General features: G+C 41.2%; 1 long non-coding RNA gene across 3 annotated transcripts; it reads right to left on the minus strand.

Moving 5' to 3' along the window:
* Window positions 1-21,123: 21,123 nt before the first annotated feature.
* LOC139041627 (uncharacterized) lies at window positions 21,124-45,402 on the minus strand. Of its 3 annotated transcripts, none has more exons than XR_011497115.1 (9): window positions 45,117-45,402; window positions 43,068-44,282; window positions 41,677-41,906; window positions 41,303-41,510; window positions 39,461-39,543; window positions 39,258-39,347; window positions 22,777-22,825; window positions 22,048-22,293; window positions 21,124-21,214 (listed from the first exon to the last, which is right to left on the minus strand). It is a non-coding gene; the product is annotated as an uncharacterized lncRNA (long non-coding RNA). The 3 variants fall into 3 exon arrangements; XR_011497116.1 differs by lacking the exon at window positions 45,117-45,402 and adding an exon at window positions 44,685-45,019; XR_011497117.1 differs by lacking the exon at window positions 22,777-22,825.
* Window positions 45,403-72,089: the final 26,687 nt, after the last annotated feature.

Below are 72,089 nucleotides of genomic sequence, written 5' to 3' on the forward strand. Positions count from 1 at the left end.
TGTAAATTAGGCGATGTAATGAAAAATCGTTGGAAATATAAAAGACAATCTCTCATTTTCTTTGCTTAAAAATCAAAATTACAGTAATCAAATTAAATAAGCAACCATTTTAACAAATAATATGTTTCTTATAGTTGAAGTATATATCATAATTTCTTTCAGTCAGTCACAAATAAAAATTACTGAAAGTTAAATGCAAAGTATAAAGAAAAATCTATGATAAAGACTCAACTATCAGTTACATAAAGCTCATCAATCAATAACTAAGATGCATTGATTGTGCATTGTACCAGGCGCATTTAGATGACAGCCCCCAACATTAACACATGCATCATTCTGCCCACCAACTCTGGGTGGTTATTTGAGTTTATTTTATTTCTTTTCAATTTATGATAAAAAAAACTTGCCTCGATCCCCTAGAAATCCAGACTCATGTTCTCTTTAAATGCTTCACCAATACTTTTGGAAGTTAAATCTTTAAGGGCAAATCTTTAATGTCAGTCTCCTCATAGAGATTGCTGCTTAGAATGATTTCAAAATCGATAGGCAATTTCTAGCTTATATATAAATAATGATGACCATGATTTACATAATGCAAACAGTATTCATATTTGTAAAGTTGACATACAAAAAACATAGCTTCCTATATGAAAATAAAGTTTATTTATCTATAATTTGGTAAACTATGTCTTTATTTCTTGCGTTTCAATCTAATGATTTGTTTATTTAACTAATGCTGCTTTACTCAGCAGAGACTCTAAAAATGTCAAAAGGATATTTATTCTTGACTAATTGTTAGTCACAGAAAAATAAATAAGAAACACAAGCAGTTCTTTTCAATTTATAATGAGGATGGCATTCTTCAATCAAATAAATACACCCCTCTGTTAGGAATGAGTGTTAATCCAGGCATTCAATGAGCACTCTAAACCCTGATGAACTTTAAAGTATGATCCCAGAATACTTTTTATGTTATATTTTTTTATATTCCGTCTTAGTTCCATTTCAAATGTTACAAGCTCACAAAAAGAGAGCTAATAACATATCATAAATATGTCAAATCAAGACATTTTCCCTAATGAACCTAACAGAGAATGAGGAGAGATTGTAGAAAGAATATGGTTCTCAACAATAATTCTTCAATGTTGATTTGGCATAAAACAAACATGGGGAAGTCAGCATTACCACTTATTAGGTGCCTCTATGTATTGGATTGTTTTATGCCTTTTCACATATTATCTCATTTATTCCTCACAACAACCCTATGGGTACTAAGATTTTTGCCATTTTACATATAAGGAAGCTGGAGCACAAAGAGTTTAAGAAATTTGCCCAAGATCATATACCTGACAAAGAATGGAGCAGAACAAGACCCCAGGCACTCTGGCATGAATCCGTGCTCTTCACCACTCTATATATTGCATACTTCATATGTTTCTGTAGTATAAAATTTAAAAAAATATATAAAACAATTAGCACAATTTCTGCCTTTATGTAAGTACCTGGTTGCAGGTAACTATGGTGGTCACTGTAATGGTTATTGGGTTGATAATCATGATCGTGAATCACTATGCTTGCTACTAGATTTAAAACAATTTTTATATTCTAAGTTTTTTTATGTCTACGATCTAATTTTCTTCTGCTGAAAAAAAACTGGCCCTCTAAATTCTTCATGAGTTTTTTCCTGAGGAAGATTGGCCCTGAGCCAACATCTGTACCAATCTTCCTCTATTTTGTATGTGGGTTGCTGTCACAACATGACCATTGACGAGTGGTGTAGGTCCGCACCTGGGAACTGAATCCAGGCCACTGAAGCAGAGTACGCCAAACTTAACCACTAAACTATGGGGCCATCCCCATTATTTTTTTTTAATGTTGTAAGCATGCATTTCTGGCATTCTGTTACAAGCATTCTACAAAACATAGTATTACTCAGTGATCAGAACATGTGATGTGATTTTCAGAGAAAAACAAAAAAATTGGAGTTTTTAACAAGTAACAAGATCACAAGGATTCGCTGCTGATCTAAAATTATGTTCTCATGAAAGAACTAGCCCTATATCTTTAGAATTTTTACAATATAAAGATAAACTGAGATTGCTTTTATTATAATCACAAACTTCAGCAGGCTGCATTAAAAGGAAGGAGTGAAGAATGGAGGAAGATAGGGAAAGAGAAAGAGAGAGAGACAGAGAGAGAGTTAATTCATATTTTTCAAAAGAGTGGAGAGATGTTTGGTGATCTTGAAATCACAGCTCTTAACTGAAGATAGAGAATTCCACATGGTGACTGTTGAATGGAAAAGCCTGAGACCTGGAATTCTCTACCAAGAAGCCACTACGACAATGACTGAATTGCCTGTCAACCAGAAATGCCTATATTCTGAGAGTATCTCTTTCAATATATGATGCTAGGCATTTATTAGAAAGTAGATGCCTAACTTTGCTTAGTTTCAACTGAGAGAGGGAAGGATTTCTCTCCCATTGACTGAAACTCACATGATCAATGAAAAATTGCCAATCACCAGTACCCATTTAACACTAAGCAAAATGAACCAAGGACAGCAGTAGCTAGAACTGCTACCAAACACCACCCATAAATTAAAGAAATTTTGTCTCCTTAGCATGTGATTTATTTGAAAGAAGCTTTTAGTGCTAATTTCTGAATGAAGCCAAGAAGCATTTTATTGAAATGAACCATTTTAGCATTGAGTTCAGTTCAAGTACTAACACAGTTTCCAATAATCTTTTGAAGGAACACATTAATGTAATTCTTGTATTACTGCATATTCTGGGGACTTGATTAGAAGATATATATATATAAAATATATATACTAATAATACATATATAATGCATTCTCTGCATTTCACTATAAAGGAATTCGAGAGTCCAGCTTGGATAAATGAACCAATCCAAAGCACAAGATTGGCAGGACTCTTTACAACAAAATCCTCTTCCCTAATGACAATCCCCAAAGGAAATGAGCTCATAATTTAGAAAATTAGTAATGCCAGTCTAATAAAGTTTCTTTTATAAATTTCCCAATGGCTCCCATCATTTCTCTTTCTTCTGTGATAAAATGAGGTTATCTGGGCACGTTCCCAGCTGAATATTTACTTCTTTACTTAAGGACATTTGCCTGGGCATCAGTTTCATGACCTACCTCTCCAATGCCTTAACATGTACTAAGAACATCTCTAGCTCAGGGTACTCAGTGTTAACAAAAATCTATGGATAGTTCATTGTATTTTAAAAATAAAAGATATTTTGTAAACAATATAAAATCTTTTATGCAATTGGAAAAGACTGGAAAAGGTCATAGAGGTATCTGAATTATTAAATTCAAATAATACAATATGTAGGGAGGGAGGTTTTTAAAATAATAAATTATTTTGAAGCCACCAGGTTACACTGAAATCCAAAGAATGACAAGCTCCTTGGAGAAGCAATGGGACACACAAACTGTTCTACCTTTGGCCTAGTATAGGAGGAAGAGATCATAAGTATAGGAGGAAGAGGTGGTGACCATAAAAGTAGGTAAGAAAAGAATAAGTGAAATTTTGACAAATTTTTAAATGGGGAGTATGGACCAGCATGCCAGTTTAGATCTCTGGGAGACCCAGACTTAAAGAGAGTCCGTGCTCATTCGACAGCTTTTCCCCAGGAGCCTCCACTGGGTTTTCACAAGATGGGACAGAGATGGCACCTGTCATAACCCCCCTCAGTGGAACATATCTCATATAAAGCAAAATCTGGAAGACACTGGGGTTGGGACAGGAAACCTTCCTGCCCCCACTCCCAGGTGAAGGTAGACTGCAGGAGATGAAGGCCAGCAGCAACAGCCATCTGCAGCTAAGCAAGAGGAAGGACAGCTGCTTGCAGCCAGGCTCCTAAGCTAACACAAAGCCGAGGCCTACTATCACTGAGAGAGGGCAGGACATGTGCCCCCACTTAAGAGTTCCCTTCAAGAACCCCTCACGGGGTTCAAAATTAACAAAACAACAAATCACGGATCCAAGAAGTTCAGAGAGCTCAAGCGTATAAACACCAAGAAAAATCCACTGAGGCATATCATAGGCAAACTCCTGGAACCCAAAGATAAAGGGAAAATCTTGATGGTAGCCAGAGAAAAAGAAACATTTTCTCTCAGAGGCACAAAGATAGGAAATCAAACAGACTTCTTGTCAGAAATTAGGCAAGCAGAGTCCCATATTTAAAGAACTGAAAGAAAAAGTTGGTTAGGTCAAAAGTCTATAGCGGGTGAAAATAACTTTCAAAAATGAGGGCAAAGTGTAGATCTTTCCAGACAAACAAAGGCTGAGAGAATTAATCTCCAGCAGACATGCACAACAAGAAATGTTAAAGGAAGTTCTTCAGGCAGAAACAATATGATACAGGATAGAAATTTATATCTACACAAAGAAATAAAGAGCATGGGAAAAGGGAAAATATGGGTAAATATGAAAGCTTTCTTAAAATTTTACTCTCTTAAAAGATAATTGTCTGAAGTATAAGTCCTTAAAAGGCACTGCACATTTCATAAAATATCTTGAAGTAAAATGTATGAGAACAGTAACACGAAGGACAAGAGGGAGGAAATGCAAGTATACTACGGTAAGGCTCTTACACAATACACAATCACATAATATTACTTGAAAGTGAACCACCGTGAGTTAGAGATACATACTGAAACCCCTAGAACAACCAAAATAATTAGAAAGATGTATAATTAATAAGCTAATAGAAGAGATAAAATGGAATCATAAAAATTACTCACTCCAAAAGAAGAGGATAAAAGAGAAACAAAGGGACCAAGAACAAATGGGACTGGTAGAAAAGAACTAGAACTGGATAGAAAAGACGGGAGACCTAAATACAAACACATCAATAATTCTAGTAATGGTATAAACACTTCAACTGAAGGCAAAGATTGTCCGACTGGATGAAGAAAAGCAAGACCCAACTATGCACTTTTTTTTTTTTAAAGATTTTATTTTTTTCCTTTTTCTCCCCAAAGCCCCCCAGTGCATATATTCTTCGTTGTGGGTCCATCTAGTTGTGGCATGTGGGACGCTGCCTCAGCGTGGTTTGATGAGTAGTGCCATGTCCACGCCCAGGATTCGAACCAACGAAACACTGGGCCGCCTGCAGCGGAGCGCGCGAACTTAACCACTCGGCCACGGGGCCAGCCCCTCAACTATGCACTTTTTAAAGGAAACTGACTGTAACTACAAAGACGCAGTGAGATTAAAAGAATGGGGGAAACAGACCACACAAACACGAAGCCAAAGAAAGCTGATGTGAACCTTAATATCAGACTAATTGGACTTCCTAACAAGGAATATTACTATTTATAAAACGAGGCATTCATAATGATAAAGGGATTAATTCAGCAACAAGATGTAGCCCACCTAAACATGTATGTGCTTAACTGCAGAGTTCGAATATACAAATAATAAACGATACTACAATAGTTTTGTTAGTTGGTTTGGTTTATACCAGTCATAAATGCTGCAGCAAAGTTACTGCTCCTCTCGTGCCCGCCACTCCTTAGTACCCCCCACCACCACCTTCCTGCTTTGCCAAGTTCCGTGATAATGGCCTTGAAGTGGCCAACATAAGGTCTACAGCTAAAGACTGGAATATTTCTATCTTCCAAAGAAACAAAAATTTTCATAGCAAACTATGTCCTAAGTCATCTTTAAACAAAGAAATGTTCTATGAAAATGAACAGAAGGGAGTGAGAAGAAACTGGTAGTGACTGGGAGGGAAAAAAGACTTTTCAAAAAACCTAAAATTAGATCCCCTTTCACGGCATTACTTGTTCTCTGAATTAAGAACATTTATTTACTAATCAGGTTTAAAATTTAATCAAGAGACTTTAAAATGAAGAGATGATTAAGCAAACTAGATTTCACCAACATCACTTTAAGTGTGTGTATATTCTGTGTAGACTCGTTATTTAACTTCACACCTTGTTCACTCCATTATTTTATTTTTGACAGGGAGCAGCTAAACAAAGTGAAGAGCTACTCATCTGAGTTCAGTCAACAAGGAAGAGTGATTAAAACGGGGGAAGGAGGAAGAACAGGGAGCAACAACTTCCTTCCGAAGAAAATGGCATTATTTATTAACGATATAGGACTTACTTACAGGTTTCTTTTTTCTATCACTTACAAATCTCACTGTCTTAGCTCACCATGCTTCTCTCAAACCAGTATGATGCTGTTACTAATAATCTGAAACACATTTAACCTCTCACAGCATCATGTGTATGGAATAAAACCTTAACCGTCCACCTCAGAAAATTAAACAATAGGATAATTTATACAGTGTTTTCTACTTCTTGGAAAAAGCACCAAACACGAGGTCTATAAAAATAAAATATTAAAATGACACTCAACAGTTTGGTTGCTACAATGGGATGAACGTTTGTGTCCCCCCAAAAATTCATATGTTGAAGCCAAAATCCCCCATGTGACGGTATTAGGAGGTGGGGCCTTTGGGAGGTGATTATGTCATGAAGGTGGAGCCCTCATGAATGGGATTCATGCTCTTCTAAGGAGCTGAAGAAACAAGAGTTTCCCGCTTCCACCATGTGAGGACACAGGGAGAAGATGGCCATCTCTGAACCAGGAAGGGGGCCAGCACCAGACATCAAATCTGCCTACACCTTGATCTTGGACTTCCAGCCTCCAGAACCATGAGAAATAAATTTCTGTTGTTTATAAGCCATTCAGTCTATGGTATTTTGTTACAGCAGCCTGGATAGACCAAGACAGTTACTCATTTCAACAGTACCAGTTAAAATATTTATATGCTCCTTATATCCCTTAATTTTACACACAGGAAACTAAATCCAATCCTATCTCAATAACTTGATTTACATGCTTTTGTGCAAGGTAATTAAAATAAAGAGTTTTAAGATTCACTGAATAGAAATCTAACCACAGGCTGGCCCCGTGGCCAAGTGGTTAAGTTCTTGCGCTCCACTTCAGTGGCCCAAGGTTTTGCCGGTTCAGATCCTGGGCACAGACCTAGCACTTCTCGTGAGGCCGTGCTAAGGTGGTGTCCCACATAGCACAGCCAGAAGGACCTACAACTAGAATATACAACTATGTACTGGGGGGCTTCGGAGAGAAGAAGAAGGGAAAAAAAAAAAAGAAGATTGGCAACAAATGTTAGCTCAGGTGCCAATCTTTAAAAGAAAAAAAAAGAACAGAACTCTAACCAATGTTTCATCTACAAAAGGTAGAAAATGAGGCCGTTTTAAGCAAAACATCATGGTCATCAACCAGCTAAATTCCACGAGGGCAGGATTTTGTTTCATTTCGCTGAAACACCTGGAATAATGCTTGACAAGTAACAGACACTCGACAGAAATTGTTAAATTAATGAGGGACTATGAGAGACCGTGCAGCACAGCCTACTGCAGACAAGAAAATAAATATTCATGAATTCACTGAGCCAAGAATTGTCTCAATGCATCGTGTGACCATCATCAAAATGTGAGCTATACACTCACACATGTGTTCGAAATAAGGAAAATAAAGATACGGTTTCATATGCAAATCTCTGAGCTTTCTAACGTTAAAGGAAAAAGTTGTGTGTGTTAATTTGCCATGGTAGTGGGGTGAAGAAAGAATATTTAAATACGAAGCATTTCTCATTTCACAAGTAGCAAGTCAGGAAAAAGATAATAGTAAATGGACTTCTTCTGATCCAGAGTTGTCTATACCCACAGTCCAGGATTTCCAATACAATAAATTCTACTTTTAAGACAATCACTACAAAAAAATAAAATTAGGCAACTAAATAAATGAAATGAGAAGGAAAGGATTTTCCCCATGCTTGGTGACATCTGTAACCCATATTTTATTTACCAGATAAAGTACTTAGCCAGATTTGTGTCAGCCTCAGAGTAATGAGCTCAATTTAATTTTGCCCTAGGCTTTTGCTCAGAAACAGCTCTCACAAATGAACTAACAACAACAGCAACAACAAAAAACCTCACACAACTTCATTACTTCATTCCCAAACTGTGTATCTCAGAATCTCAGATCCTCCATTTCTCAGAACGCATTCACGCTTTGCTATAGACTGAATTGTGTCACCCCAAAATTCATACATTGAAGCCCTACCTCCTAATATGATGGTTTTTGGTGATGGGACATTTGGGAGGTAATCAGATTTAGATGAGGTCATGAGCACCGGGCTCTCATGATGGGATCAGTTCCCTAAAAGGAGAGACGCCGGAAAGCTTGCCTTCCCTCTCTCTCTGCCATGTGAGGACTCAGTGAGAAGGCAGCTGTTTGCAAGCCAGGACCACAGCCCTCACCACAGGACTCAGGCAGCCAGCACCTTGATCTTGGACTTCCCAGCCTCCAGAATTGTGGGAAATAAATTCCTGTTGTTTAAGTCCCTCAGCCTATGGTATTCTGTTACAGCAGCCCAAGGGGACTAAGACGTGCTTACAGGAAAACAAAAGGAATGATTATACAACAAAGTTATCGCTGTATTAGGACCTAGATATGTGCTGGCACATTTAGTCCTCACAATCTCTGGTGAGGAAGATATTATTGCCATCGTCATTTACGCATGAAGAAACTAAGGCTCAGCCAGATTAAACAAACAGCCTAAAAAGCACTGGATTCATGATTTAAACCAAGGCCCTCTGCCTGCAGGGTCAGAGCTCCTAAGTTCTAGACGTATCTCCCCTTTAGACTTTTTACTGAGCTCCATTAATCTACCTCCTGATACAAAAGAACAAATTCCAAAAATTACATTAATACGTGGACAATATACACAAAACCATGACAGCTTTTACAAAAGAAGGAAGTTGCCCTCCCTGCTTACAAACATGACTACCTGTAAACCCCTGTCCAAATTTCAACAGTGCCGTTTACTGCAGTCCAATGATCCCACTCTCTAAATTGCTGAAGTTTGAGGTGAAACATGAAATAACCTCAGAAGCCCACCACCTGACTCCTCACCGGTGCTAATGCTTTGCCAGGACTCCAAACTCCAACCCGCCTACAAGCATCGCCTAATGGTCAAAGTACAGGCTCTGGAAGCAAACCCATGCTACCACTCACTCATTTTGGCACCTCAGTTAGTGATTTCACCTCTCAAACCCTCAGTCATCTCATGTGTAAATTGAGAATTATAATATCTATCCCAAACGGCTATTGTGATGGTCACATGGGGAATTAACAGAAGAGCCTAGGACACATCCTGGCACTGAGGAGACTGTACCACATGCTTGTTCTCCTCCTCCATGCCCTGCTCATCCTCCCCACCCCCTCCTCTAGGACCTCCTTCTATCAGTCACCCTCCTGGTCCAGCATTTTCATCTGTCCTCCCCAGGGGCTTTTTCTCTCTGTGACTGCAACCGTCCTCAGGAACCCCTTGTCCATTACATTAAAAATCAGTATAGAACCTCCCGCTGCCCCAGCTCTATCCTCTTTCTCCCCACGTCTTCATGGCCAAACTTTCTGAAAGTGTTCTACACTCAGTTCCAACGCTGTCTTACCTCCTGCTCATTCATTTATTCGTTTCACAAATATTTGAGCACCTACCATTTGCCAGGCTCTGTTCCAGGCACTGGGGATACAGTGTGAGCACACACTGACGTGGTCCCTGCTCTCAGTGCTCACCATCCCCTTGACCTCTGACTTCACTGCCACCATTCTGCTGAAATCACCACACTGACCGTCATCAGAGCTCTCCTAATGCCTCATTTATCTCCTCCATCGCCCTTCTAAATGAATGAATTCCTTTTCTCTCTTCCTCAGGGTTCCCCTGCCTTCCTGTGACTAAATCCTTCCCTAAACCCCAGCCCTCAACAAACCTCTCCTCTGGTCTTTCTGTCTCAGTAAAGAGCTTCCCCATCCACCCAGCTCTTCCAGCCAGAAACTCAGGAATCCTTGACTCTCCCCCACTCCCTCATCCCATCCATTAGCAGGCCCTGTTGACTCTATATCCAAAATACACCCTAACTGTCCATAACCCTTCATTGTCATCATTGCCACCTCAGCTCTAGATCCTTTCATCTCTCACTCAACAGTGTAACAGCCTCCGACCTGGGCTCCCTGCTTCATTCCACCCCTCAAAGCCGATTTGTCACATGGCAATCAGAGTGATATTTAAAGCAAATTCGCTAATGTCACCCCCATACTATTAAAAGCTTCTAAAATACAAACTCCAAAGTCTTCCCATTCCACTCGAAATAAAACCCAAACTTGCTTCCACAGCTAAAACGGCCCCACATTATCAGGGCCCTGCCCACCCCCTGAACTCACCCCTTCCTCTGTCCACTCGCTCATTCCCCTCAAGCCTGGGACCCTCTGACAGGTCCTTACAGGGCTGGTCCTCCCCTCATCCAGGTCTCAGCTCAGACCTCACCTGCTCAGGGAGGCCGACCAGTCACTCTCCATCACATCGTGTTTCACTCTCTTCACAGCACTGACATTGCTCCCTCACTGTTCGTTAGTTCGTGTCTGTCTTCCTCCACTGCAAGGGAAGCTACACAGCAGCAAAGGCCTTGTCTTCCTTATTCACCAGGACATTCCCAGGGCCTGGAACATGCCAGGCACATGGTTGATGCTCAATAAATACTTGTTGAATGAATGGCTGATGAGACGAAAGAATGAATGGATAGAAGCAGGCAAAGAAGGAAATAACCAGGAACAGAGACCCTGAAAAGAAGGAGTCTATGGCTCTTCACAGAAGATATAATTTGAAGTGGTAAAGTACTAACGCTATAAATAGAACTTTCATATTTATTAAAATTCTTACTTGTCCATTAGAAGCAGCCTAATTTAGTGAGCACCCATGCTGATAAATCTATGTCAATCTTCATAGCTGGGTCAAAGAAGACAACAAAACTACAAAAGCTTTGGAAAATTCTGTGCTCTAGATGCTTTTTTCTGCCTCTTCACAGGCATATCTTAGAGGCAGAGTCTCCTGGGCTGCCTCCCATCCTTGTGCTGCAATAAATTCCTTTCTAACACAAAGAGCAGGGAGAGACAGAGGGTGAAGGTAGTCGGCTCCTCTCCCCTAGAAAACCCAAGGCCCCTGTTCTCTGATGCCCGGGGCTCTTCCACCAGGGAAGCAATGAAGTGTTTGTTCTTCTTAACTGAGGCTTCACAGACCCCCAGCACACCTCCCCCTATTCCTAAATGATGGCAGACAGCTGGGCTTCTCTGCTTGCTTCTCTTTCTCTAACCTAATATAGGAAAAGAAGGAAGGAAGGGAGGGAGAGTAGGAGGGAAGTCACAAAGAACTGACTCAGCACCTCACTTCTCCGGCCATCATAGGCTGCACTAGGTGACGCTGAACATTAAAATTCGCACAGATGAGGAGCCCAGCCCAGTGCCTCAGGGTGGACCACACATGGGTAGTCCACTGCTCTTGGATTCTGATGGCTATGGGGAGCGGCAGCCATCTTAAGTTCCTCTGTGAAGGAATTGATGCTGCTTCCGGTTTTCTGTAGAGGGTGCACTGGCTGTGAGGAGGGGGGACTGACCCCTCTTCCCTCCCCCCTCAACCCCGTGCTGCTGTGGACCTTGCTGGTGGATGACCCCAGTGCCCCCCTGTTACTCATGGAATTGAGAGGAAACAAAGTCACACAGAATGACAAGGCTTGCAATGAGAAAGAGCAGTCCTCTGGCCCACCCATCCCTGTCTCAAATCCTGCTCCCTAGAAGCAAACATTTTGACGTGTTTTTGTTCCTTTATTTTTTTTTCCTAGTATATACCTCCACATTTTAAAGTAACACAAATATACGACTAGTACCTGATTTTTCACTTTCAGCATTATCACACTGACCTCTTTCTATGCAAACCAGAATTTGGCCACCTTACATCATTATCACCATCACCCTCCCCCACACGTGTGCACACGTCTACACACATACAAACGCACACTTCCCTTCCCCTGCATCCTCCAAAGCCTACTCTCTCACAATACTTAGTTCAATCAGTTTTCATATTTCATTATTATGGCCATGTACATATTGTTCATCGCTGATCCACAGTTTACTATGAATTTACTTGAATCACACTGGGATATAATCTCATGCTTATCATATTCTCAAAAATTAAAAATCTGAGTATTGGTGAGAATGTAGCACAAAGGGAATTCTCACACAATGTTGCTGTGAGCATGAATGGCTACATTCAGACTGTGTGACTCTTGGGAGGTTACTTCCTGTGCCTCAGTTTCCCCCTCTTTAAAATGAGGATAACAGGCTGATGGTGAGCCTCCAACGACTTCATACCTGTAGTGGCATGGCACTGCGCCTGGTACATGGCCAGGACTTGAGAAATACTGACTGTTGTTGGCCAGGTCTCCCTGTTACGTGCTCTCATTCTGCACACTTCCTTTACGGCAATTATCACAATTGTAATCAAGTGTTCATGCTATTACTTGTGTGTTGTCTGTCTCTCCTCCAGATTATAAACTTCTTCAAGGACAAGCACCATACCTGCTTTGTTCTCAGATATGTCCTTAATGCTGGTAGAGTGCCATGCACAAAATAAATATATGTTGAATGAATGGATGAAGGAAGAATAAATGAATGAGTGTCCCACGAATGCAGAGATGCTGAGTATGAGGGCTAAAGTTTCTTTTAAAGTGAAGAATGAGAATCTCTGAGCTACGAGGCTCCTAAGCTACATATCAGCAGTATAATTCCTTCCACAGACTTGGTAGTTTGTTATGATGAAGGTCAAGGATGGTTTGCAGAACACAAGGAAGAATTATCTCCTTTGAAAAAAAGAAGCCTGGCTCTATAGAGATGGGATGAAAAAGAGTAAGAAGTGTAGGTGACAGTTGGCTGGAGAGTCGCAAGACCACAGGGGACACTAATTCACAGATAAAATTCAAACAGCGCTGGACTGGACCACATGAAAGAGTGTTTGCAGCTTGTTGTCACATCCACTTGCTGTCTGAAGCGAAGCGGAAGGGAAGTTACGAAGCTGCTTCGGAGTGCATTTGGGAAGAAAGGAAAGCAAGGGAGATCAGAGGCTTGGTCTCTGGTAAGTAAGCCTGGCCTGCCAATTTCTACATGACACTACTTTACAATTGTTCCATCGGTTAGGGGCAAAGAAAAGAAAGAAAATCTAATATGAGCCCAAGGGAGGTCCTAAGACTCATGGCATTTGGGTACTGGGGCATTTGGCATAAAATCCACGCTCAAGATGCTCTTGGGTGAGAGCGCTCACTGGGCTCCTTGCCTTTGACAAACGGCTGGCAGTTACAGAGAGCCAGCAGAGCAGCAGGCTCTATTAAACGATCGCCAATTATCAACTTCACAGGTAGGAAGGTGATTAAAATTTAACGACATATCCCAGCTTGTTGCCATTCAATAGAGCTGCTGTCATCTTCCTGTCAAGGAGAATAAAGAAGTGGGAATGCTGAAAAGGAAAAAAAGAGGAACATTTTTAAGGTAAAATTCTTCATTTGACAAGGTAGGAGAATAAATGAGCCACGTAAAGAAAAAGATCAAAAGTGATTTTGCCTTATAATTACTGACTTAGAGTCTGCATGTCAAATGGGCGCTATTTATGGATTTAATAAGGAAAGAAATTCTCAGTATGTGCTTCAACTTTGAATACGCTTAGTCAGAACATTCTTATCAATAGTCCACACATTAAAATGCCTATGCTTTACAGTTTTTTCCTTTAGTTAAATGGACTACTCAATAAAGTTATGCTTTAGTTTGAATATGATGTACTACAGTAAAGTAACAACATGCCCATGTGGTTCAGATCAACTCTCTGCAGAATTGCAATAGGAACTCTCAAAACTGTTTAGGATAGTTTTTTCCAGCAGCATCACTGGAGGAAGCAAACAGACTCCAAGGTCAGCAGTACCTCTTGTCGGACATCACCCATTTGGATGCATTAGTCACAGCCAAAGTACCTCCCCAGGGGCTCCACTGGGAAGGCGTAGGGGGCTCTAAGGAAGCTCTAAAGACAATATATGTCAGACCTGGAGAAGGGTAGGATTGTGGGCACATGGCACAGAGAGCTAGAAGCAAAGGATGTGTGTGTAGCACCTTTTCACTGGTGATCTTAAGCTATAAATTCCATCAACGTGATTTTGACATGTGACAAACATAGTAATTTTCCTTGTGTGATCAATTGCCTAAAAGCAATTTGCAGTGAGGTAACTCATGCAAGTTACAAGATGGATCTTTCAAAGTCTTGATTATGACTAATCTTCATACTAAGTTATCACAGAGACACATGGCAGGGCAGCATCTACCTACTGGGAGCCAGCACCAGCCAGGCTGGGTAGTCCTGGGGTGGGCATCCTTGCTCACCCCATGTGGTCCCAGACCACTGATCCAGTCAGCAGGAGTACCTGTTTTTCTCTTCCCTACCCTCAATCTCTCTTCCTTTCTACTTGTGTCTTGTACCAGTCAGCTGTTAGCGATGCCTACAGGCACAGCCTAGGCTCACTCACCAAACTTCAGAGCTGACAGTTTAGGAAGAGCAGCGGTGCCCTCAGAAGCTCAGAAAGAGGACCACAGAGCTATCCAGCACAGGCACTGGTAACAAGTCCCTATGGTGGTCACTCTGATGCACACGCAGATCCTCCTTCAATAGAAGCTTTGTCCCAGCTGCTGGGAGTGCTGATGGCCTCATTAGAGATTGCTTCAGTGGCAGAACTGTCTCACCCAAGGTCACGCCCTTTCCCAGAGTGGCCAACAACCAATGACTGGTCAATGAGGGAGTATAATGTCTTGATCTTAGGGGCACTTTTCCAAAAACATCTTGCAGGTAAAATTCCGTTTCAGAATCTTCCTTCTGGGACCCATTCTACAACACTTGGTAGTATGAATGGTCCAGGAAAAAAAAGGTGCTAAAATGGGGTTTTGGAGCTGGATCATGGATCATCCCCTGCCCAGCTAACTACCTGTCCCCCACTGGAGGTGAAGGACACACAGGCCCTGGCACAGGGTACCAGTTCAATTTCTAAAACTTTCGGCAGATGTAAATTGGGATGGTATACTAGTAGAAGGGAATTTATCAGCTGGTATCTGAGATACATAGAGGGAGGAGCAGCTACAAGATAATGAAATTAGCTATTATTGCCATGCTAGATACTACAGAGGAGGTGGCAGGGGCAGGGAGTCAGATAATGAGTAGCTCAGAGATTAATTGCCAGTTAAAAGCTATGCATGAGAGCTTCCTTGGCAGCAATCCACCTGCCTATGTCCCCCCGTCCTCCTTCCCCCAACAGAAAACTGGCAGAGAAAATGGAGGGCCAGATCCAGGACTTAATCGTCATAGTAGCTGAACTCCAAAGAGAGTTAAACTTCCATCTAAACCAGGTCTGCTACACCAAGTCAGGTCCCTGGTTGGAGAAGAATGGTATTCTGAATGGATGAAACATCTGGGTTGATGCCCACCATAAATTCTGAATCCCCCAGCCAGAGTCCCCAGAACCCTCTGGAGCCTACAGAAGTGGCCCACCTCTCCCCATCAAGAGCTAACACTCCTCCTATCCTTGCTCAAAGAAGATGCAGAGGCCTCTTCCCTCTGGAAGATAATATGTATCCCCCTCAGGAAAGGAACTCTACCCCAAAGCTGCTGGAGGAGCTATCCAACTTGGACCAGTGGGAGTGCACATGGAAATGTATTATGAGGGTGCTTGGTCAAGAGGACCAGGACATGAGGTTAGATAAAAGAGAGGTTATCAATTAGGGAGCATTCTTCTCGGAAACAATGTCTAACGCCTTGGCAAAGACTCCAGGAGATGGTGTGAACTTGCTACTAGCAAGACTCCAAGAAGCATAGAAAAACCATGACCTATGCTAAATGAGGTGGAAATGTCAGAATTGGATGACAGAGAGTGGAAAATGACTTAAAAGGCTCAGAGAAGGGGCACACTGAAGTGGATATACTATATACCTAAAGCCTGAAAACCCACCAGATGATATGTTCCCCAGGAAGGCCTGGAGGACACACCAGGTGTTAAGGCCACAAGGAGAAAACTAGTGAGAAGGTCATCAATGTCTCCCCTCTAGGGGTCAGGACTGACATCAAGAGAGGCCATTACAGGGTAGGAGGCTCACTGACTGCGCTATAGCATCTCAAAGCAATAGAGGCTACTTAGCATAATGTAACGTCAAAATCCAGGTGACAGCAAATACCATAATGAGAAGCAAGGCTGGAGCCTGAGGGACCTAAGCCAAGGAGAGGTCTTGAGATGGTTAACAGAAGGCAGTGTCCTAGAGGCAAAATAGATGGGCAGTCAACATCGATACTACTCAGTTTGCACCATCAAAATAAATCAAGCATAGATTATAAGGGATCTCAGGGAATGTCTCCAATAAAAAGTTACAATCCCTTGCAGAATTTCCAGATATGAGCAAGGTTTCATAGTTGGAACCCTTGACTGAGGAAGAAGGCAAGTCCTTAGAAGGAGGAAATTCTCCAATACCCTCTAACACCATGGCCAAGTGAACATAGAAATGATTGCCTTGGTCTTTCCCCAAAGGAACCTATAGCCATTTACTTGGGTAACTGTGCACTGGGAAAAGGTCTGAACATTTTTGGGAACCATTGGATCCAGGTCTGAATTGACACTGATACTTGGAGTCCTGAAGCATCATCATAGCCAGTCTCTTAGAGTGGGAGTATGGGATTCGGGTAATAAATGGAATCTTGGCCAAGATTTTGCTCACGGTGGATCCACAAGGCTCACAGACCCACTTGGTGATCATTTCACAAACCCCTGAAGATATAATTAGAATAAACATACTTAGTAGGTGGCACAACATCCACATTAAGTCTTTCACCAGTGAGGTTAATACTATAATTATGGGGAACACTAAATGGAAAACAGTTTCAGAAACTGTCCCCAACCCCATAGACAGCAGTTTTATTTCAGCTTCACTCAAGAGTAACCTTGAAAAATAGTGGCAAGAGAAAATCCTCTCAATGGCAGAGCTTTGAGAAGTGCACCTGGTCTTCTATTATTCGTTGAAGAGAAGTGACCCCGGTTTGGAATATATATGGAATTACGGATAGTGGAAAATGGCTTGGGAGCCTAGAAGGAGAAAAATTGGAAAATCAGAGACAACGATGTCTTGGTACATGGGTGGACATATGGAAGCGGGTATGAAGTGTAACCTTCATTTGCATACTAATGCCCACCAGAGAAGACTAGACTACCAAGTACAAAAGTAAATACATAACCCAACCAGTCAACATCAGTGAACCTCTGTAATCAGCTACCTCAGTGCTAACATGATGGACACAGGAGAGAAGTAGCCTAGGCTACAGGAGTGGAGGCTATGTCTGGGTCAACAGCATGGGCCGAACGGGCCAACCAAGGCCAATCTAGCTACAGCCACTGGCAAAAATTCAATGTACCAGAAACAGAGACCAACACTGAGTGGCAAATTGACATTGGATCTTTCTACTCTAGAACGTTAAGAAATCCACTCTGAACTTCCCTTCCCAGAGGGCCTCAGCCAGCACCACTACCTGAGAGCTTATAGAGTACCTGATTTACTGGCACAGGATCCTACATACTATAGTATCAGACCAAGGGACACTCTTTACAATAAGGGGACGTGAAAGTGGACTTATGACCATGGGATCCAGTGGAAAATTCACACACCACAGCAACTAGAAGCTGCCAGCTTGATTAAGCAATAGAACAGCCTATTAAAGGCATAGCTGGAGTCCTACTTTGGGATGTAATACTTTACAAGGATGGAGCCCCATCCTCCAGGATGCAGTACACATGTTGAATCAAAGAACTTTATATGGTGCTGTGTCTCCAAAAGGAAGAATATGAGTCCAGCCATCAAGGGCTGGAAGCCCACTTTCTATCACACCCAGCGACCCATTTGAGAAATTTGTGTTTCTCTCCCACAGCTTTGGGCTCTGCAGAGTTAGAGGTTCTGGTTCCTAAACAGAAATCACATCTGCCAAAGTATACACAAAGAACCTCATTGACTTATAAGCTATGACTGCTGCCTGGGCACTCCAGGCTTCTTGTGCCAAGAGACTGGCAGGCAGAAGAAGAGTCATCATTCTAAGCGGGAGTAACTGCCCCTGGTCACCAAGAAGAGGTAGAGTTGCTTTTGCGATAGAAACAGAGAGGAGTAAGTTTGGTGTCCGGGAAATCGACAGGGGTGCCTTTTGGAACTCCCTTGCTCAATTTTTATTGTAATTGAACAAATGTAACAATCTGGACCTTAGAAAAGCATGGTGATTAGGGCTCAGATTCCTGGATGATAAAGCTCTGGTTCCCGCCACCAGATAAGCCACTAAGATCATCAGAGGCACTAGCTGAATGTAAGAGGAATCTAGAATGGGGAGTAGGGAAGGGACATGAGTAGCGATTGTGGCCCTGAGACCAGCTCCACCAGTGAGGCTATAGTTTCATCCCATTGATCTTCCTCTTCCAAGTTTCCCCCAGGAAGCAGTCCACTGGAATCCTGGAAAAGTGGGTCCCAGAATGAATAGAAAAGACCAGATTCAAGCAGCATGGGAAATGGATTGCCCAAATCTTCCTTTAGTAAAGAATCCGCCTGATGCTGAGAGAGCTGTCGGCAGACAGCCTTTTGCTGTCATACTGTTCAGGGATTGCCTTAGCAACAGAGCACTGCCTCACCCAAGATCACATGCCATCCCAGAGTGGCCTGTATCCAATGACTGATTGATGCAGGGCTATGAAAGCGTGGTCATCTCAACCCAACTCAAGGCAACTCTGAAGGGCCATCCTAGCCAGAGAGCTCTCCATGGGGTCACCCAGACTGTCATTAGGCCTGCATCACATCGCAATGTTTCCCTATGCCCAATCCTACTTCCTTCCTCTGCTTTCCACAGTTATTAATCCCAAGGACACTCCTTAACAAACGTCCTGCACGTTAAATTCTATCTCAGTCTGTATCCCAGAACCCAACCAGCAGGAGTCATCTAACCTCATTGTCCCTAACCCTAAATAGCAGAAATACCTGCCCTGTTCATTTCACAGAGGAAACAGCCAAATGGTATAATCTATATGTAAGCACTTTTAAAACCGTAAAGAGTTAGACAATGACAATGCTGTGATGATTACTGTTATTGTCTAAATAATCATGCCCTCAATTCCTCCATTCACTACATTTTTCTAGCTTGATCCAGTTTTTGATAATGCCAAAACTTGAAAACTATTAGGTAGTTCTAGCTCCAAGGTGAATTTACTACACTGAAAAGGCATAAAGAGTTTTGACCATAAACATAACTCGTATTTCTCCTTCATAAATCAAAAAGCTACCTAATACAGCACTTCTTCTTATTTTTTTTTTTAAAGTTATGGGCTTCTATCAAATTGCCCATGCATTGCTATGGAAGCAGAAAGAAAAAAATCCTTTATCTACTTTCACAGATTTAAAAATAAACAAAACTGAATATTAACCGAAACAAAACCATTGGCCTCAATCAGGCTGTTCTTTGCCACCAATGCAACACAGTGAAGCAGGATTTGTACCACCTGTTCTCTCCCTGGGGGTGAGCAAACAGGCCAGCTCTGCTCTATTCATTAACTTATGGGCAGGAAACGGGTATCAAATAGGCTAGCATCTCACCACTGTGGTCTTGTAGTCTAACAAGGTAGCTTACTGGTTTTCAAATGGGTCCAGCTGCCTAAATCTATTGTGGTTGCTCTGGATAGATGATGAGGCAAGAACTTTCTGCATGAGCTAGCTACTCTCAATATATCCAGTGACCGACTGATCACCTATGAAGATGGCACCACCCTACCTTTCCCATTGATTTAACTTTTGTTTCATGCCAGACCCTGAGGTCACAGACAGTTTCCCTAAATTTAAGCAGCTCATAATTGAGAATAGAGATACAAACATGATTTATCCATCTGCTGGGCCACTTGGTATTGAAACTCCCCAGAAAACGTCCTCATCAATACTTTCCTATCCCTTGCATCACAGACAGGCCACACGCATCTGGGATGACAAGCTCTAGTCATCACCTTCTCTCATCGCACATGACAGGGCAGCAGACCATGGTGGAGAATAGCAGTTGGTGGGAAGATGTTACTTAGTTCACCGGTACCCAGCATGGAGTCAGAATCACAGTAAGAACGCACATAATAACTTCCCACTGAAGGAGAACCGTCCAACCTCCATCGCCTGACCCCTGGACCCTCTCTAAATTCCTGGACACTTAGTAAAATGGAAGCAGCAATTGCATTAATCACTGAGATCAAACTAAAATTCTTGGTAGGCACCTCAAAAGTTAAAATCAGGTACAAATAACTTTTTGGTAAGTAATGTTAACCTTTTAGGTCAAAAGTTTTTCACCTGTGCTCTGTAAAAACTTTAGATTCTTCGAATTCATTCCAAACATTCCACACACTTTTAAGAATATATTTTTCAATTTAAAATATGGTCATAAGAAAACAATTAATGCACTCAAATGTGTCATATACTAAAGGAAGTTGTCAACACTGATAAACTCATAAGCTGCCAGGTCAGTAAAAATCCCCCATGCCGTCTCTGGATAAATCTGAACTTTTATAAATGTGTCATTAATTTAGAAGCTATTCTTTGTCTACAGCTTTTTGAAATTCTGACCTGCACACAGCAGCCCGTGAAAAATTATACAGGCAGGTGGAGAGCTACACACAAGTGCTCAGCTCAAATAAATATGACATAAGGTTTAGTGACATCCTCCACTGTTATAAGTAGTTGTCATTATTCTAAGTTTTCAGTGCTTGTTAGCTACATGGCCATGGATAGGATTTTACTTAAACTCTCTGAGCTTGTGGATCAGTGAGCTTTTACTGAATAATAAACCACATCAACGTTTAGTGGCTCAAAGTTTTTTATTTAGCATAGGATTGTATTGGTCAACAATTTGGATACAGTTCAGCTGGGTGGTTCTTCTGTCGCTTCTGGGCTCACTCATGCATCTGTGGCCTACTGCTGCATTGGTCCTGCAGATTTTGGCTGGCCATTCTCATGTGTCTGGGGCCTCAGCTAGGACAGGTCATCTTTGCTCCATATGGTCTCTCCTCCTCATATCGCCCAGTGGGTGAGCCAGGCTTGTTCACATGGTGGTGACAGAATTCAAAGACAGAATATGTGTGTGCAAAACCTTTGGTGGCCCAAGCTCAGAATCTCCCCCTTCATAGTAGGGGAAGAATTTGTGGTCCTTTTTGCAATCCCCTACTTGATTTTCTTCTCTGTAAATAGAAGAAACCTTATATGGTTGTTGTAGTAAATGGGATAACGTGAAAATCACAAAGGACGTTGGAAGTGCTCAATAAATATCAGTGCCTCTCTCTTCTCCCTTACATTCCGACTAAAGAGGTGGGGCCACAAAGAAATGAGACGAGTTTTTTTGTGCAGCTTGTGGACATTATCTTATTAATTTAAGATTTAAATGGACGCTGGTTTTGGTTAACTTTATTACGTTATCTAATAAAGCTATTAATAACAAATCTGTATAAGATTAACTTAATTGTACATGCACATATGTATTGATACCAAGTCACACAGACAGAGAAGTTCTATACCAACTTATACTAGTGAAGAAACTTATCTCCAAAGCGACCCCAGTGAACCAACCCCTCTCAGTATTCAATCTTTGAACCTGGGCGAACCCTGTGACTCATTTAGGGCAAACTGACTATGACGAAAGTAGTGCCAGTTTCCAGGCACAAACCTCAAGAGACTGGTAGCTTCCATTTCCTATATCTTGAAACACTAACTCTTAGAGCCCTGGACCCCCATGTAGGAAGTGCACCTGTGCTCCACTGCCTGCAGTTGCTCCAGCCCTCAGCTGTGTGAAGCATCACAGAGGAGTCTCCAAGCAACATAGAGCAGAGATGAATCGTCCCTCCTGTGCCCTGAATTCCCGACCCACAGAATCATAGCTACAGTCATAATAATAAAATATTTTAAGTTGCTAAGTTTTAGGGTAGTTTGTAATGCAGCAATAGATAATTGGAACAACCCCAAAACTCTAGACATAGCTGAGTGTTTTCATGGGGAGCAGAGAGCTGAAAGCCATTACCATAGTGCAGCTGCTGGAACACACGCAGTCGGTTGATCCATGAATCGGAGAGGAACCAGGAAATCAGGAAGGTAGGTACGATTCGAAGAAGAGAGCAAGGAGAGTGTGGTGTCAGCATGGTGTCAAGACCCTGCTCTGACTCACAGTCTGGAAGGCATGAATGAGCAGAGCAGCTGGGAGGCCCAGATCTGCTCCGTCTACACACGGCTCCTTGAGCACTTCCCTCAGCACCACCTGCAAGGCCTCCTGAAGGTGAAACAGAGAACCGGCCTCATCAGCGATGAGAGCCTGGAGCACAGCGAGGTGCTTGGGTCCAGAAGAACGCCCATCACCGTACATGTGGATAACACAAAACACAGACAGCACCATGACCTGCACTGGTGCTCCTGGGGGTGGTGAGCTGGAATGAGGTGGTCACGGATTGGGCAAGTGTGGCTCGTGCTTTCATGATGCCCTTGAAGCCCTGCTTCTCACCCTACAGTCCAGTTAGGTGCTAGTGGGAAGCCTGAGCAGCCTCAGAGTGTGCCAGCCCGATGCACCCTGCTGTGAAGACTGTAGCATCCCTCAGAGCAGACTCAGAAAGGAAAATGGTGTCAGAGCTGCTAACACTGATGCCAGATTGAAAACCACTTACCATGTGAGTGAACACTGAGAAGGAGCTGTTCATCTGGCCTCTTCAGCCACTCCTGGCATCCAGATACAAGCATCAAGCATTTATTGAACACTTACCTTATGCCCCATGTTCTTCTGGGGTCTCTAGGAGGATGGGCTCAAATTTCTGAAAAACAAGGTGCTAGCAGTCAACTGCTATATGTCTAGAGGAGGCATACACTGTGATTCAATTAGTGAACTCCACCAGATTCAACAACTGAGTGTTTTATTCCAGCAAATAAGTATTTTTCAAGTACCTCCTATTTGTCAGATACTACACAAGGAGTTTAAGATCTGATGGGGAGTCAAGACACTTGGAAACTGCACACATCATAAAAGGAACTAAGTGCCATGGGAAGACCCAGAAGGAAGGGAATAATTTTGACTGGAGGACTTTGACAAGGCTTTCCACAAGGCTTCATGGAAGAGCTGGCGACTTAAGGACAGACAAGGAGGATTTCAGGAAACAGAAGTCAAGGAAACAAGCATTCAAGGCCAGAAAGGAAAAGATGCATTTCAGGGAGAGTGAGCAACAGGAACAAAGGAGCTGGAGTGTGAAACAATATGGGGTGTTTCTGGAAGGGGAGGCATAAAGTGACAAGAGAATGAAGTGAATGAAAGGAATGAGGGAGGGTAGTTGAAGGCGTAGCTGGAAGGGAAGTTGGGGCCACGCTATGATAAAAGCCTTGAATGCCACGCTAAGACAGGTGGAATGAATTGTATTATTAAGAAATGCTAACTTGTGATGTGCTAGGAAGTACAAAAAGACCAACTCTAGATAAGAGAAAAACGCGTGCAAATGGACAAAAAGTATTTCTGCCTCAAACGGCAAGCTACTACCACCAGGGAGAATGTCACATGTCCTTCGCCAGATAAGCACCACCAGGAGGATGAGGACTGGATCCATCAGAGTCACTGCCGCATCCTAGCTCCTCTCAGTGCCGCTGTGCAGTGTGGACATATTTGTGAAGAGCAGGAGTAAATGAATTTTTCCACATCTACTCAAGTTGAAATCGTTTCTCCTGTTTGTATCACAACATAATGCTTGTTCTTATAGCCATTTATATGCTTTTGTGTTTTACTTTGAGATTTTAAGCAGCTTATGGGCAGAGACCAAGCTATGTCTATTCACATACTCCCCTAACACCTAGTGGAGTGCCTCGCAGAGAGCAGTTATGCATTATTTGTTGAGTGTATAAATAACATAGAAGATAAGACAGTCTGATTACATCACATCAACATGCTAATCTAGACCAAAAAGAACATTTGCATTCCACTTCTCGGATATATCCAAAAGAAACGAAATCTCTATCTCAGAGAGACATCTGCACCCCCGTGTTCATTGTAGCATCATTTACAACAGCCAAGACACGGAAACAACCTAAGTGCCCATCAACAAATGAATGGATAAAGATAATAGACACACACACACACACTGAAATATTATTCAGCCATGAGAAAGAAGGAAATTCTGCCATTTGTGACAACATGGATGGATCATGAGGGCATTATGCTAAGTGTGATAAATCAGACAGAGAAAGACAAATACTGTATGTTCTCACCTATATGTGGAATCTAAAAAAAATCAAACTCATGGATACGGGGGATGTGAGGAATAGATGAAGGCATTCAAGAGGTATAAACTTCCAGTTATAAAATAAATAAGTCATGGGGATGTAACGTACAACATGATGACTATAGTTAACAATACCGTATTGTATATTTGAAAGTTGCTAAGAGAGTAAATCTTAAAAGTTCTCATCACAAGAAAAAAAATTGTGAGGTAATTTATGTTAACTATGTGAGATGATGGATGTTAACTAAACTTCTATGGCAATTATTTTGCAATATATACATATATCAATTCATTATGTTATACACCTAAAACTAATACAATGTGATATGTCAATTATTTCTCAATAAAACTGGAAGTAAATAAATTTGCAGTCACAGTCTTGGTTTTTCGTTCGACACTTAACGTTGAAGAGGTTCTTCCTGTTACCCCCTTTCTCCCTATAGTCTGTGTGTGTGTGTGTGTGTGCACATTTATGTTTTTCTATCCCTTTCTCAGCTACAAAATGCCTTTTTTTCCTATTTCATGTTCTCCTTAGAAAATTGAACTGGGGTCTACTTAAATGAGTCTTCTGTTTCCTAGTGTAAGTTGATTTCTCAAATTTTCTCCCCTCCTTTCTACACCTCTCTCATCTCCTTGTGAAGGCAAACAGCCTTCTCTAATGCCTTTTTCCTAAATAAATGTCCAACCCTCCAATTACTTTGCTCTTCTACCTTCCTTCCTTGGTTTCTTTTCAATTAGTGCCAAAGTGGGTTGAAGCCTTTTTGAAAGGTCATTTTACTAACAGGACAGTCACCTTTTCTTAGTCTCTGATTTAAGTTCCATCAGCTTGTGATCATATTGCCCAAGCTTCCCTATGGTTTACCGCACTCCTTCCCTCTGCAAGCTTTGAACTGAGACACTTGCCTGCCCTACTCGTTTGTTCTTTCTTCCAATAATTGTCCCCACACTAGTATTAGCACAGATTTTTAACAGGATTAAAAGCAAATTTAAAAATTTTCAAGAGGTATAATACTACTGTCTATGGGCTATCCTTTAAAAAAAGGAAGACACTGCCTACAGAGAATGCCACGGGTCATTCTGCAGATCTTAGAATAGTGGTCTTTGGCCTTTTTCCCTTATGCATTTCCTAAAATATTTTCTTTAAACTATGTATCAAATTTCACCTTTTTAAAATGATACCTAGATGTTTTTCATTGTAATTTTAATTAGTTGAAAGAATGTTATTTCCAGGGCACCATAAGTGCTGGCATTATAAAATAAAAGTGATACCACTGCTTTGCATGTACCTCTCGATATCTAAATGCAATAACAAAGCCCATGATCTTCTATTACCCAAATGTGAAGAAGTTCATTTTATATCCTACTTTTTTCTCCTAAAATTCATGTTTCCATTCATTTTCCTCTCAGCATTTTACCTTAGTGTACCATATTTTTATGTTTGAAATTCTTTTGCTGATTGTCCTATTTCTCTGCATCAAAATATGCACATAATTTAAATTTTTCCTTTTGACCATAAGGCTTTATGTGTTAAACATTATTTTGGATTAAGTGGCCATTACTGTTATTATTAATACACAATCAACACAACTCTATTATAATCTTTTATAAATAAGTATTAAATATAACATATGCACCACTTAAGATGGATGTGGCTATTTTGAGTGTTTGGGGTTTTGTTTGCTAATTCTTGTTTCTGAGATTACTATTACTTGTTGCTAGAAGGAGAGAATGTGCAGCATCAACTCCACCGTTCTGTTCCTTATAGATTGTTCACGTTAACTAGTGAAAGAGGAAGGAGGAGTTGTGTTATCGCAATGACTCAATTCTTTACAGAAATGAGAATACAGCAGGGGAACACAAAGCTCTATATTGGGTTCTCAGCACCTTAATGCAAGGAGGGTTTGCTGACACGAGTATCTCAAACTGTGGGGCTGTTTGGGCCCTCAGCAGTTTTGCTGCGCAATCCCACTCTGAGTGAGAGGAATGCCTTACATCTGTAAATTGAGACAAAGATCATTGGAGGAGAGAGGAGACAATGGGCTGCTAATCTGATGTCATGTTCGCAGGTATGCATTCAGACAATTTTACAAAAATGGATGTTGAGGCACTGGAAATCCATTCTTTCACAACTGTGTCCCATTGTCCCTGTAAAGTCTTTGTGGAACCCTCAGCAATACACATGCCGCAGCTGGCTTGGTGTGAACTAGCCGTGGGTACCACGAGAGGAAAAAAGTGGACTATAACGCCATCTTGGTGCTTGATCAAAGGAAGGTCATAGAGCCAGAATATCTACACCTTCTAGACAAATAACTTTGTGTCATTGCCCACAACATATCTTTACTTAAATTTCAATAACTTCAAATATAAAGTATAGATCACATAATTCTGCCTTTGTAACTTGAAGAATGTCATGCTAGCTTCCTTTGGTGATTACAGAGCCTTCACAGTTCTGCATTAAAAACACTGTAAATATAAAGGAAGAGGGAGAAACAACCACATAAATTTAGAACAGGAATCATAACTCAGTATGATAGGCATCTCAAAGGATGCTTGCTGCTTAAAACACCCAGGATCTTGACATTTCTGCAATAAATAGTGTAGCCCTTATTCTTACTTATAATGATAATGGTAGTTAATTAGAGAAGCAGTTGATCTTGGAGGTACAATAAAAGCAGTTTTGAACACTAATAAAGGAAGCTGTCAAGCAGATCCAGCTAATGATTTATAAAGATAAAGAAGCTACTTTAGTAGAGGGTTCTTTTTCCCCTGCTCATCACATATCATTTCAATTCAAGTGAAACATTTGACTTTGAGAGGGACAAAGAAAAGGCCAATTTAGCTTTTACTTTATTTTTGGCCTATTATTCCATATTTCAATTATACTTACCGCTTCAGTATGAACAGACCACACAACAATAAGCAACACCTTAACCAAGCAAGCCCACAATTTTTGCAACCAGTTTTGTCACAGGTGTACATCAACACAAGAGTCACTGGGCAGTGAAATGATATTTATAGCACAAAAATATATTAGCTTAAAAGTATATGACTCTTGCATTCAAAGAATACTAAAAAAAGAAAAATACCATGAGGAAAGCAGAGGGAATCTGTTATTTATAAAGATAAAGCTATTCAATTAATAAGTTAAAAATTACTCCCAACATCTGTTATTCTGGATATTTCAGTAAATATCTCTTTTTTCCCTAAATCAAATTGTGGGGAATAATTGCAAATGCAGTACAATACTATTTCAAGAAACTTTGGTTGCACAGAGACAGCAAGCGGCAGATGCTGACCCAGTTCCTCCCCTCACCCCCCAACACAATGCAGTCCAAACCCTCCAGCTCCCGAGCTGCACTGTCAGCCTCTTCCTAAGCTGCTGGATATTCAAAGGCAAGTCCTGCAGTGTTTGGGACAGGGTCCCAGTGACCAGAAATGAGGTGGACATCACTGAGCTTGTCCTTCTGTGATCATACTTGCAATTGGGACAAACCAGGCATGAATGTGTCCTCCAACCCAGGGTGCCACTGGGAACCAACTTTCCAAATTATGCATCTGTAAACATCATCTAATTACCGCCCCACAAGGGAATCCTCAGGATATGAAAAGACTTATGCAGTAGCTGCAGCTGAGATTTAAAAGGATAGGCAAAACTATTTGGAATCCTTATTAAAAGCTTGCTAATATAAATTCCTACTGACTTGAGTAGCTGAATTTTAAGATTACAAATAAACTAAAGGAAAAGAGAAAAAGAGGAGAAACCCATTGTTCACTCTCTTAAAAAAATAAAATTCCCTGAGATAAAAATGTAGAACAGAGAGACGTCTAAAGGTTGTCTTAGACTGTTTTTTTAATAAGATGTAGTATCCGCAACTGAGAAATGTACATGTAGATGGCGGGGAGCAGGAGGCAGGGAGGAGAGCATATACATTCTCATTAAAGTCACCTGTACTGTCTACATGCCGAACCATTTGCCAAAACAATAGTCTCACGTCTTTATTCTCCTGCCTTTGACTCACTTCTCTTATGATAACACTTCCTTTTCGTCAAATGATCTGAGACCGTGAAAGTCTAGAGTTTACCTATGGCATATGCTTATGCTAAATACCTAATACACACATAATTTATAACCTACAGAATTTTGAGCATCCCAGATTATAGTTTGACAGATCAATCTAATAGGAATAGAGGAGATCTTGTCCACTCCATTCCCATTCCCACTGAAATAAACTGAAGTAATTGTGCGCCCACCAAAGGCCAGAAAAATTAAATGTTGGGTGAGAATTAACACCAGTGCTCTGCAGTGAGACTTGACCCAATTGTGTGTTGGCTCATCCTCTGTGAAACTCAGCTTTCTTAAGAGCCTGATGTGAAATAGCTCACTTCACAGCTCCCACTCACAGGAAATGAGGAAAGGGCAGTGAACAGCTAGAAAGCCCGATTAAGACATGGGGAGAGCATCACACTCTATAAAGCGCAATGGTGGGAGTTCAAATGGGAATCAGAAAGTACTAAGAAAATAAAGTTGTGAGAGAAAAGCAAGATGTTGGAGGTCCTAGTCTTCAGAGAATCGACTCAGCTCCTTCAGAGCCCATCTCTCTATGGCTGCCTTTACACAATTTCCCTCTTCATCAGGCTGAACTTTCCAGAACAACAGAACCATTTATTTAAAATTCATTTACACTTATCACAATGAGAGGAAGTAGGCAATTTCACACCATTGGTGGATGTCCAGGTTGGAGGAGGATATAGCAATATGTATCAAAAGGTTTAAAAAGTACATGACGTTTGGACAATTTCACTTCCACAATTCTGATAAGAGGAAATAACCAGGGAAGTGTACAAAGATATATATGTATAGGAATGCTCCTCACTACGTTGATTATAGAAGAAAAAAGTTGAAAAATAAAAAAACTAAATGTCCAACCATAAGGAAATGATCAAATTAATTTTGGTAGCATCATAGTATGAACTATTATGGACAATTAAAAATGATACTGTGAAATTATCTGAAAATGGAGATATATTCTCATTATATGAGTATCTTTAAAAGGAGATTATAAAACAGTGCAGTGGGTTCATATTTTGTTTTTAAAAGATATGAATGCAGGAGAAAAGTCTCGAAGGTCTTACCTGTATAACAAAATGACTTAGAAACAGAATTGTAGAAGAAAATGTTGATTAACCATTGTTAAGTTTAAAAAACAAATTGCAGTACAGTGTTACATTATGATTCCCAATTAAATTAAATAATTATATATATGCATATATATAGTGTGTGTTCATTAAATATATATGTGTATGTTCATTAAATCCATGTAATATGTAATATATATTAAATATATATATATACATATATGAAGAATGGGAGAATATACACCAAAATGTGAACAGTGGTAGGATGACATATGAGTTTTATTTTCATTTTTGTACATACATGAATTTTCCTAATTTTCTACAAATACTTATTTTTCATGATCAGAAAAAGCAATGATTCTTTAACTCATATCTACAACATTCTTGTTCATCCCCATGCAAATGAAAGCCACAAAGAGCCAGTACTAGCTTCCTACTTCATGACATCCAAACACTGGTCATTTCATATTTTATTTTTGGTGTGAGGGAAAGGAACAAAGTAAGACATCCATTAAGTCAAATCCTTGATGCATATGACTGATCCCACAGATATAATAATTAAGACCAAACATTTAGATGACACGATATAACACTTTTATTTAAAAGGGAAAAATAACTTACTGTAGTCCTGAAAAACAAAAAACATCTTGAGAGATGATGTTATTATTCTATTACTACACTTCTGTGAGTTACCTGAAACGATATAAAATGGAAGGTATGCATCACATTTGGTGGTCCACATGCACCCTATCTAAAAACGTGCACATATGAGCTACATCAATTTTTTTTTCTGAAATAGATTAGGAGAGAGTGCCTGGTGCTTGAAGTGTGTTCATTAGATTTCAGAATATGAAGAAGAATTGCCAAAAATGGAGCAACTGTAGAAATGAAATAACTGTGTGAAATACCTTCATATGGAACTTGAGATACTGTCAAACTTAATATATAAGAAATCACTGAGAAATAAAGCGGAATCAGAATCCTAGAGTCTAAAAAAGTTCCTAATTTTCTAAAATGTGGCAAGTAGACTCTAAAACTACAGATGAGTGAGGTTAACACCAAATGACAAGACATTCTGGAGTAGATTACTAAACAAATTACTAAAACAAAAAAAAAAAGTGTTTGTGAGCACTTAGAAAAGGATCTCTGATTAGCCTGGAAGCCAAAATACGTTCAGAAAAAAATAAAAACTAATTAACCTCATTTTATAAATAGGATCATTAATCTGGAGGTGCTACAAATATATTTGCATATTTAGTTTTAGAAAGGCATTTGTCAGAATCTCTCATAAAAATCTCTGCACACAAGATGGAGAAATGTGAATGGGATGAAAGCCCAGTAAGGTGGAGTGTTAGGATTCACAAGGAGTAGTAGTTAATGAGTCCACGTCATCCTGAATGGAAGCCACTGGCCTGTGGGTATGTGCTTGTACGTGTGTGAGGGTATGTGTGTATGTATACATATGCACGAATGGTGAGTGCTCCTAATGGAGAGCTACCACACACACCCCCCCACATACACACACACACACACACACACACACATTACATTGTGTTGCAAATTTTCCTCAGTTCCTCTCTTTTCCTTATCCCACACATTAAGGCTTCATCGGGTTCATTTAACGTCTCCAGAGTATGGACCCCATTTGTCTGCTTCTTACCATTTCTATTACTACCACTTAGCTGAAGCCGCCACCACCTCTCACCTGGACCACAGCAAATACCTCCTAGCCCATTGCCTACTTAGGTTCTCACTCCCTACAATTTGTTTTCCACACAAAGCTAGAGTGAGCTTTTAAAACTTAAATTAGATCACTCCATTCTTCTGCTTCAAATCCTCCAACTTACTAGAATCAGATGAAAATTCCCTCCCTTGGCAGACAAAGCTCCCTGTCTGGCCACTGACCCCTCAACAACAGGTAGCTGTAACACCCTCTCCTGTCCCCTTGCATTGCAGCTGCTGTCACCTGAATGCCTTTGAATTAGCTAAGACCTTTGCCTGGAATGTCACCTCCCTCACCCAACTCATTTCTGTCTCTGAGATTTTAGGTTGAAGGTCACTCTGCAGAGAGGCCTGACCACTCGCTTTCAAGTAGTCATCCCTCACCTCACCCCAATTTAATTCTCTGTGTGGCCCCCTGTCAGTTGAGATTCTGTGAGGAAACAGAAGCCACACCATGTATTTTAAGAGAAAACTTAATATTATGTTAACCAGGTATAAAGTTGTCAACTAAGAAACTGGAAAGACAAAAAGAGAACACTAAGGTATCATTGAGGTAGCAACTACTGGAAGCAGGTTCCAATCCTGAGGATGGAGGAACAAATGAAAGAGGTTGGAGTTGTTCAAAAAAGAAGCTGAAATTAAGGTCTCGGAGCTTTACATCAAATGACAAAACATTCTACAATAGATTACTAAACAACTGGTTTGTAAGCACCTAGAAAAGGATCTCTGATTAGACTGGAACCAAAATGGGTCAATTTCACATGGTTCAACCTAACAGATTACTGAATTCCTGTGGGTAGGAACTTCATCCATCTTGCTCAATAGTTTATGTCCAACACCAAGATCAGTGTTCGTTAAATATTTGTGAATTAATAAATTATTGAATTCCTGATCAAGTTTTAAACATTAAAATGTAATAAACATAATTTCACCTTTCTTTGATAGTCTAAAAAATACTTCAAAATCTCACCTCATTAATTATGACTATACTATTGACGTGGATCAAGGCTGTCCCAGGGAGAGAAGCCCAAGGCGTCCCAGCCTACATACTGATCTATATCATCCTCTGGGAAGTATAGGACGTCCTGCCCTTATTCCTATCTAAAGTTATATGACCACCCAATAACCAGACCCCACCTGCACTGATACCATTTTAATGACTTTTTTTTACATGATCTTTCCTTTGTCTTGTAAAAAACAACTTACATACCCCTGCCTTATAAATTTAGCCCTATTCTCAACACATTGCAGCTCTTCACTGCCCCTGGGTCCTGTCCTCATGCTACTCCATGCTATTCTCTGAATAAAAGAGCACTACCACCAGACCTTGAGAGTCCAAGAAATCTTTCCTTTGACAACTTGGCTCACCAAGCCCGCATCATTTCTCCTGGTGGCTCGTACGGGCATCTTGTTTCACCAGCTTGTGAGCTAAAGTTCTGGTAAGTGCCTTTTTCTTCCTTGTGCTGTCCTCTTTTTCAAGGATGGATCTAAATTCACTTATTCATCGGGCACCTTCTCAAACAGCTGTATGAATCCATGTTGCTGTCCACGGCTACTCTATGGGGCAAACCATGGCATTCAGCCCAAAGTGAATCAGTACCTTAAGCCTGAAGGTGGCGAAAAATGAATTAATCCATTCCTTCCTAATCCTATCTCTACTATATAAATTCTACATGGGCACAGGTCAACCACTTAAGTTATCAGGACAGTCGCCAATCTCCAAGACTCCCATGGCAGGTTTCTTTTCCTAAGGCTGGATTGCAATCCCTCCCTATTGCTCCTGACTACACTCTGAACCACAGGAAAATCCTGATTGGGACTCTGGTTCAAGTAAAGTACCAAATTCTAACCTTTGGTTGAGTATGGGAATCCTTTCTCGGGAGAACAGCTCCAGGACACAATTGGGTAGGATGTCCCCTAGACTGGTGAAACATTCTTCACTGTTTTTCTCTATTCTTTTATCTCTGGGACCATTCACCAGGCACCTATTACTGCCAGGCATAATAGGGAAGATATACAAGGGATGTAATGCAGGGGGACGCCCCCATCACCCCTTGCTATAGGAACCCCACAGGAGGAACAACGGGTAGGACGGTGCCCTAGGTTTGGGGGAGGGGGGAATTTCAAGGTAATGGATCCTTTTCTTTCATCTCTCTCAAAGTTTTAGTGGCCATTTGGGGCTCCTTTTGAGCTGTGCAACTGAGAAACAAAGAAATCCTTAAAGAGTCAAAGTCTCCACCTCTGGGAGCCCACCTTCTGGTTTCTGGGCGTGATCACCCTGGCCACCCCAAGTGAGGTGCCCTATTTTGCCTGTTGACTTGTTGAGTATTTTAGGAATCTACCGAGTTGGTTAGGAGGGTAGGAGACCTGTGAATTATTTTGTGAATTATCCTGCCAGGGTTGTATGCCTGGCACAGGAACTGTTGTGTGACCCTTATCTTGATAACCCTTGGGAAGAGGCCATGAAGGTGAAGCCTGATCTCCTCTTATCCTTTCTTTGTCTGTTTCTTTCATCACCTCCTCTGTTGTCACCAAGTCAAGGTTAAGTTCAGGATGGACATGAGCAGAACTTGGACCTTCTGTAAAATCAAAAACTTAAAAACCTTTTGCCAAGGACTTAACTCTTAACCCTGGCACTGGGAGCCCAAACCCCCAGCCAGCTCAAGGTCTTTGCCTCCTGCTTCCCTGGCTTGCCTTGTGCTTTCTCAGGGACTAAGTGCCCAGGCTGAGCAGGACTTGACTAAATCTTATAACTATGTTGACGCCAGCAGTCATGCTCTGCACCCTTTCTCCAGTCACCATCAGTCAGACACCAGCTTTAATGCCATGGGGAATGCCCCAAGCATCCCTGGAGACTCACCCTTTGGGTCCATTTTAACTAATTGTAAACACTTCCAATTTGATGGGTTATGCCCCAGAAACTCCATCTGGGAGAAAACTTGAGGAGTTTCTCTGTGCCTTTATGATGTAGTTGGACAGATAGATCAACCTATAATGTCATTTGAGTTACAACCTAGTTTCTGAGAAATCAAGGGCAACTCTCCTTGGAAAATCCTTGTAAGGCTGGAAAATCAGCTCTAGAGGTGGTTCAGGTTCCACCCATTTCCCTTATCTCAAAGAGCTTGCAAATCCTCTGGGGACTATCTAGCCCATCACTAATTCCTGACTAATGACTGAAGAAAAAAAAGGAAAAAACAGCCATAGAGTGCCCTTGCCAAAAAATCTAGCATCTTAAATGTCTTCTCCACAAATATTAGTAAAAAGGCTCAAGAAAAAATTTAGATTCATAACTAGAGAGCTTTGTGTTACTGTATCTGATTCTTGGCAGTAATTTTTAAAACAAAAGCTGTGGAGATTCAGTGTACAAAGGTCTTTATGACTGTTACAGATGTGTGATATTTTACCTCTGGATGGTATGGTCAAAATTAAGAGCTCTGTTTAATTGGCTTAAAGTAAGTACTTACATAAATTCTAAATATAATAGAAAGTAACCCAATGTCTTTTAAGTTAACATGATATAGATTAACCTTTGGTAAATGAAAGCTTGTTTAAGTTTGTTGGTTTGATTGAAAAGGCATGTCCTCAGAGTTGTCAGTATTTGAATATGATGCAGACATGCAGCCCGGGTTTACTAGTCAAATAAGTTCATGTTGTCTATCAGAAATTCATCAGCAAAATAATAGCTTTAAATGATAGCTAATTTTGTCTAACATCTCATGAGGTTTTTGTGGGCAATCTGAACATAATTGCTGGAAACAAGTGATTAGATAGATGAGAAAGGGTAAGAGTTTGTGGGTACAATAACTGTTTTATGGTCTATACTTCGGGGAAAAACACAGCTTCCAAATTCTTTTTGGTAACTTAAAACTTTAGAATTTTGTCAAGTTAAGTTAAATGATAAAAAGTTGTTGAGTATCTGGGTCATTTTTGGATAGGATGGAACACAGAAACATTATTGCTGAACATGTCTAAGTTTATCTACTTTTGACTTCTTATTGCAGAGAGGCTAAAGGATGTTTGGGTCTATTAGTAAACAACCCTTGTGTTTCAGTACTGTGAAGTAGTACGTTATCTAGAAATTATGAAAAGTGTTTAGAATGCTGATATAAAAGTTCACAATTGCTTACCTTTTTAGTTTTTACTAGGGTCTGTAAGGGTTAAAATTCTAATTAACATATGTAATTAAAGCTACTAAAAATTAATAAGGAAAATAGCTCTGTATACAAGGAAAGTAAAATATAAGTTTTCAGTAAAGAAGGTATAAAGAATGGAAGTATTTTTGTTTGTCGGGTTAGGAAAAATAAATTTGCCCTAAAGTACTAGAAGGGAAGAGAGCAAGCATGGGAAAAATTCTGAGGGTAAAAAGAAAGTTGTAGGTTTGTGAAGCAGAAATTCTGAAGGGAGTTTTATGCCTGGTCAAGTTGGCTAAGATTAAAGTAAATCCCACTAAGCATTTAAGTTTTAATGTAAAAAATAAGCTGGTGCAAAAATAAAAATTTGATTTTCTCTCTCAAAAGGATAATTTCTTGAACTTTTTGGTCTGCTGTTGATAAAGAGGTTATAAAAGGTTTTTCTTTGAGTATAGTAAAGTAAAGTAAAAGACAGAAAATCTATGTTTTGTTAAAATAATTCCCTATGTTCAGAAGGACTGAGGTCTCTCTGTTTAGATTTTTTTAACTGTTTCTGTTGTCATTTTGAATAGATACCTGAGCATTGTTTCATAGTGACCATTGTTTCCTATTCGAACAAGTGTTTTAAAAACTTTTGATATTTTTGACAAGCTCTTCCCCACAAAAAATATTCAAGAGCTGAATAAAGGCTTTCTTTTGACCTGGATGAAGGAAGAGAATTTCTATGAGGACTTTCAGGCCCTCTGAGACTTCTCAACAAAATTTTTCCTCTCTTCCTATAAGGAGGAAAATACTAAATTAATTAGGCTTATTTGGTCTGTTAAATTACATGGGTAGCATTGTCAAATAAGTGATGATAAACTTTCTTAGGTGGTATTATGTGGATAAATGCTATTGATATAAATGTTTTAAAATTTATAACATTCCTAAAATTCTGATCTGTCCTAGTTGTCAGCCATAATTCCATTTATTATCTTGAAGTGTTGTATGTCACAGAAGTAGCCAACCTTCTTTGTCAATTGCCCTTTTGAGTCTTTTGTCATTTGCAGATAGTTGCTGTTTTACTCTGAAGCTTTATGCTTTTGCAAATATGTTTCATCTTCAGAGAAATTCATGAAAAGGACTTTGGTGCTTACTCTAGAGTACAGGTTTTTGATAAACTTTCAGATGGTAAAACTGAACTGGGTAAGAAATTACAGAATTCTAACAGAGAAACTGATGACCTCATAAAACTGCCAACAGAAGATTAAGATCAAGAACCGATTATACAGGACTATATGAACTGATGAGGACGACTATAATTTTTATGACTTTTGTTTGAAATATTATTTATTTTTTGATGTTTTGCTTTGTTTTCTCAGATTTAAGGAAATCTTTTTCTCTTTCCTCTTATGCTAACTATGACTTATAGCAATTTGGTGAAATTATACCTTTGTGAGCAGAACTGAAACATTTATCTTTTTCTCCTACCTGATCCCTCCAGAATTTGAAAATTCAGTGAGTGAGTGAGTGAGTATGGTTATTTTGTGGCAATATAGTTATTTGCATAAGTTCAATGAGAATCTGTTCTCCTTACAACAAGACACATTTGGAAATATTAGTTATATTACTGAGGCTTTGACTGGAATGTCATAGTTGAGAGAAACATACACACTCAGATATGACAAGACAGCTTTTCAGGAACAAAGATTGGACTTTCTGGAATAAAGCCACTTAGAAAGATTGGCCTGTACCTTGTTTACAAAGTCCCCTGGAACCTTGCCAGGTAAGTAAGGAAGGTCATTTATCTGCCAGGTGCAAGGAAGCTTGAAATATTTTGCAGGACCTCAAGAAGAGAGGAATCCACCCAAATCTGTAGGTATTGCAGGCAGAATGTGATGGCAAGTCCTTGGCTTGACTTTTCTGGCCTCAAGAGGCCTTTAAAGTTCAACCTGAGATTCCTCATAAAAAATTCCAGCAATGCAGATTTAGAAGAGCCTATATAATTGATTCTTATTCTTGCTGCACCTATGTAAATAATTGGACCAAGTTTTATGAAACTATACTTATTTTGCAAACCATTTAATCTTAACTTGGCTATCTTTTGTAAAAAATGAGGGTGATTTTAGAGAGAAAAATTATGTTTCAGTAGAAGCCAGAGTATATATTTATGGATATTAGATTCTATCTCTTCTCTTCTACAAGATTTATCTATTACTAATCATAATGTCTCCTTGTGGCCAGCAGTCTCTGATACCTGGGAGCTCCCTGGCCACAATCAAACCTTTTCATTCAATTCTACTGCCCAAATACTAACTAAATTTGCCTTGTCAAAGGTGGATCATAAGCAACAAGTTCCAAAGGTAAAGTCCCCAACCTATCGATACACACAGGTTGGACTATACCAAATTTGGGATGAATATATTTGGCTCACTCCTACTGGTGGTCAGCTCAGTCCAAAGGCCACTCTATGTTGGGGAACAAACTGATCACACCTGTGATACATGGCCTAATGGCACCCAACCTATGGGACAAATTCCCCATTACGTGTGTTATCATATCATAGCCTTAAAAAATACTGATTGGTTTGGGACTGATGGGGATAGGTGGCCCAGCATACATCTGCTAACTCCTAACAGCACTCAAAGGTTATGTGGCTCCAACTTATGTCATTGGCTGCTGCCTGGACGGATTAGACAATGCACCCTAAGCTTTGTCTGGATGCAAGGTAGAATTACACTTACTGTATCTCCTCCTGCTAACCTACCCAACCTATAACAATGCTGGACCTGTTCTGTCTTCCACTGGTATGATCACCTTGCCTCAATTTTCCTTCCCCAATTAGGCATCGAAAGTGTCAGCTGACACATGGAAGCCCTAAACAAATTTACCAGGACAGCATTAAATGATACACAACATAGCCTTTTACTGCTTGATTTAGAAGTATCCCAAATGCATAAGGTGGTCCTCCAAAACCAAATGGCACTGGATGTCTTGATGACAGCATGGGGGGCACTTGTGCCATTACAAAAACCGAATGTTGTGTCTATATTTCTGACTGGCATCAAAATATCTCTGGCCTCCTATCTGATACAAGTCACCAAATTAAGTCCATGTCCTACCCTATCCTGTCCCTAAATGATTGGTTGGACTCCTGGTCAGGTCCAGGTCTCTGGACTACTATTAAAGCTTTATTCATTGGGTTAATCATATTGCTTGTACTTCTTATTATAATTTATTGTCTATTTCATTGTCTTTCACACGTCAATAAAGTTTCGCCTCCTGGACCATTTCTCGTCAAATGAGTCTCTCATCTCCAGAGGATCTGTATACTTTGACAGCCTTGGACTCCATGGGCGCAACGTTCCTGTCCACTGAATGTCCTGCCTTTACCCCTATGGCCCCATTTAGGGACAGCTCTACGACCTTGTAAAGCCTGAAGTAGTTACAAAAGATTGACCATCGTCCATATCCCCAGAGGATTTCTGGGCCAAATGAGTTCAGGGGGGATTTTATGATGTGGATCAAGGATGCCCCAGGGAGAGAGGCCCAAGGCCTCCTGGCCTGCATACCAATCAATATCATCCTCTGGAAAGTATAGGATGCCCTAACCCAATTCAACGTGATTCATATCCAAAGTTATACGACCACCCAATAACCAGACCCCTCCTGCACTTTGCCATTTTAATGACGTATTATCATGATCTTTCCTTTTTCTTGTAAAAAATAACTCACATACCCATGCCTTATAAATTTAGCCCTATCCCCCACACATTGCAGCTCTTCACTGCCCCTGGGTCCTGTCCCCATGCTACTCCATGCTATTCTCTGAATAAAAGAGCACTACTACCAGACCTTGAGAGTCCAAGAAATCTTTTTTTTGACTCCTTAGCTCACCAAGCCCGCATCACTATGATACAGTGTGACAGTTAAAAGATGTACAGAATTGATGACTAACAGAACGCCAGATAATACAAAGTTGACAGTATAAGGTTAACAACTAAAAGGATACTAACCTGGAAAGACACATATGAAATGCTTCCTGGCGGTCCAGTCTGTTAGCCTCGAGTTGAACTTCTTTTGCAGGCAGGCAATCTCAACCTAATCTGGGGGAAAGCAATAAAAACCCTCATGAAAGCTTCTCCCTGTTTCAATTGTAGAAGCTATTTATCAAAATTAAAGCTCTCTCAACCTTTTACCATCAAAATAAATGACAAACCCAGGGTTTTCCAGGCAAAGTTGGTTTCACTACATGCTCACACACGTTTCAGACACAGAGTGTCTTGAATCATTCGTTTGTGTCTGTTTAAAAACAAAAAGAAAAGATTAACAAGAGATTTTCACATACTGAGGTATGTGGGGTAACTACTTGGGTTCAAAACTGATTGGGTCTGAACTAAAAATCCTGATTTATGGCTTATCAAACAGACATCGTACATCTTCTCTAACCATTAAAGTAAAGAATGCTCTCTCTTAAGATAAGAATGCATATTTCCCCTCCTAGCGCTGTTGGTAATGCTCCTATTAGTCCCTTTCCCCAACATCAGGGTCATGTTGACCTGCTAATTTGCAACCGAATACTTCTTTGAAACTTTGATGAATATGTATCCTGGGCAACTTTAACATATGTTCTTTGTTCTAAAAAGCTATAAAACTGTACTGAAAACCATGCTTCTCCAGAACACTTTCTTCCTTTGTAGAAATTGCCTTCCTGGGTTATAATCCTTGCCCTGGCTCAAGTAAAACTCACCCCATCTCTCTGATGTATAGAATGGTTATTGGTTATTTTGTGTCAACAAGATGAATTCACCTTTGACAGAGGGGAACATAAACTATTTCCATGAGGCCCACAGGATTTCAAAGTTAACTGTCCTCGGAGAGGCTGCCTGGTGTGGTGGTTAAGAGCATGGAGTTAGGAGCCAGACTGCCAGGAGAAGGGGAGTCTTGGCTCTGACACTTCTTAGTCACGTCAGTTGGGCAAGTCACTTAACCTCTCCGTGCCTCAGTTTCCTCACTCTTACTTAAATAACAACAGAACATAATTCATAGGGTACCTGTGAGGATTAAACTGAGTTAACACAAGTAAAATACTTAAAACTATAAATGTACATACACCCCATGGTTCCCAAGTTTCTAAGTATCTAAGAATCCCCTGCAGTGCATCTGACAACTGCTGATTCCCAAAACCCAACTCCACAAGTTCTAATTCATTGTCTGGAAAGGGGCCCAGAGATCTGCCTACTTACTAAGCATCTCAGGTAAATAAAGGCAGGGAATTCCAAGACAATAAGAAACACAGGTCTACAAACTTAAGGGCAAGGTAGAAAGAGCCAACTGCCACACTTTCCAGCCAAACCCAGCTCTGTCTGGTAACTCATTGACACATTCACTACAATTTATGCTAAAATCTAGGGAATAAAAACTGAAATATGCTCCTTTATCATGCATGTCCAGTGTCTGAAATGATGGATTCTACAACACTTCCCTGCGAGTACCCACAGCCCAACAGTAAACACACTCTGTATTCTCTTGTCCTACCCTAAAGCCCCTGGTCTTTCTTCTTCCCCATCTCTTGCCATCATCACAGCTCAAATGCTTCTAAGTGGTTTCCATCGTCTCCTTAGATCATTCAACCGATCCATAACAACTTCTAGATCTTCTTGTTTTTCCTCTAAGGAGAGCCCCTCTGGCCCCTAATCCTTTCGATGTTCTTCTTCTGCATTCCCTCCAGTACCAGGGCCAATCAGCAAACCATCATCACTCCACTCCATGGCTCTGAAGTACCAAAGGATGCAATTCGCAGACTCCAATGCAAACACAACAGCGCACTTGGAGGATAAAGCAAAGTTTATGGTTGATATGCAAGTTTCATGCAAGACATCCTCATGTGGCTTTAAGGGAAACGGGAGGGTGAGAGCATGGAGAAAGCGGAAGGGGAGCTGATGGAGAGGAGCCCATGTCCATGAGCAAATTCAGGGGTAGTTATTGTCACCTTAGTATTCAGAGTAACAACTGCTCCAAAGAAAGGATGTGGAAACTGAGGACAAGGAAGATCACTAACCATATGGAGAAGGTGGCAAGTTCCGGACGAAAGCCCTCAGAAAAGGAAGTCAGCAAATAATACAAATGAGAACAGGGTGGATGGTTTTTAGCAAAGGTTTTCCTTCCTTTTAAAGTTCTGTGATTGGTGGAGTGCTGAGGGGAGCAGGGATTCATGTTCATTGCTTTGAGGAGAAGCCATTGTACTTGATTCTTGCACTTGATTTAATCTAAGAGAGAAAACAATTCCATGGCTTCCTGCTTGTTGACTAAAAGAGAAAAAATAATGACCCCCCTCAGGAAAGCAGGTTCCCAACATGGCAGGAATTTAGTTCTGACTTCGCCGGGTAGGAAGAGAACTCACTGTAGCTCTCCGTTTCCCCTTAGGGTACTCACAGACTTGAACTTCACAGCAGGATCCACCAATAATCATGCTTCAATACACTGTCCAGGAGGCAGTGCTGAAGATCCCCATCCTCCAAGAGAGGCACAGCGTCAGCGGGTCCAGCTGAGAGCCACAAGAGGCCCCCTGGGAATCAGAGTGGTTCCTTAACTCCCAGTAACCAGGACCGCTGGTGAGTCCAGGGACATCCTAGTTAGGAAACAAGGCCCAGGAAACTTTATACCTGCATTTAAAAAAAAGGTAGAGGCAAACTTATTATCTGGAAAAGTTCCTAAACCTTCACAAAAATGATCATTCATTCACTAACATTTAGTGAGTGGAGACTTTGTATGCAAGGAATGTTCTAGGGACCAGGGATACACTTTCTGGAGGTCACATTGTATTGGGGACAAACCTAGAGAATATCTGGGGGAAGAGAATTCTGGAAAGGAAAAGCAGAAAGTGCAGAGGCCCTGAAGAGGCAGTGTGCTTGAGTGTGCTTGGAATGCACAAAGAACAAGGGTTCTAGAATGCAACACAAGTGTGGAGCAAGGGAACTGGAGATGCACAGATTACATCCCAGAAGTAAACAGGGGTCAGACCAAATAGAACCTCAGTGAACAGTGAACAGAAAGCATCCATTATCACATGTGTGTAATGGAGGATGCCATAATCAGGTGTTTCTTTTTTTTTTCAATGGGTTAACAGTAGCCAAAGTTAGGAAAAGTATGAACATTGCTCCAAAAGAAGTCACAAAATAAATTAGTTGATAAAAACTAGATTGCTTCAGAAGATGCCTTCACCCAGGAACTCACCAAATGCTATACAGGAAAACCCCCCATATCCAGGAGTTTCACCCTCCCCTTTTTTTCTCACCCTACAAGGCTGGAATCCAAGGCATACCCTTTCACTCCCCATTCATTAACTCATCTTCTCTGGGCACTTCAGCTAGTATTAATTTGGCAGATAGTTTCTTTTTCTCTGTAAAAGCTTCGTTGCCTTCAATCATGTTTTACCTGAGCCATATCACTCGAGAACCTTACCCACAGTGACTGGAAGAGTCACTGCACACAAAGGGTATGTTATAAATATTTGCTGAATGATTGAATGAACAATTTGGCCATCTGTAACACGGAGACGTTGATCCTTGGGCCTAATAAGATTTCTTTAAGAGCTGAAGACAGTCTACAGGTATTTAAGGTAAACAACCTAACGATCACCTGGCGCCCTATAATTCTTTCTTGCAGAGGAAGACTTCCACTTGCTTATTGGTACATAGTGGCACTGCTAACAATCCAGCGAGAACTTCTCACCAAGGCGACGTGGGGGGGCAGCTAAACACGTTTTAAACAATGGGTCCTTTTCAAGGGAGGGTGTTGAACTCAGTTAAAATGGACTCACTTACGTCGGAGACAAAATGGAGATGCTCAACGCAGGCGCGTAAGGGAAAGGACCCAACTTTACTGGAATTTTCAGTTCTCAAATCAGCAGAGGACACCAGGCGATCCCATACACAGTCTTTTCACATCATCTCTGGAAAGACGACCACTAGGCAACCAATCCGCTGGAAAAAATAAACCAAATAACTTCCACGTTTACCCCATTAGAATCCCTTAGTCTGGGAGCGACTCAGAACTCATTGCTCCCGTTGCCTTGAGTTTCCTGGCTTGCAGATTGAAAGCCGTGCCATAAACTCATCTTTCTGCTTTATTCAGTATGCAGTTTGGTTTTTGACAGAGGAAATGGGCATCATGATTCCTCTATGCGCTTGTAAATAACTCAACACCACAAATGCTGAATCAGGACAACAGAAATGGTGAAACAAAATAAACAAAAACGATTTCACTTGGGAGGCCGGTATGGGAAGATCGCACGCCTCTGTGTTCCTTTACTTGGCATCTTTTCAATTCTTGGTGGCAAACGTTTTACTCCGACAGATTGCTGAGGCTCCGTGAGCACCTATGGGTCGAGATCCTCTCTTTTCTCCCAAGATCATCCTCCTCATCTGCAAAGTTGCCCACGAAGCTGCTGAAGATTCGCAGCTTGGAAGCAGCGTCCCCAACACCCATCCAAGGCCGCTGAGTCCACGCAGGTTCTGCTTTGCCGCGGTCGGCCAGGTCTTGGGGGGGGGGAGGGGGGAAGGTGTCCCAGCCCCGAACCACGGGAAAAGGTGCCCGAGAGCCCAGAGACTAGGGAAGCTCCATTCCAACTCCCCAGCTCGCGCCTGTAGGACGGCGCCAGGAGGGCTGCTGGGTTTAGCAAATAAAAACTCAGGACGCCCTGGGTTTTACCTGCAAACCTAACCCCAGAAGCCCAGAGAAGCAGGCGCGAGGACTACCTGGGAGAGTTGCGTGGGCAGCAGGGCGTGGAGGACACCTTGGGGGTGTGGGGTAAGCCAGTCCCACAACCTCTCTGAACCCAGGGGGCCGACTGAGACCTCAGGGTGAGGGACTCATTCGATGGTGAGGACGCAGAGCGGCCGGTAGGACTTGTGGCTGGTGTTCTCGGCCATGCCCTTGCCCCAGAAGTCGTTGGTTAGGATGCCCCAGCGCAGCGGGGCGCCGGCCCGCACGTCCGGGTTGTTCCCGATCGCCCAAACGTCGTCGAGCACGAACTTGCCCTGCAGGAAGAGACGGTAGCACAGGCAGTTCGCCCCGGCCACCAGCGCAGCAGCCCCGGCCGGCGACCCATCCTCTGCCACGCTGCGCCTGCCCGGATCGTGCTCCCCCACCGCCGCTCCCGCAAAACAATGGGGAACCTAAGTAGCTGCCCCCAGGCTCGCGGTCACGCTCAGCCCGCGAGCGCCCGCGGACCCCCGCAGCCCACGGCCGCGCGCAGGTGGAGCGGAGGGCGCGGCGCGGGGCCGCCCGAGGGCCGGGGTAGGGGCGCCCGGGGTCCGGTCTGGGGCGCCCGGCGATGCGCAGCGCCCCCATCCACCTCCTCCCCCTGAACCGGGCCGGGGAGGCCGCATCTGGCCGGCGCCTCCGGGCCCGGGGCCAAGACGGGCTGAGCAGGTGCGCACCCTGGACCCCCACCCCACGCGCCGAGGGAGGAAAGTGGCCGCTGCTCCCGGGAAGTTCCCGGCTCTTCAGCACCCGGGACAACAGCAGCGGCGTCGCCCGGGGACACGCTCTCGGCCCGGCCCCCGCGCTCGCGTCCCGTCGCCGTCCCCGCGGTCTCCTTCCCGGGCCTTTCTGTCCCCCACCCGCCTGCGTCCCGCAGTGGCGGCCTCCGGGTGGAGGAGCCCGCGGGGAAAGGGCGCTTCCAGCAGCTTTCCAAAAGCCCAGAGGAGGGGCCTCCCCGGCCCAGGGCTCCTTCCCCCCGGCCGGGTTCGTTCAGAGGCGCCCGGCTCTTTCCCGTCACCGCCCGTCGCTCTGCTCGCGCCTAGGAAAAGTCCCGGGTTCGATTTTGGTTTGGGACTGGGCGCTGAATTGGCTTCTGAAATATTTCTCACCATTTTATTTCTTATGTAAACTCCGGAGGCAATCTGGGAGATGCCGAGCGAATTCCTCTTCCTTCCCATACAAGTGGATCACTTGGGTCTGATGATTATCTTCCGAGCTTTGCACATATTTGAACTGCTCCTGCTAACAATACGCACAGAACCGCGAAGGTCTCTGGTTTTGGTTCTTCAAGGTCGTTTTCCTTTTTAAAATAGTAGTTATAATCAATCAATAATTAGATATCCCAACAGGCTGCTCGCTAGATAGGTCTCTACGTTTGAACGTCTGTTAACTCTTTCAGGCCTCTTGTAAACACATTATAGTTTCCTGTTAATAGTCGTGGGCCTCTGATGAGCCTTCCAGATCCTCCTTCAGGACCGAAGGGGTTATTCCCCCAGTTCCTGGCAGTTCTGCAGGTAGCAAATCCTCAGGTGTCTGTTCTCTTCAGATTGCCTGAGCTGAAAATGGTCTTCTCGACCAGGCTTGCCTCCTCTTTCTAGGAGTACCATGTATCCAATGACTGATGGATGTTGTTATGAAGGCCAACTTGACCCTCTTGCCCTAACTAGGAACAACTTTGATGGACCATTCCAGCTTTCAGGTCTCCCCAAAGGGCCTTTATTGAGACCATATGATGGCTCAGCTTCTCCCTTTGCCTAGGACTGATTTCTATCCCAAGACAATTTGGGCATCCCTCAGGACCTGCTCCCTCTTTACCTCTGACCACTAAGGGTGGAGACTTGGGGAAAACCCACGCCCTCTTGAGGGTGGAAGAAAAATCCTACAAACATTCAGAGACCTGTCACGTCAGTAAGTATTTAGGCATTAAGTAGCCAGGAAAGTCCAAAATAGAAGACAAATCACTGCGTCTGACTGCCCCCATCCCCCAAAAGGAAGCACAATGCCCACTAGGCCTCCACTGGTCCTGCAGGTAGCAGATCCCACACCTGGGAATACTATTCCAGCCAGATTCTGGGACCCAAAAGGCTGCCAGCTTAGAAAGACCCAAAGCAGGAAAGGGCTGTGCAGCAGGTCCAGGCAGCAGCGCAAGCTGCCCTTGCCCTTGGCCGACGCATCCGACAGACCCTGTGTTAAAGATTAGTGGTAGCAAAAGACACTCTGAAGTGTTTGGCAAGACCCTGAGGGAGAATCACAATGCAGACCCATAGCGTTCTGGGATAAGGCCATGCCATCTGCAGTAGCGAATTGTACACACTCAAAAACAACCCCTAGTGTCTTCCTGGGCCGGGATAGAGATCAATGCTGGACTCATGGGCACCAAGTGACTGTGGCCAAAATGACCCATGGTGATCTGGACTCTGCCAGACCCACCAAAACATAATGTGGACAGAAAGAAAAGCACTCTACACGTGGTGGAAGTGGTGCATCTGGGATCAAGTACAAGTAAGAACAGATGTAGCACAGCTGGTGTGGACCGGCTCATAGAGCCAGTTGTTAAATTTCCAGGCATTTTGCAAGCACAACCATTATTAAGGATTAAATTATATACACTGACAATTCAATAAGTTATATTTAAAACAAAGGCAAGAAATACTCAAAGTTTTTTAAAGTAAAAAAAGTTTATTACTTCCTAGTTATTTTACTCCATTTTACTATTACATATGCTCTTGGGGTTATTTATGTCTTTTGTACCAATATGGTAGAAACCCTCTCTAACAGTGTGCTACAGGACATCTTTTCACAGCTCCACATTTAGAAATGTCATGTTGGCAGTTTGAAATTGGCCATTTTGGAAGTATTTCTACCATGTAAATTGGCAAGCGATAGAAAGGAGAGCTTGATTTATTGTTTTATTGTCTATACAGAATGTAATAGGGAAAATCTTAATAATGTAGATTAAATATGAAAGTGTGTCATTTCTATAGCCATCACATTGTGAATAGCACAAAAAAATTGGGGATATATATTCCAGTATTAGAAAACTATTATTCCATTCAGCCAATGTTAGTCACATCGTTAGCAAAGGAGTCAAGCTCTAACATAATCTTTGCTGTTTCACGTTTGTCTTTTTCAAATAAGCAAAAATATCAACCAACATTCATGTTGAAACTATATTAATTTGTCAGTTGCAAGCATAGCTTGGCTATGGATACAAGAATTTGACAAAAATCAATGAAAACATTCTGTAAGAATCATTTGGCTTATGATATTTAAAATAAAAGATTTTTGTTTAATTATTTGTAAATTTGATGCTACACATTCTTCATATTAGTAAAATTTATAATAAATCTATTTATGTATATTTCTATAAACTGAATGTTTGTATCCTCCAAAATTTATATGTTGAAACCTAATTCCCAATGTGGTGGTATTTGGAGGTGGGACCTTTGGGAGGTCATTAGGTCATAAGGATGGAGTCGCCGTCAATGAGATTAGTGTCCTTATAAAAGAGACCCCAGAGAGCTCCCTTACCCCTCCCATCATGTGGGGACACAGCGAGAAGATAGCCGTCTGTGAACCAGGAAGTGGGGCCTCACCAGACACGGACTCTGCTGGCAACTTGATCTTGGACTTCCCAGCCTCCAGAGTTATGAAAAATAAATCTCTGTTGTTTATAAGCTACCCAAGATTCTGTTATAGAAGCCCGAAGTGACTAAGACAGAGATAAATATGCTTCCTGTCCCCCAAGCTATGGGCTTGGCATGCTTAGAGATTTTCAACTTCAATGGGGGCTTACTCTTCAGAGGACAAAGCTATGACTGCTGCCTAGCACTTGGACTCCTTGTGTCCAGGGACTGTCAGGTGAGAAATGAGCTAGCTTCTTGGCTGGGGTAATTGACCCCGATCAGCAGGATGAGGTAGGGCTGCTCTTACATAATGAGGCAGAGTGGACTGTGTATGAAAGTCAGATGATCCACTTGGGCGCCTCTTGGTATTTCCTTGCCCAAATGTAACTATAAACAGACATGCACAGTAACACTGGCCCAAGAAGGGGACAGTTACAGAGGGCTCAGATGCCTCAGAAATGAGGGTTTGAGTCACATTACCAAATTGTAAAATAACAACTCATCTTTTTCCATATTCTACTCTCTGCTGTTACCATACTCACACTTCTGGCTACCAAATGTGCGTGTTGGGGGGAGGGTTTCCCATATCAAGCAATTCTATAAGACCAGCTGGGTGTCCTCTGATGTAACTTAATTCTGACACTGTCTACCTGGACACAATGTCAAATCCCACAGGTTAAGGTCTCAGTCCCCCAAGACTGCCTCCACTTCAGATGCCAATGGAAAGTCCGGTCTGTCATCTGTGCTTCTGAGGTACAGGCTATAAACTGGAGGTTCCCGTGACCACCCTCCTCAGGTTCAATAATTTGCTAGAATGGCTCACAGAACACAGGAAAACAATTTACTTACTAGATTACCAGTTTATTATTAAAGGATACAACGCAGAAACATCCATATGGAAGAGATGCACAGGACAAGGTATGAGGGAAGGGATGTGGAGCTTCCATTCCCTCTCCAGGCACATCACCCACCCAGTACCTCCACATGTTCACCAACCTGGAAGCTCTCCAAACTTCTTCTGTCGGGGTTTTTTATGGAGGCTTCATTACTTAGGCCACTGAAGATTAACTCAACTTCCAACCTCTTGACCCTCCCTGGAGTTCAAGAGGATGGAAGTGAAAGTTCCAACCCTCGGCGGCCGGCCCTGTGGCCGAGTGGTTAAGTTCGGGCACTCCACTTCGGTGGCCCAGGGTTTCCCCGGTTCAGATCCTGGGCACAGTCATGGCACCACTCATCAAGCCATGCTGAGGCGGCATCCCACATGCCACAACTAGAAGGACCTGCAACTGAAAATATACAACTATGTACCAGGGGGCTTTGGGGAGAAAAAGGAAAAATAAAATCATTTAAAAAAAAAAGAAAGTGCCAACCCTCTAATCACATGATAGGTTCCCCTGATAACCAGCCCCTCATCTTCCTAGGCTTTGCAAAAGTAATCTCATTAATGTAAACTCAGATGTGGTTGAACGAGTCTTCATATGAATAACAAATGATACTTCTTTCACCTTTATCCCTCTCATCAGTTAGGAAATTCCAAGAGGACCTCTATGTAAGGAACAGGGATGAAAACCAAATATATATTTCCTATTATAAACCACAATATCACACAGGTAAACCATCAAGGCCTGCAGAAGTGAGAGCTGAGGGTGAGAAGAATTTAGAGTGGATAATGGAGGAGTAAAGACAATGAGTACCATTGCAGTACTGAGAAGAACTGCAAAAATGAGAGCTCTTGTTCATCCAATGAACCTTCCTCCTCTGAGTATCCTCTCAGGAAGAGAGGCCAATGGGAGCCACAGAGTCTGACTATACATGAGAAGTGAATCATGTGGTACAGGCCATGGACCATGGAAGCCATGCAGTTGTATTGCCCAAATCTTCCTTCAAGCAGGAAACTGCCCCAGAAGTGCACTAGCTACAATGCGTTAGGGATCTGCTGCAGCCTTCAAATGGAGGACACATTCTCCCTGGGAAGCTTCAACCAATGACTGAGCACAGTGGGAGTTCTCAGATCTCACCCTTACTGTCCAATGCAAGAGAGTTCTCACAGTAATCTTTGCTCTGAAGCTCTCCATTGAACTGGTCAAGACGTTCTCGTAACTGCACTGCTGTCTGAGGCTCTAGGTATGCATTCCTCCTTTCCTAAGAGATTTTCACAGAAATGAAGACTTTCTTTTTTTTCCTATTCCTATACCTTCTGCAGTTTATCTTTTTTATGTTCATCTTTTACCTCCAATAAATTCCTTGTACTTCTAATTCCATCTTGGCATCTGCTTCCCAGACAACGAAAACTGACTCAAATGGTCATTTGATTTATAACAAAAATTCTGCAGTATAGTAGGAAAATGACCACTTGTTAAATAAATGGCATTGGGCAAATGAAACATGGGGAAAACATGACTCTTCACTCCTACTCCACTCCATACACAGAAATCAATTTGAGATGAATTTTAGACCTAAATGTTAAGAGTAATAAATGGTTTTTTTCAAACAGGACCCAAAAACACCAATCATAAATGAAAAGTTGGATAAATTATAAATCAGATTTCATTAAAATTAAGAACTTCTGATCATGAAAAGACACCATTCAGAGAGTAAAAATGCAAAGCCCTAATGAAAGAAGATATTTGCAATTTATATATCCTATAGAGATCTCATGTCTAGAATCTATAACAAACTCCTTTAAGTCAATAAGACAAAGAAAACCCAATTTTTAGAGAGGGAGTGTATTAGTTTCCTAGGGCTGCTATAACAAATCACCACAAACTTATTGACTTAAAACAACAGAAATGTATTCTTCCATGTTTCTGGAGGCCAGAAGTCTGAAATAATGATCACTTGACTGAAATCAAGGTGTTGGCAGGGCTGTGTTCCCTCCAGAGGCTGTAAAGCAGAATCCATTCCTTGCCTCTTCCAGCTTCTGGTGACTGCTGGCATTCTTTGAATGGTGGCAGCGTTACTCTAGTCTCTGCCTTCGTGGTTATATATCCTCCTTCTCTTCTGTCTACCTTCTCTTCTGTCTGCATCAAATCTCCCTCTGCCTCTCTTGTAAGAACACATGTGATGCATTTAGAGCTCAGCCAGATAATCCATAGTTATGTCACCATCACAAGATCCTTAACTTAATAACAACTGAGCAACTGCAAAACTCCTTTTCTCAAATAAGGTAACGTTTACAGGTTCCAGGTAGAGCTGTGGGGGCCATAATTCAACTTACTTCAGGGGACAAAGGCTTTGATGCATAGTCCATCTGGATAACCAGACAGGCTGCCAAACTCTCTCACATCACTTCTAATTCTAAAATTCTATCATTTTATGAAAATCAGTATTACAGTTAGATATTATAAGAAGAATATAACAGTCTTTTGCTGTTATAGTTTATTGTTTAGGGGATAGCTTACAAAGTTTTAGCAACAAAGTTTATTGTTAAAAACTGAAGTGAGGAAAAGACATGAAAGACAAATTAAATACCAACATGGACACTGAGGAGAGTGACATCAGCATCATGGTGGAGTGAGTTGTTTCCTTTGTCTCTCTCTAAGTTACAACTAAATGGATATTCATTAACCAGCAGAGGATCCTCTGCACAGCACAGGAGGATATCTGAGAGATCATGGAGCCGTGCATCTGAAGGTGGGTGGACTGGATCCCCAAAAGACAGTGGAGCTAGGCGAATGCACACTTCTCTGTCCCTGGCAACAGTGAGCCAGGTTGTGGATCCCTACACAGTGGCTGTGTGACTGTAAGAGGAGGCAGGGGAAGCCTAGACTGCTTGAACACTTTTAGAGTTGTAGTCTGGCCCATGGGAGCACCCACTATGCTGCGGCAGCCCTGAGGGTGGGAATGCTCTACACTGAGCGGCAACAGCTCAGCCCCTGTGAAGGTGTCCACCCACCACACTCAGTGCAGAAGATAAGATGATGTGCCATCCACTCAGAAGGTGCCCCATCTGCAGAGCACAGCAGCCCACAGGACATACCAAGTGGGGCAGCTCAGCCCCCATGTAGGCACCCCTCCTGCCCATCACAGCAGCTCAGCCCCTCCCCTGCTGAGTGCAGCAGTCCCACTCTTCTGCAGAGCACAGAGGCCTCATCTACAGTGCGTGGCATGCCCACCTGGCACAGAGGCCCTGCCCACATAAGCTCAAACTGCAGAGTGACTGCAGTCAGCCCATATAAATGCAGAGCAGCCCTACCCCCATAACTTCCAGCAGACAGGGCAGGATCAGAAAACACAGCTCCTGCTCCCACCCCCCCAAGAGTGGCAGGTGGAATCTGCAACCTGATACTACTACAAATACACTGGAAAGGGATCCATTCATCAAACACCATGAAAACTACAGTAACACTTCAGAGCAAAAGGAAAATGACACGTCTCCAGAAACCAATCCAGAAGTCACAGAAATTTACAATCTAAATGACAGAGAATTCAAAATGGTTGTCATAAAGAAACTCAATGAGTTATAGGAAAACTCAGAAAGACAGTTCAATGAGCTCAGGAATCAAATTAATAAGCAGAAGGAATACTTCACCAAAGAGACTGAAACTCTAAAAAAAAAAAAAAAAAAACCCAAACACAAATTCTAGATATGAAGAACACAATTAATGAGATAAAAAATAGAACTGATGTTATGGAGGACAGAATTAGTGAATGAGAAGACATAAATGTAGAAATGCTTCAAGTAGAGGAGGAGAGAGAACTAGGGCTTTAAAAAAATGAAATTCTTCAAGAAACATCTGACTCAATTAGGGAAAGCAACATAAGGATTATAAATATTCCAGAAGGAGAGAGGAACAGAGAGCTTGTTCAAAGAAATAATAGCTGAGAACTTCCCAAACCTGGGGAAGAAAATGGGCTTACTAGTACATGAAGCCAATAGAACTTCTAATTGCATCAATGTAAAAATACTTTCTCCAAGGCATATAGTAGTAAAACTGGCAAAAGTCAATGACAAAGAAAAAATATTAAGGGCAGCAAAGCAGAAGAAAATAACCTACAAAGGAACACTTGACTTTGTATAAAGTCAGGCTTTCAGCAGACTTCTCAGCAGAAACCTTACAGGCTAGGAGAGATTGGAATGACATATTCAAAATACTTAAAGACAAAAACTTTCAGCCAAGTATACTCTATTCAGTGAAACTATCCTTCAGATACAATGTAGAAATAAAAGTTTTCCCAGATAACAAAAGCTGAGGGAGCTCATTGCCACTAGACCTCACTTACAAGAAATGATGAAATGATGAAGGAAGCCCTCTTACCTGTAACAAAAAGGCAAAGATTTACAAATCTTTGAGGAAGGAGATAAATAGACAATATCAGAAGATTGCAGCTCTCTATCAGAACAGGTTAGCAAACACTTAATATAACATTAAAGATAAAGGGAAGGAAAGCACCAAAAATAATTATAAACACTTCAATTTAGTCACAACACAAAAAAGAATAATTTGTGACAACAATAACTCAGAAGGGGAAGAGGAAAAGGATGGAATCTGCTGAGGCTAATGGAGATAAGAGGCTATCAGAAAATGGACTATCTCATCTATGAGATCTTTTATACAAACCTTATGGTAACCATGAAAAAAAAAATCAGAACAGAGTGGCCGGCTCCGCAGCCAAGTGGTTAAGTTCACACACTCCACTTTGGCAGCCCAGGTTTTGCCAGTTCGGATCCTGGGCATGGACCTAGCACCTCTTGTCAAGCCATGCTGAGGTGGCATCCCACATAGGAGAACTAGAAGGACCTACAACCAGGATATACAACTATGTAGTGGGGGCTCTGGGGAGAAAAAAGAAGGAAGACTGGCAAAAGATGTTAACTCAGGGCCAATCTTTCTCACCAAAAAAAAAAAAAAAATCAGAGCAGAGACACAAAGCATAAATAAAGAGAGAAGTGAGAAAACCATCACAGAAAACCATCAAACCGAAATGAAAATCAGAAATACAAGGGAAAAGAAACAATGGAAATATAGAACACCTGGAAAACAAGAGATAAAATGGCACTATTAAGCCCTCATATGTCAATAATCACTCTAACTGTAAATGGATTGAACTCTCCAATCAAAAGACGTAGAGTGGCAGGATGGATTAAAAAACAACACCCAACAATATGCTGCTTCCAGAAAACACATCTCAGCTCTAAAGACAAACACAGACTCAGAGTAAAGGGATAGAAGACAATACTCCAAGCTAATGGCAAGTAAAAGAAAGCAGGTGTTGCCATACTTATATCGGACAAAGCAGACTTCAAAATAAAAAAGACAAAGAGAGGGGGGCTAACCCAATGGCTGAGTGGTTAAGTTCGTGCACTCCACTTCAGCAGCCCAGGGTTTCACTGGTTCAGATCCTGGGCACAGACCTAGCTCTGCTCATCAAGCCATACTGAGATTATGTCCTACATAGCAGAACTAGAAGGACCTGCAACTAGAATATACAACTATGTACTGGGGGGCTTTGGGGAGAAGAAGAAGAAGAAAAAGGAGAAAAAGATTGGCAACAGATGTTAGCTCAGGTGCCAATCTCTAAAAAACAAAAAAAAAAAGACAAAGAAAGACAAAGAGGGGGAGTATATAATGACAAAAGGGACATTCCAAGAGGAAATAACACCTATGACTATATTATGCACCTAACACAAGCGCACCAAAGTATATAAAGCAACTACCAGCAGATGTAAAGGGAGAAATTGACTGCAAAACAACAATAGTAGGGTACTTCAACACCACACTTACATCAATGGATAGATCATCCAGACAGAAAGTAAACAAGAAAATAATGGATTTAAATGAAACACTTGATCAGATGGACTTAATAGATATAAATAGAGCATTCCATCCAAAAACAGCAGAATATACCTTCTTCTCAAGTGCACATGGAACATTTTCAATGATAGACCATATGCTGGGAAACAAGGCAAGCCTCAATAAATTTAAGAAGATTGAAATCATATCAAGCATCTTTTCTGACCACAATGCTATGAAATTAGAAATCAACTACAAGAAAAAAGCTGGTAAATTCACAAATATATGGAGATTAAGCAACAGGCTACTGAACAACCATTGGAGTAATGAAGAAATCAAAGGAGAAATCAAAAAATACCTGGAGACAAATGAAAATGAAAACACAACATACTAACTCTTTTTTTTTTTTTTTTGAGGAAGATTGGCCCTGAGCTAATTACTGCCAATCCTCATCTTTTTCCTGAGGAAGACTGGCCCTGAACTAACGTCCATGCCCATCTTCCTCTACTTTATATGTGGGACACCTACCACAGCATGGCTTGCGAAGAGGTGCCATGTCTGCACCCAGGATCCGAACCGGTGAACCCCAGGCTGCTGAAGTGGAATGCGTGAACTTAACTGCTGCACCACCGGGCTGGCCCCGATGTACCAATGCTTATAGGAAGCAGCAAAAGTGGTGCTAAGAGGAAAATTTATAGCAATATAGGCTCACCTCAACAAACAAGAAAAATCTCAAATAATCTTAAACTACACCTAACTGAACTGGAAGAAGAAGAACAAATAAAGCCCAGAGTCAGCAGAAGAAGGGAAACAATAAAAATTAGAGCAGGAATAAGTGAAATAGAGACTAAAAAACAATAGAAAGGGGGCCAGCCTGGTTGCCTAGTGGTTAAGTTCATGGGCTCCACTTTAGCAGCCTGGGGTTGGTGGGTTTGGATCCTAGGTGTGGACCTACACACCACTCATGAAGCCATGCTGTGGCAGCATCCGACATGAGAAATAAAGTAAGATTGGCACAGATGTTAGTTCAGATGTTAGTTCAATCTTCCTCACCAAAAATAATAAATAAATAAAAAATAAAACACTAGAAAGGATAAATGAAACTAAGAGCTGGTTCTTTGAGAAGATAAGCAAAATTGACAAACTCTTAGCCAGACTCACTAAGAAAAGAAAAGAGAAGGTGCAAATAAATAAAATTAAAAATGAAAGAGGAGAAATTACAATGGATACCACAGAAACACAAAGGATTATAAGAGAATACTATGAAAAGCTGTTTGCCAACAAATTGGATAACCTAGGAGAAATGGGTAAATTCTTAGACTCAGAAAACCTCCTCAAACTGAATGAAGAAGAAATAGACAATCTGAGTAGAACAATCACAAGTAAAGAGAGAAAAACAGCAATCAAAAACCTCCCCAAAAAACAAAAGCCCAGGACCAGAAGGCTTCTCTGGAGAAGTCTACCAAACATTGAGAGTTAATATCTATCCTTCTCAAACTATTCTGAAAAACTGAAGAAGAGGAAATACTCCCTAACTCATTCTATGAGGCTAACATCACCCTGATCCCAAAACCATACAGGGACAACACAAAGAAGGAAATTTACAGGCCAATATCACTGATGAACGTAGATGCAAAAATCCTCAACAAAATATTGGCAAATCCAATACAACAGTACATTAAAAGGATTATACACCATGACCAAGTGGGATTTATACTAGGAACACAGGGATGGTTCAGCATCTGCAAATTAATCAATGTGATACACCATATTGGCAAAATGAGGAATAAAAACCACATGATCAGGGCCTGTTCTGTGGCCGAGTGCTTAAAGTTCCAAGCACTCCACTTTGGCAGCCCAGGTTCATAGATTTTGATCCCAGGCATGGACCTACTTCACTCATCAGTCATGCTGTGGAGCCATCCCACATGCAAAAAGTGGATAAAGATTGGCACAGATAATAGTTCAGGGCTAGTCCTCCTCGAGCAAAAAAGGAAGAAGATTGGCAATGCAAGTTAGCTCAGGGAGAATCTTTCTCACCAAAAAAAAAAAAAAAAAAATCACATGATCATCTCAAAGAAGCAGAGAAATCACTTGACAAGATCCAACATCCACTTGTGATAAAAACCCTCAATAAAATTGGCATAGAAGGAAAGTACCTCAACATAATAAAGGCCATATATGACAAACCCACAGCAAACATCATACTTAACAGTGAAAAACTGAAAGCCACTCTGTGAGAATAGGAACAAGACAAGCGTTCCCACTCTTACCACTCTTATTCAACATAGGACTGGAGGTTTTAGCCAGAGTAATTAAACAAGAAAAAGAAATAAACAGCATCCAAGTCAGAAAGGAAGAAGTAAAACTCTCACTGTTTGCAGAAAATATGACTCTACATATAGAAAACCCTAAAGAATCCACCAAAAAACCATTACAAACAATCAACAGCTACAGCAAAGTTGCGAGAGACAAAATCAACCTACAAAAATCCGTTGCATTGCTATACACTAATAGGAAACTAGCAGAGAAAAGTCAAGAATACAATCCCTGGGTCAGCTCAAGTGGCCTAGTGATTAAATTTGGCACACCCCACTTCAGCAGCCTGGGTTCAATTCCTGGGCATAAACCTACACCGCTCTGTTAGTGGCCTTGCTGTGCTGGTGGTCCACATACTAAAAGATAGAGGAAGACTTGCACAGATGTCAGCTCAGGGAAAATCTTCCTTAGCAAAAGAAAAAAAAAATACAATCCCATTTACAATCGCAACAAGAATAAAATATCTAGCAGTAAATTTAACTAAAGAGATGAAAGACCTATACACTGAAAACTATAAGACATTATTGAAAGAAATCAAAGAAGATGTAAAGAAATAGAAAGATATTCCATACTCATGGATTGGAAGAACAAACAGAGTTAAAATGTTCATATTACCTAAAGTAATCTACAGATTCGATGCAATCCAGATCAGAATTTCAATACATTCTTCACAGAAAGAGAACAAAGAATCCTAAAATTTATATGGAACAACAAAAGATCCCGAATAGCCAAAGCAACCTTCAGGAAAAAGAAGAAAGCTGGAGGCATCACAATCCCAGACTTCGAAATATGCTGCAAAACTATAGTAATCAAAACAGCATAGTACTGGCACAAAAACAGACACACAGATCAATGGAACAGAACTGAAACCCCAGAAATAAAACCACACATCTGTGGACAGCTAATCTTCAACAAAGGAGCCTAGAAGGTACAATGGAGAAAGGAAAGTCTCTTCAATAAATTGCCCACAGGAAAACTGGATAGCTACATGCAAAAGAATGAAAGTAGACAATTATCTTACACCTTACACAAAAATTAACTCAAAATGGATTAAAGACTTGGAGGTAAAACCTGAAACCATAAAGCTCCTTGAAGAAAATATAGGTAGTATACTCTTTGACATCAGTCTCGGAGCATCGTTTTGAATTCCATGTCTATTCAGGCAAAGGAAACAAAAGACAAAATAAAACAAATGGGACTACATCAGACTAAAAAGCTTCTGTGAGGCAAAGGAAACCATGAACAAAACTAGAAGATGACCCACCAGCTGGGGGAAGATATTTGCAAATCATGTATTTGACAAGGGGTTAATTTCCAAAATATGTAAAGAATTCATACAACTCAACAAGAAAAAAGCAAACAACCTGATCACAAAATGGGCAGAGGATATGAACAGACATTTTTCCAGAGAAAATATACAGATGGCCAACAAGAAAATGAAAAGATGTTCAACATCCCTAATTATTAGGGAAATGTAGATCAAAACCACAATGAGATATTGCCTTACACCTGTCAGAATGGCTATAATTACCAAGACAAAAAATAACACATGCTAGTGAGGGTGTGGAGAAAAGAGAACCCTCAGACACTGCTGGTGGGAATGCAAACTGGTGAAGCCACTATGGAAAACAGTATGGAGATTTCTCAAGTAATTAAAAATAGAAATACCATATGACCCAGCTATCCCACTCCTCGGTATTTATCCAAAGAACTTGAAATCAACAATACAAAGAGATTTATGCAATATTATTCATGATAAATAAATGAAAAGCCATAGGGTATATTGGAGTATTTGAGGAAGCCTTTTGTGTAAAACTAATTCAGCCTGACCTTGGTTTTCCAAAAGGGTCTGACACACCCTGTTGAGCATGCATTGCACATCTGTTTTAAGCATTTGCTATGTCCCAAAGACAAGAATGACACCTTTTAAAGACAAGGATGTAACTTCCTCCTATATCGGCATTTCCGTAAGGATAAGCATCTCTTCCTGGGAACTAAGGATTAATTACCAATCTGCTGTGCTCACCTTGTGACCACTGACCTGCTATGCCAGCTAGGCATCTCATGACAACTGTAAATGGGACGTTCCTGTCATATGTGATGCATGCTCTTTGTCCCAAGACTGTATATAACCATTCTGTACACCCCTTTTCTTTGTTGCCTTCCCTTCCTTTGAGGAAGGAAGGCCCCGGGCTAGTCCTCAGATCTGGCTCGTAATAAACTCATCCCAATTTTGATTTATAGACTGATTATGGATTATTTGTGTCAACATTCACGTTAGCCAAGATGTGGAAGCAACTCAAGTGCCCATCAACTGATGACTGGATAAAGAAGATGTAGTATATACATACAATGGAATTCGACTCAGCCATCAAAAACAAAATCATCTCATTTGCAACAACATGGATGGACCTTGAGGGTATTTTGTTAAGCGAAATAAGCCAGACAGAGAAAGACAAATACCATAAGATTTCACTCATATGTGGAAGATAAACAGACACACAGATAAGGACAACAGACTAGTGGCTACCAGAGGGGAGAGGATGGAGGGAGGGTGAAAGGGATCAAGGGGCACACGTGGATGGTGACAGATAAAGACTAGACTATTGGTGGTGAGCACAAAGCAGTCTCTACAGAAACTGATATATAATAATGGTCACCTGAAACTACACAATGTTATAAACCATTATGATTTCAATACAGTAATTTTTTTAATTTAAAAAATAAAAACAAAGACACTGAGGATGAGAAAGATAATATGGAATCAGGGGAGTAAGAAAAGGGACGCATGAGTAATGCAAAAAAAAACGTTTATACCATGAGCTGAGGACTACAGGTTTTCTAAGAGGGTAACTATGAATAAATATATTTCCCTGTGGAAAGTCTCAAAATGATCACCTCAGCGTGACTGAATCCTAAGTAGCTGAGCCGGCACATTGATCTCCTGTGTTATGCAGTGAGACAGCGAACATTCTGCTCATCCCAACTGGGCTACTTGTAAGGAACATTCAGTTTTATATGATCACAAAAAACAAAGGATATATTATGTCAGATTTTTTAATATAAGAATCCAGAGGAATAAATCTCCCCCGCCTCTCTCGTACTCTCTCTCTCTCTCTCTCTCTCTCTCCATCTTTCATTGCTGTTACACCACTAACTTAAGAGAAAGAACCAGAACAGTGAAACCCTATACGAGAGATCACATAGGTGTCCCTCCACCTATGCAATGGAAAATGGCATCTGTGTTTTCTAATTGCTGGCCCTGGTGTCACAGAGGGCTGTGAGAACTAAGGAGACAATGGACAGGATTCTCCCTCAGGGCCTCATAAAGTGGAAGAGCAAATTTGCAGGTGCTTACCCGAGCAGACTCAGAGGTATCCTAATTGTGTTGTCACAGCCTCAGAAGGTGCCTCACTTCCTCCAGGAGAGCAGTTCAAGTATTTGATCATTAGAGAGTAATAGGTCTATTAATAGTAATAATTTAGAAAATATTCTTGGTAAGGTGCTTATTAAATAAAGTATTACTCATTTACGTTGCTTTAATCTCTCCCCTTATGCAGCAAGTAGGAACTGACAATGGTTCAGTCTATAAACCCATTTAATCAAATTTGTATCATAAAGCATCAGATTTCAATTCCACATTACTGCGGGCATTTTGGTGCAAGGCTTCCAACGGAGCATTGGGCCAGGCACCAGAGGAGGGGCCCCACCCTCAAGGTGCTTAAAGTTTACTTGAGATGAAACACACATTGATGTACAGAAAAATTTCTGTGGTGCAGGGCAAATAGGCATTGACCTTGGAGATGGGGAACCCAGGCTCTGGTCCTAGAAGTAGCCCTGATGAACTGTCACCTCTCCCACCTGATGCCTACGTTTCTAAATCTGTAAATGAGAGAATACGATAGGATAGTTTCCAAGATCTCTTCCAGTTCTAAGATTAAATGATTCTGTTCTGTGAATGTAAATCCAATGCTGTAGATTAACTAGGAAAGACGTAATAGCAATAGTAGTAGTTAACTTTTATTGAGGTCTTACTATGTGCCAGGCATTGAGCTAAAATCTTTACAAGCTTTGAACCATTTAAGTCTTAAAACAACTATGAAGGATAGATATAATTCTATTCCTTCTAGAAATGAAAAAAAAAAAAACCTTTCCAAAACCAAGATCACATAGCTAAAGTGGTGGGTCACATAGCTAGAAGAAGTGGCTATTCAAGTGAGATTTGAAGGTAAAACAAATGGTAGAAAATTTAGGGACAACATGGTTTTGGTAGGCATGAGGGACACACCTCCTAAATAGGTTGCAAAACCATTTATTTCACTCCATCTCCACTGCCAAGATCTTGCTTCAGGCCATCATCATCTCCCATCAGGACTCCCCCCAGATCACCCATGGCTTCACCCACAGGCCCCCAACAGATCACCCTATGGCTTCTCTTGGCACACCCGGCCCCGCATCCAGGGTGATCTTTCCAAAACACTACTCTGATGTTGCCTTTTCCTCAATAAATATTTGCTGAATGAATCCATGAAACTTATAGATCATTCATGTTTAAAGATAAAAAGAACTGATTGTTGGTGAAAAGAAGAAGGTAGTGGTGGTCCTGAAGGCAGGTCAATTTATGTAGTAAAGCAAAGGAAGTCTCTGTAGATTCTCAACCCAGGAAATGGCATGATAAACACTGTTTGAGGGAATTAGCTCTACCAGTGGGTATAGAAAACATTAACAAAAGGGGAAAAGACCAGTGAAGGTGCTGTGGAACTGTAGTCGTGACAACATAACTCCAATTTGTTTCAAGCTCTTCTCCATTTACGGTGTTTATAAGAACCCAAATGTGTAACTAGAAATCCTTTCTAGCAACAAAAAGAAACTTTAAAGAAAAAGGATCTATCAAATTGATGATGAACATCTTTAAATAATCCATGTCTCTAATGTTTTATTAGCCAGCCCTGGTGGTCTAGTAATAAAGATTCCCCCCGGGTTTATTTCCCGGTCAAGGAACCACATCACCTGTCTGTCGGTTGTCATACTGTGGTGGCTACGTGTTGCTATGATGCTGAAAGCTATGCCACCAGTATTTCAAATACCAGAACAGTCATCCATGGTGGTTTCAGCAGAGCTTCCAGACTAAGACAGACTAGGAAGAAGGACCTGGCCACGAAATTCCAGAAAAATTGGCCATGAAAACCCTATGAATAGTAGCAGAGAATTGTCTGACATAGCATCAGAGGGTGAGAGGATGGTGCAAAAAGACCTGGCAGGGGTCTTCCCTGCTGTACACAGGGTCGCTAGGAGTCAGAATTGGCTCGGCACTAACAACAAAAACATATTTTATTACTTCAATAATGTCAAGTCACACCCGACATTTGATTTTTATATTACACATATTCTTAGAGTAAACATTTTGTTGGAATTAAGTCAAAGACCCAATTCTCAGTCTCCACCTATATTTTAACCTCCAAAATATTATAGTAATACCAATGTGAATGATAATCTTATCTTTATTTCTAAAATAATTCCAACATTTGAAACATATTCCCTTAATCCCTAGCCTGTTCGTTCCAAGAAAAAAGTTATGATGTTTTCTATATCATTGCTCTCTATTCTAGGTGAGGACAGAGTTCAGAAACACAAACATTTCTTGACTCTCAGATTGGACTAGGCAATCTGTACACTTTCCAATATGTGTTATTTTGGTTCAGTGAGTTTCATTTCAATTCTTCTTCTGCTGTGTCTAGTTTCACCATATGATTAATGACCCAACATGTCTTGGTCTCCCCACAGTTGTCTTGAGAATTTGCAATACCAGATTTATTTACTTACTATAAATGCAAAACAGAGATGCAATTGTCAATGTAAATATTGCCCTTAAAATACACAGATATTTATCATTGACTGTTTTATAATCAATTTCTTGGGTTTTGCACCAGAAGTGTTCTACTTGGTAACCATGAACTTTTAAAAATAAAATATTGCCTGTGAAAAGTATCAGATTAACAACATTGCAAATTAAATTCTTTTTAGCTAAAGGTAGCATAATGGTAGAAGCCAGTCCTCACACTACGTATGTCCTCTGAATTCTAACTCAGAAAGACCACGTGTAAGAGCAAGAATCACTTTCCTAGGAGGGAAAAATATTAAATAGAATTTTAATAATAAAGGAATTTATAAAGTGAATGTTGTAAATAAACTGATATCACATTATTCCAATGATCAACCCCAGAAACCACTGGGCTTTTTTCCTTTCTGAATTCTCTTAACAACCCACTGGAATTTAGTTCTCTGAATCTTCACACATAGGCGCCTGTGCAACATCACTGCTATCCAGAGTGAGCAACATTCTGCAGGCCTCCACAGTGGTTCTGCTCCCGGCTCAGGCACACTCGGCTCAGCTGGCTCCTCTCTGCTGCCAACTCTGGATTCCAAAACACTTTTCTCAGTTCCTCCTACCTGCCGGCCTTTCTCATCTCCAAGCCTGCACACATGCTGTTCACGTTGGAACACTCTTAGTGTCTTTTCTGGCTTGGCTGACTCTCCTAGTCCTCCAAGTTCCTGCAAAAAGACCCCTTCTTCAGGAAGGTCTTAGCTGCCCTCAGATGAGATTAGGTCCCCCAGGTACATGTTCTCATTGCTCCCAGTCTTGGCATAACAAGGATCGTACTTTCATTAATGTCTGCTTTCTCGTGTAGACTATAAGCTCCATGAGAGCTGATGGTCATTAGGTGCTCAATAATACTTGATTTGCAGAACTATTTCAAGGATTAAGCGAAATAAGGTATAGCATGCTTAGCCACACAGAATAAGGGTTTAATATATAGAAACTATTTTTATTATAGCAGTTTACACATTTGGTGCCAAAATGTTAATATGATAGCAATTCCATAAAGCCATTGGAGCCAAAGGTCATCTCAAAGTACCCACCTTAGGGGGACTGGAGTGGTCATAGCCCTAGAAAATCATCAAAACTAAGCTCAACTGCCACAGCATCCCATTGACACAAATTCTGCATCTCCAGTGGCCCTTGAAGAACACTCTACAAAGCCTAACTGACTGTGCATTTCCGCCTTTCAGTCAGAAAATAGTAAAAAATATGATCTAAACAAGGTTAATGAACTACAAGATAATTCTGAAATAATTCTTATGTTTCATAGAATAAACCAAATGAGTCAATATGTCAATGTAGATGGGAAAGAGGATTTTCACCATGGGAAGACAGATTGTTTACAGCAATAAAGTAGAACCAACCACTAACAAACATCATAGCGTAGATGAATCTCAAAAACATTATGCAGAGTGAAAGAAAACAGGCACAGAGTGCATGCTACATCATTCCATTTGTATGAATTTCTAGATGAGATAAAATTGATCTATGGTGACAGAAAGCTGACTGGTGGTTATTTTGGACAAGGAGAGTCAGATAGAATGTAAAGCATTAGGCACCACTCTAGGGTGATACAAATGTTCTGTACATTCACTGGAGTGGGGTTTACATGGGGGTATGTATTTGTCGAAACTTATTGAACTGTATACTTAAAGAAGTGCATTTCATCATATGTAAATTGAACAACAAAAAGTTGAAAATTATTATTACAAATGACACTGTGGTGCTGAAAGAATTAGAAAGACACTGTGACTTGTTTTTTAAAAAATATAGAGGTAATACTAGGTTGTATCTTTTAAATGTTTAAATTAATCACTGAGGAAAGTTCCATATACATACATGTATGTATGTGTTTCAGTTTGCTATTATGCCTGAACTGCAAAACTCCTGCATCTTATTAGTCCTTAAAAATGAATTATCTCAACTATGGCGACATGACTCTGGGGCCACACTCTTAGCCACTATTTTGTACTACCTCTGCTTTTGTTGTCTGAATGCCTGAAAACTTCATATCATATGGAGACGAGCAGCTCAGTAACAAAATACGTTAGTGGTACGTGCTCTCCTAATTGAGCTCAGGTCCCAACTTGTATGTGTAGGTCACAGAAATGTACAGGAACTAGATTCCTGTAGGCATAGGCAACTGTCCGTGTTGTCTTTGCCATGTACCACATTTTGGCAGCATAAAAACATAGATCCATTATATGTGGAAAATATAGTAATAACCTCTGAAAAGCTGGGAAATATTTCAAAGCCTGTCAAACCAAAACCTGCAGCAAATCCTTCTTTGACATCATATAGCTACAGTTGTCCCAACCTGTCTGCCTCCCATGTGCTCAACAAGAGTGATGTGGATCATGGCGCACCATAGGCTGGGGACGCGTGCTGGATTCAAATAGCATTGGGTCTTCCTTGTTACTTACTCCTCAAGTGCAGATGCAACAGTCATATAAAAAATAGTAAGAGTGTCCTAGTTCTCTTGGGAGAACCATTACAAGAGGGAAACTCTCCTTAGCTCAGTATGATAAAAATCAGATTGATGTTTTTCTATTCACATAAGTAGAGTTTCCACTGAAATCAGTGACTGAGAGAGATTAGAACAGACAATAGTTACACAGAAGTTCAGCTTTGCTGGAACTGACATATGCCAAGAGGAATGCTACCCATCCAGTGCCTCTTGCTAAGCCTGCTCCACAGGTTCTTGGTGCAAATTGGAGGACAAAAAAATAATAATTGTCTCAGTAGGAAGCAGATGGATGACTTTGCTGACTTAGTTCCAGTCACCAGAAGAGTCACAAACCTTTAGAGTGCCCTGAAATATGTTTGATTTGCTTAGGAAATCTAAAGCTATTTGAATCTCACTAGCCTCTTCCCTTCTTTTTTTCCTGAGGAAGATTTGCTCTGAGCTAACATCTGTTGCTAATCTTCCTCTTTTTTTGCTCGAGGAAGATTAGCCCTGAGCTAACATCTGTGCCAATCTTCCTCTATTTTGTATGTGGGATGCTGCCACAACATGGCTGCTGAGTGCTCTGTTTGATGACTGATGAGTTTGGATCTGTGGCCAGGATACAAACCCGTGAATCTGGGCTGCCAAAGCAGAGCACATCAAACTTAACCACTATGCCACGGGGTCAACCTCTTCTTCCCTTTTTTTTTTGTGAGGAAGATTGGCCCTGAACTAACACCTGTTGCCAATCTTCCACTATTTGCTTGAGGAAGAGTGGTCCTAAGCTAACATCTCTGCCAATTTTTCTCTATTTTGTATGTGGGTCCCCACCACAGCATGGCTTGATGAATGGTATAGGTCTGCTGAAGCGGAGCATGCTGAACTTAACCTCTATGCCAACAGGCCAGCCCCTTCCCTTTTTTTTAACACTAGAAAACTTGATCTGCAGAGAGAGAAGAGTGCATTTGAAGCTTAGTTGAAATGTAGCTGCAGGAAAATTGTTCAACATAAGAGAAAAAGCCTCTAAAATACTCTAAGCATTCGGGGCTGGCCCAGTGGTGCAGCGCTTAAGTTCACATGTTCTGCTTCTTGGCAGCCTGGGTTCACCAGTTCGGATCCTGGCTGCGGACATGGCACCATTTGGCAAAAAGCCAAACAGTGGCAGGCATCCCACATATAAAGTAGAAGAAGATGGGCACGGATGTTAGCTCAGGGCCAGTCTTCCTCAGCAAAAAGAGGAGGATTGGCAGTAGTTAGCTCAGGGCTAATCTTTCTCAAAAAAAAAAAAAATACCCTAAGCTTTCTTAGTGTTTCTTAGTGTTCAGTTGTAAGATATATTTCATTGTTCTCATGGGAGCTATAGTCATCATGAGTCAAAACAGTTATTTTTCAAGGTCTTGGGTCCTTAAAATTTCCAAAACAATTTGTTAAATAATCTGATCAAGAGAACTCCAGCAGGAATTCTACATCTGCTGGTATCTGGCTCAATAAACTTGGGCCGGTCACGCGGCCTCTCCAAATTTAAGTGCTTCTGTGATTAAGAAATTAGGCCTGAGGCTAATTAAGAAATTAGGCTGGGTTGCACAGTGGTTAAGTATGCATGTTCCGTTTCGGGGGCCCAGGGTTCCCCAGTTCGGATTCCAGGTGCGGACATGACACCGCATGGCAAACCATGCTGTGGCTGGCGTCCCACATAGAAAGTAGAGGAAGATGGCCATGGATGTTAGCTCAGGGCCAATCTACCTCAGCAAAAAGAGGAGGTTTGGCAGATGTCAGGTCAGGGCTAATCTTCCTCAAAAAAAAGAAATTAGACCTGACACGTTCAAGGACACGTGGCATGGCTTAAAAACAACAAATAAAAATACCTGAGTTTACACACATTATCTCTCTCAGTCCTTAAAACAACTAGGAGGTAGTGCTTATTAAATTCATTTTTATCTATAAGGAAACTGAGGCAGAGAAAGGTTAAGTGACTTGCCTGTGGCCACAAAGCTACTAAGAGGAGGGGCAGAGTTGCTGTGAAACACAGGCCTGTCTGTTTCCAAAACCCCTACTCTTCTAACTTTCTCCCCCTGCTTCTCTCTTCTTCTTTTCAATATGGACAATGAGCCCAACAAAGAGCATTTTCATTTTTCAAAGCAGTCTCTCACTCGTGGTTTCATTTTATGACCACAACTCCCTGCATGATAGGAAAGGGCAATAATATTTCTTCTGTAATACACGTGTTGAAATAGTAACTTAGAAACTTTCCCAAAGTCACAACCCTAGGAAATGTCAAATTAGGCATTGAATTCAGTCTTCTAATCTCATTTCAATGTTCACATTCCGTCTCATTTTTAAAAATTAAGTTGACCCTAAATTTGTAGCACCTGCCTTTCTCTTTTACTTCTGTAGTCCGTGCATCCTTGAACCCCATGTGTTCCTTTAGAGATGGTCTGCTTCTCAGTGGGGACACAGAGATTCTTATATACAAAGTTAGAAATGTCTTTGTCAAGCAATTCCAAATCTGAAACTCGTTAGAGGCAGTCAGGGCATGGTCATTATTAGCAGTCAAGTCTAAAAGAAATTTGTGTCGCATTTATTTTTATACACTTTAATGTCTCGAACATTTTATTCCCACAATATCTTCCACTGGGCTTTCATTGATCCTGCTTCTCCACATCCCCTGTTTTCACTATTGTGAGGCACAGATCTTTTGGATCTTTTCCTTCTGGATGTTTCTGGAAGGGAAAACCACGAAATCAAACATATGTACTTGTTCATGGTGTTAGCACCGCTTTTCCCAAGATACAGAGGACTGCAGCTGTTTATCATTTACGACATTCTGAAAACCCTTCTCTCCTGCTTTCATCAGTGGCGCCAAGATTTAATAGCTCCATATCCTTCCAGGGTCATCTCCTATCTTTGTGAAATACAGTAAGTGATTGGAAGTTTCACTTAGGACGCTAGTTTTAAGAAGGAAATATACAACGACCCAACCACTCCTAAGTCACGTCCTAGCCACTCCTTATTAGATGCCTTTAGCAAGACACTTTTCTTAGAACCAGCACTTTCACCACTCTTCCCACTGTCTGTGAGACACATAAAATGAGAGTGTTTATTGAGGGCTTATGAAACTGTCAGTGCTTATTCCTTACGGACATTACCTTGGTGGTCCTCGTAACAACTTAATCCTCACAATGAATGGTAAGTATTTTTAACCCTCATTTTTCCGATGATGAAACTGAGGCTCAGAGATATTAAGTAATATGCCCAAGATCATACATCCGATGTGTGGTAGGACCACAATATGAAACTAAGCCTGTCATTCCAAAGTCATTGTTCTAATTCTATGCTGTATAGAGGCTATGCAGCTCTCTACTATACTATTCTACTCCTGATCATTCCACTTTATACTTTCCCACTCTATACCATATCACTCTACACTATCCTATACTACCATATGCTAGACTATATGCCATACTATACTATGTCATATCGCACTATGTTATATCTAGTATAATACACCACACTAAAAAATACAGCATAACATATTATACCACAATATATTATCCATGTAAACTGTGCTATACTACCCTACATTACACTATGCTATACTATTTAGCAGAAGCTAACTTAACAATTTAAGTTAAATAAGCATCATTGTAACTGGAACATGCATACAGGGTCATCATGGGAGAGATACCGAACATTCTGGAAGGGTTTACTGATCACACGGAATAGCCCATATGACACTCAGAGTGAAGTGGTAAAGCTGTAGCACTAGAGATTCTTTGCCTGGGAAACATTTAATAGTTACGCTCAGAAAATACCACAGCACCTGGCTAATGGGCAAATCCATTTTCACTTTGGGCTCAAAACTGAGAGATTTGAGGGGAAAATCTTTCCCTAAAGAGATTTTAAACACCCTTGATTTTCATAGTTTTGGAAGAGCATATCCTAACCTGGAATATATGAGTATAGTGCACAAATAACTCTACGGAAATTATTCTAAAATAAAGAATAATTTACCCAGAATTATGCAACCTCAGAAATCAAGCTTTTCTTTTTCTTTTTTCTTTCAGCTTGTGTCCAAATGCATATTTTTACATGTTAAAATGATAGCACAGATATAATGTTATATTCAGGTTTAATTATGCTAACTTTTTTTCTTAAGTATTTTAATAGAAGGAAGAAAGGCACTTCCCGTGGTCACATCAAAGATGAAAAAGTTGGTGATGAGGCTCACCTGGAACCTGAATACTTTCTGTACCCAGCAACCTAGAAATACAAAGAAAAGGAAATCAACCTCATCTAATGAATTATTTCGATGTAAGCCACAAATTTAAAACCATATTTATACTGAGAGTAAATGAAAACAGGCTGGTAATTCCAGCTCCTTGGGTCATGAAACCTTTGGCTTTTCCAAAGTTGAATGTTATCCACCCGTGTAAGATTCACAGCCACCCAATAACTTAATATTCACGAAATATCCTGAGAGCTAGCCAAGATGGTCTTGAAATCAGAAGCTTCTGTCAAGTAAAAAACGTACATCACTAGACAAGAGTGAGTGCTTGCTGGAACAGCATAAATAGCAGAGAGGATGATAGCCAAAGGGTGTAATCTTTTTCTATTCTTTAGACAAAAGTGAATGAATAAATGAACCACCACCATGCACTTAGCAGAGGCAGGAATTTCATGGTTGTGTGTGTTGTGTTGTGTATCGTGTGACAATCTATGCCTTCATCCCTAAAATGGAGCTTCTTGGGTAAACATTAATATCTACATCCCAAAAAATGTTTAAAAGTGAGTTAACAAAACGTATGTCAAAACTGGCTTGGAATAATGAAAGCACATGTATGAGAGTGATGAATGCCTCCCTGGGGAGTGCTCTTGGAAGCCAGCACTGAGCCATGGGAACTGGCATTAGGTCCGGTCAGAATCTGACATCTTCACTAACGATCCGGAAAAGGGAGTGAACGGCTCGTTAATAAAATGCACGGTTGAAGTGGAATGATTGATTGGATGCAAGAAAGCAGAGAAATTAGTGATGTTAGTAAAATGAGATGCAACTTAGGGAAATGCCTACTCATCTATTTAGACAGAAAATTACCATCTGAAACCCATTTAATGGGAGCCATCAATCCAGAAAGCACCATTACTAGCAGAGGCCTGGAGGTGATGCCTGTAAGAAGATCAGACAGGAGATGAGAGGCTGAGCCAGTACAATCGGAGCATCTCTCTGGAAAGACCTCACAACAGCTGGCTAGTGTTCACACGCTTTCCACAGCTCCTGACGCCAAGCCAGAGCCTCTGAAGTCCGTTCGGCCTCTCCCTCGTGGCCAGCCTGTCCTCTGACTTCTAGTTCTGGCTGGGAAAGATGGCTTCAGATGGGCTCCCCATCATTGTTTCACCCAAGGAGAAGTTGATGGTGCCCAATACTTTGCTGCTTTGAGGACTGTATCTAAGCCAAGGGCAGAGGTGTGGGTCCTGACCCAGGACTGATGGTTAGGAGTATTTCTGGGTAGACTTGGAAACTATGTCTTAATCTCTGACCTGTAGCTGATGACAAATTTTCTGAGGTAAAGTTGAAACCAATCAAGACTCAAACCACTTTTCATTCCAGCATCTGTCAGAAGTAGAATGTGGACTACGTGCTTTTTGCTACTGTGTATCACATCCGTTGGATTAGAGGCAAACCCTAATTATTCTGAATAAAATTTGCATTGGGATTTATGCTTGCCTTATAGCTCTAAGCTGACCTTGCTCCCGTTAGTTCTCTTATTAATGGTCACTCCTGCTGAGCAACTGCAGTGATTGCTGCTCATTAGCTAAGAAATAGCCATTCTAGCTATGGGGTGAGAAAGTGGGGACCAAAACCTCTAGCTCCTCATTAGTATTAGATTCTCTCCCCTGTACACGGGTGCGAGAATCATTGCATTTCTTAATTTTTCCAAATCAAGTGAAATCTGCATGCAGTGGAAGGATATTTAGTATCTTAATTGACAAGAAACTTGAGGCACATAGTCCCTACAGAAAAATTGAAGGACAGCCCCACACCTTGAGACCATCATGACTGCCACCCAGAGGATCACTTGATGTACAAACTCATGTCCTCCCTCAAAGGCAAGTGTCATTGCTATTTACAGTCCTGCTATGCATGGCACTCATTGCTTCTGTGACCATGTGGCTTGGACATTGGTCCTATTGAGACTTTCAAGGCTGCAGACTGTGGGTTCATGCCCCAGGCATCCATAGACCATGCTGTTAAAGTCTTGCACCTTCTGGGATTAAGCAGACACATCTCCATCAGCCAAAACCCTGGATTAGAAAAAAAACGGAAAATAATTGGTTTGCCCTCTCTCTTCCTTGAGCCCTAGCTTTAAAAATGCTTCTAATTCTCCTGCCCCAAGATAAGGAGACTTCGTGCCTCTAGACCAACAGCCTGCTCACCCTCTTGAGGGAGGAAAGGGAAAAGTTCCTCCTCTCTCGCTCTTTAGTGAACGTCTTCATCCTGTTATCCTGCCATTGGGAATTTCTCATGTCACCCTGCCACATGGTCATATATTTTGCGCATGAGTTTAAGGCTTGTGATTTCTTAAACCTAAAAAAAAAAGGTTGTTTCAGGGTAAAATCTGGTGCATTATTTAACCAAAATTCCATCGAAGGAAATTATTGTATCATTATTTTCTTAAGTCATTCAGATAGCTTATTTTAAGTTCATGGTTATTTAACATTTGGAAGAGGCAAGGATTACTATGTGAACATGAAAATAAAATCCTACGTGCCAGAGCTTAGTTTGCCAAAGAAGAAATGGCAGTGGTAGGCAGAACTGACAGAGTTCTATGTATTTTAAATCAGAAAGTATCCAACAGGCTGTGGACTCAGATGGGGCACTCCAGGGTTAAGGTTAAGATTGATTGATTGCTGTTACAAAACCAACTTGGGGAACCCAGATCCCACGAGTAGCGCCTCCCATCACTTGAGTCCACTCCTTACCCTGAATCTTTCTTTAGGGCAGTGAGCCCAGGATGCATATCCGTTCTTATCTTGTAATATAAAAGGACCTGGATTCAAGGCACAGCCCTCTGAGAATG

Source organism: Equus asinus, chromosome 22 (assembly GCF_041296235.1).
Source record: "Equus asinus isolate D_3611 breed Donkey chromosome 22, EquAss-T2T_v2, whole genome shotgun sequence".
Classification (NCBI taxonomy): domain Eukaryota; kingdom Metazoa; phylum Chordata; class Mammalia; order Perissodactyla; family Equidae; genus Equus; species Equus asinus.